At 41.1% G+C, this 72,089-nt stretch overlaps 1 protein-coding gene and 2 long non-coding RNA genes across 5 annotated transcripts; all 3 read right to left on the bottom strand.

Moving 5' to 3' along the window:
• Positions 1-16,354: 16,354 nt before the first annotated feature.
• Positions 16,355-22,964, bottom strand: LOC116737975. Of its 2 annotated transcripts, XR_004343378.1 has the most exons (4): positions 22,521-22,964; positions 21,310-21,388; positions 20,677-20,756; positions 16,355-16,563 (listed from the first exon to the last, which is right to left on the bottom strand). It is a non-coding gene; the product is annotated as an uncharacterized LOC116737975 (long non-coding RNA). The 2 variants fall into 2 exon arrangements; XR_004343379.1 differs by lacking the exon at positions 21,310-21,388.
• Positions 22,965-30,147: 7,183 nt separating this feature from the next.
• ZFP62 (ZFP62 zinc finger protein) lies at positions 30,148-42,893 on the bottom strand. 2 transcript variants are annotated; one of them, XM_030315571.1, is made up of 4 exons: positions 42,130-42,764; positions 41,175-41,281; positions 34,944-35,230; positions 30,148-34,017 (listed from the first exon to the last, which is right to left on the bottom strand). In XM_030315571.1, coding segments are annotated over exons 3-4 (2,784 nt in total). In that variant the 5' UTR covers positions 34,945-35,230; positions 41,175-41,281; positions 42,130-42,764; the 3' UTR covers positions 30,148-31,234. The 2 variants fall into 2 exon arrangements, with proteins under 2 accessions (XP_030171431.1, XP_030171441.1); XM_030315581.1 differs by lacking the exons at positions 34,944-35,230; positions 41,175-41,281; positions 42,130-42,764 and adding an exon at positions 42,813-42,893.
• A 1,287-nt stretch (positions 42,894-44,180) lies between these two features.
• LOC115514002 lies at positions 44,181-49,432 on the bottom strand. Its single transcript, XR_003968853.1, has 2 exons — positions 49,391-49,432; positions 44,181-44,319 (listed from the first exon to the last, which is right to left on the bottom strand). It is a non-coding gene; the product is annotated as an uncharacterized LOC115514002 (long non-coding RNA).
• Between the last annotated feature and the right edge of the window lie 22,657 nt (positions 49,433-72,089).

Here is a 72,089-nt window from a genome sequence, read left to right on the forward strand (position 1 = left end):
AGATTCATCTCCTCTCCCTCAGCCTGGGCTGTACTTCTTCCTTCTCTTCCTCCCCCAAAGTCTTCAGAAGTCCGTTATCATCAGCTCAAATGCCACATCCTCTTTGAAACCTCAGTAGTTGTCAGTACTTATTCTTCTTTACCTTGTATTGGAATTCATTATGGTATAACTGTCTTACTCCTTTCCATATTCTTCAGTTCCACCCAACCCCCAGCAGTATCTGGAGAGACTCCAGGGGAGTGTGAGTAGCTATAGGCTAGTCATGAGCAGCCAGAGAGGAAACCCAAGTTTTAGTGAAGCACTATATGAAAATGCCACCTGGGAAGGTGTGGTATCAAACTTAAGAAAGGTTAGAAGAGAGATACAAAATGTAGAAGATTTAACCTGATAAACATGACATGGTAAATGAGGCAGGACTTCTGAGCTAAAATCTGAGTGAAATTTACAGATTTCAGTAAACCAAACCCCTAAAAAGATACACAGCCAAGAAAATGTTAGAAACTAGGTTACAAATTGTACAAGTTTCAACCTAGAGGGCTAAATTTGTTGAGTAATGGAGAATAGTATGGGCATTCCAAGAACAGTGCGATGTTTCCCTATTAAAAATGTGAGGAAGTGCAACCTGAAAAGTAAGTACTGGAAAGCATGAGTTTAGGCCTGCGGAGAGACACTATGGCACAGCTGTGTCATGTACACTCAAGAGCCTGTTGCCTTGGGTTCATATGCCAGCTCTACCACAGAGCTCTGTGCTGTGGGCAAATTCTTAACCTCAATGCCTGAATTTCCATACCTGCCAAGTGGGAAACGAATAATGGCCACCTCATGGTATTCTTGTAAAGACTGGAGCAGCTGTCAGCAATAGTGTCTGGCATTTAGTGAATACAATATCTTGTTATTTTATTATATAAAATTTAAATAATCTAGTTGGTAATTTATTTGGAACAAGTAAGGAAACTTTAGGGATAATCTGATCAAAGTTTCTGTGATTCCACAAATGAAACACAGTGTCATTATGTGACCTTTACAAGTCACTTCAAATGCATTTTATTATCTACTAGTCTCTTAGGGTCATCCATAAATGGCTTTTTTATGTCTTCAGATCTTGACTTCCAGTATGATTCTTGAGTGCAGGAACTTGTGTCTTAACCTTATGTGTTAAGGCACACATAGCAGAACTTAGTAAATATCTGTGAGGTTTTATTTTTTTAATATGGGATTTCAAATTTATCCCAGGATCAACCATTTAGACATTAACAATGATTAGTTTTGTTGTATTGAGTTTTTTAAACCCACTTGAGAAGACCCAGATGGCCCTGGCAGAAAGATCTGGATAAGAAAGTGTTAACAAAGGGAAGGAAGACCCCAGAAGAAATTGTGGCATGGGCAGCATGTCTTGAAGCATCTTGGCAATCAGAGGGAGGAAGATGTGTTTATTGAAAAGGTGTAATGAAAGCAAAAGGAAGGGACAGCAAAGGATCATGGCCCATACTTTTCAACTCTCTCTGTCCACCTGCAGCCGACTCCACTTCATGTACTGATTCCACAAATGTGGAGCCCCTGACCTCAGGCTGGTTACAGCCCAATGAAGAAACACAGCAACAGCCTTACAACACAACACAAGCCATGGAGAGAGGCCCTGTAAGGCCCCCAAGCTCAAAACTCATAGCCCAAGCTTTGACCAAGAGGTGAAATTTATTCTTGCCATTAACCAAATGTTATGGGAACAGCCAGAACAACCTGAATAGCAGGAGGCGGAGAAGATCCTAGCACTTCCCTAAACCATCCATTTGTGAGCAATTTCAAATAATGACCAATTTTCCTGGGGAGAGGGGTAAATGAGAAGAAAAACCAAGTCCAAAGGTTTTAATTCTGAGGGGATGAAGAGGCTTGGCCTGTGTGGACGGATAGTATCCTTTCATGGAAAGGCAAGACTTTTCTTTGAGATATACAGGATTGGAAGCAGGGTAGAGGCTAAAGATGTAGGCTGGGAAGGAGTGGAGTGGGAAGCAATTCTCTGTCCTCCCTATAGGCCCTGCTTTGTGGAAAAGATCACTTATAGAGAGTGGAATGGCTACAGGAAATAGAGACTGGGATTCTGTTGAAAAACTGGATAGGGATGGCGACTGCCCCTTTGTCTCTGAGCTAGAGGTGGCAGTGGAACAGCCTGTATCCCTGAGACTTGGATGCCAAGGTTCCAGGGGGACCTGAAGGTCAAGTGGACACAGCAGGAGCAGCATTTGTGCCACATTGTCTCCCCAGTGCCATGTCTAAGCGGGTGCCCACCAGATGAGAGAACCCTGCAGGGGGCTATAGGGTGAGTATCCAACAGTTAAAACTGAGGAGAGCAGAAGGAGACTGAGCCAAAATGTGCCCCCTCCCAAGAGCAGGGCCCACATGCAGTCCAGCCTAGATCTATTCTTAAGATTTAGAACATTCAAGGTAAAGGGAAACAGGGTGTGCAGCCAGCTGGATTGTCAGATACAATACAAAACACCCAGTTGCATTTGAACTTCAGATGAACAAGGACTTACAGTTATTGCATGGAACATACACTAAGAATAAACTGGGCATCTTGGTTTGTTTGCTTTGCTTGGATAAATCTGGCAATCCTAGTGACATGTCAACATGCTAAGTGAACCTGAACAGTTTTGAAGATGGAATTAAAGCAGTAGGGGCAACTTCTATAAATAGCACTGAGTCCTCCAAGCTCCAGGGTTTGGTTACTGATTCTGAGGTGATAGTACCCTATCCAAGCACTGAGGCCCTCTTCCTTCTGGGAGCTATGGGACAAAAAGAGAAAATAAATATTCTACACAGGCCAATTTGATTGACCAGCCAAAGCAACAGGCAATAATAGCATAGGGATTTCACACAGCTAGTCTTATAGATTGTGAATGCAGGCATGCCAGCATTTGGGGAAAGATAGGGTATAGAGTAGAGTAGGTTAAGGGGAGAGGATCAGAGTGTTTTGCCTATATTATGTCTCATGAAACTTTGCATCCGTGAGTGAATGTGTGTATACATGGCTAACAATATTTCTTACTATAGTCAGGGTCCAAAATGTTTGAAAACCACTGCTAACTAAGATGTTGTTACTTGCAGGATCGTATTATGAAAACTGTGTTGGATCCAACTGTGTTGGATCCAACTGTGTTGGATCAACAGCCAGGATGAGTTTGCTTCACACTCACAGGTGAGGGTCAGCTTTGTCCTGTTCTGGAAAAGTCACCTTCTGGAACTACCTTACCTTTTCATGGAATCTGCAGTCTCTTGCATATATGGATCGCTAGTGCCTCATTTAAAGTGGAGTTCTTTCATTTTGCTGCAGTCACTTGCCAAAAACACACACTGGAATCCAGTATTGTACCCAATCTTGGGCAATAAACATAATAATATATATATATTATATAAATGCAATAAATAATATGGGACTAAAGGCACTGTCCAAATGCCCTTTAAAATTTATTTTATTTCCTCCTCTAAAAGGAAGGTTTTTGAACTTTAAAATCCTTGGATATGATGGGTCACCTGGGTGGCTCAGTTGGCCCAGCATAGGACTTCCACTCAAGTCATAATTTCATGGTTTGTGGGATCGAGCCTCACATAAAGCTTTTTGCACTGACAATGCAGAGCCTGCTTCAGATTCTCTGTCTCCCTCTCTCTGCCTCTCCCCTGCTCACACTCCCTCTCTCAAAAATAAATAAACATTAAAAAAACTCCTTGGAGATTACCTGGTGTAATTCCTCAGAGCAATCCCAAATGGTTTTGAAAGAGTCATTATTTCTTTCATGCAGTGAACATATTATGCTTTTACTTAGGAAGAGGAAGAAAAAATGTTTACAGTCTCACTTTGAACTTCAAAAAATTCCTGTAACAATTAGCTCTTGATTCAGAAATTATAAATAAAACTGTTTTATCATCCAATGTTACTGAAACATTGTGTCCTGTGAGTTTCAGTCTGTATTGTTCCAGGAATTTAATTTTTATTTTGCACTCTTTTGTAAAAAAAAAAAAAAAAAAAAAAGCTTATAAATCCAAAGCCTAAATATTTATTGTCCTACACCAATTGCTCTGATCTCCAAAGTCCCTCCAAATTTTTCATTTATCGATAGATGAGATGGATTTGCTGTGCTTTTTTAGTGGACAATACCAAATAACACCTGGATCTGAAACTGATCCTGACTGTAATTTTGAAAGGCATATAAAGGCTTGAAGCGTCAATGTCTTTAGCTGTAAGATGGACATAATAAAAGTACCTAACTTGTAGAGCTGTTATGGGATTTATATGAGAGAATGAATGTAAAGTCTGGTGTGGCAGAGAATACTATATAATTCACCATTTCTGTTTCCTCTTCATGAACGTGAGACATATTTTCAACCTTCCATGTATTGGTTTGGGGCTATGTGACTGGGCTCTGGCATGGGCTATTTCCAGCCCTGGCTACCCAGCCTGGCTACCATAGAGGACCTATGTCCCAAGTCATGTATTAAACACAGGATAGTGCCCTAAACCACATAGGACTTTATGTAAGCAAGAAACCAACCATTATTTGTAAAGATTTAGGGTTTCTTTGTTAATGCAACATTGCCTGGCCTACCCTAATACACTTGATATATATATATATATATATATATATATATATATATATATATATCACAGTAAATGAATTTCAGCATTTAAGTTGTCTGTGAACCAGTATGGAACAATTCCTTGGATATATGTTATTAAGAAAAAAATCTAGACAAAGAACAAGAATATATAGTATTCTTCATTTTGTGTAAGAAAGAAGGGGCAATTAAAATATATATTTGACTCTTGAATAACACAGTTTGAACTGCATGGGCCCACTTATACATGGATTTGTTTTCTATAAATACAGTACAGTATAGTAAATCTATTTTCTCTTCCTTATGATTTTCTTAATAACCTTTTCTCTAGCTTACTTTTTTATAGGAATATAGTATATAATACTTATTATAGTAAGGTATTAATAGTTAAGTTTTGGAGGAGTCAAAAGTTGTATATGGATTTTCAACTACACGGGGGGTCAGTGCCCCTAACCCTCATGTTGTTCAAGGATCAACTATATCTATGTATTTGCTGATTTTGGCAAAAAGAAATACCAGAAAGGAGAAACCAGAAATTAATGAAAATGAAACAGAGTGAAGAGGATAATGCATGGGAGTGAGGCTTCTGTGACTAAATGTGTTGATACAGTGTTGATTTTTGAAGCATGTATTTTATATACTCTAAAACAAAAGTACATCAAAAGGGAAATGCCTTAAGCCTGGACCTTAAAAGAAACTAATGACCTAATTCTATATAAAATTAGTTACTGAACCAACAATGAACGAGAAAGTTATTTTGGGTAATTTGAACACACCACTCTGACTATAAATACATTAATATTATTGGGAACCAAGAATTTTCAATATGAAAGAGAAAAGATAAAATATAAAAAGCATTTTAAGAAAAATGCTATTTAATAATGCCAATAACAATATGAACACACACACACACATATATATACACACACACATACACACACACACACACACACACACACACTCCTAGTTGTGTTCCTGAAGAGCCCAGAGGCAATGGCACCATAGTATAGTAGCAGTGGGCACAGCTAGGCCCCATATCTTGCAACTTCTGATGTAATAATTGGTTCAGGCAAGAATAATCAATGAGTACTAAAACCATCACATAAAAAGTAGTTAGGAGCGCCTGGGTGGCTCAGTTGTTAAGCATATGACTTCAGCTCAGGTCATGAGCTCACAGTTCATGACTTTGAGTCCCACATCGGGTGAGCATGAGCTCTGCTGGGTAAAACACGAGCCCAGGTGAGGCCTGCTTCTCTCTCTCTCTCTCTCTCTCTCTCTCTCTCTCTCTCTCTCTCTCCCTCTCTCTGCTTCTCATGGGATTCTGCCCCACCCCTGCCTCTTGCTCACTTGCACTGTCTCTCTCTCTCTCTCTCTCTCAAAAAAAAAAATCAATTACAAAAAATAACTTTTAAAAAAAGTGGTTGGGCAATAGGATATTCCTATAGGGGCAAAGTACCACTCCACATATCATTACTAATTTCAAAGAAAAAGATGTTCCTTTGGTATTGGATACAATGTATGCCCATCCCCACAGATGCATTTGGCCCTGCCTGCCTTTCAGGACCCACTTGCCCTCCTGGGTAAAGAGGTCCCAATGATGGTTGTAAAGCTTCAGCCTCCATCTTGTCAGCTCACCTCCTACAATGACGGACATCTTTGCCTTTGGCAAGATTGTCATTACACCTGCCAGGTGCATAGAAGCTTCTATATCCAAGTCCAACACAGTGGAACCCACAGAAGCCCTGGCTTTCCCAGTGGCTGCCTGGAGGCATTGGCAACACAATCCAGAAGTACAGGGGTATTAGTACACTGTGGGCTTTGTGCCAGAGAAGGACTCCACCCAGATGCAGTGGTGCCACAGAGTACCTCCAAAGATGTCCCACACGACCAAGTGAGGCTGCTTATGAAATCATGGCCAGCTTGGCAACAAACTACATTGTATTCATTTTCCCTCCCTTTCTGCCCCCACCTTTTTTTTTTTTTTTTTTTTTTTTGCATTCATAGGATTGTACCTCTCATAAAGCATTAGCCTGTGAACTTTGCCTCTGTCTCTGTTTCCAGGCAGATACTTTTCCATGGAGATTAGGCAGTCACTTTCTCAGCCAAGTAAGTCATCATTCTTAGCATCACCAGTAGTGGGAAAACCCAATGTACGACCATCCTCATGAGATGCCTCTGAAGTATTCCCGAAAAAAAAAAATTAACCTAAACCTGATCAAGCCTTCAGACCTAACCTCCATTTTAAGGACAATACAGTCTTAAAAGTAAAAGTTAAAGAACCCCATCTGGAAACAATCAGACAAATGAAGGATGTGTGACTTTATTTTTTTTAATGTTATTTATTTTGAGACGTGAGGGAGTTGGGAGGGGTGGGGGGGGCAAGCAGGAGAGGTCCGTGCTGTCAGGACAGAGCCCTACAGGGGGCTTGATCTCAAGAACCACAAGATCACAACCTGAGCCAAGATCAAGAATCAGACACTTAACTGACTGAGCCATCCAGGTGCCCCAGGAATGTGTGACTTTATATAAGTTACCTGGCCTGGACTCTTGAAAAGTCAACATCATAAGTCAAAACCAAACAGAAGTTAAGGTGGGGGGAATTTCCAGATTAACCTCCAGATGGAATCCACAAATCTAGATTAGATCATGGGGGAATTGCATAGAAATCTTTAGGAGACAATTGGGAAAATTTAAATATGGCTTTGATATTAGTTATGATAATAGAATTATTATTAATTTTCTTAGGTGTGATAGTGGCATTGTGGTTATATAAGAGATTACCCTTGTTTTTAGGAGATTCATGCTGAAGTATTTAGAGATCATGATGTCATATTAATAACTTATTTTCAAAACTGGTGTGTTTTGGTATATGGGGAGGGGGGAGAGAAGGAGAAAAAGCAAATATGGTAAGACATTAACAACAGTTGAATCTAGATGAAAGGCATTTGTGGTTCTAGCCTTTCAATATTTTTAAGTGTTTTTAAATTTTCATAATAAAAAGTAGTAAGATAAGTACAAAAACCAAAAACAACAAACAAACAAAAACAACCTAAGTAAAATTTAGGATATATTTGTATTTGAAGAATTTTTTTTTAAGTTTATTTATTCTGAGAGAGAACACAAACCAGGGAAAGGCAGAGAGAGAAGGAGAGAGAGAATCCCAAGTAGGCTCTACGCTGTCAGCACGGAGCCCAACAGAGGGCAGGATCTCATGACCTGAGCCAAAATCAAGAGTCAAAATGCTTAACCAACTGAGCTACCCAGGCGCCTCATTTGAAGAAATGTTTTATTTTCCTCAGTTCGAGTAAGCAGTCACTACTTTATCACGGACTAATTCATCTACCTCAAAATGGATATTTACACCTAAATTGCTGTGCTTTTGAAAGCTTTTTAACTCTTGAATATTTCCAGCAGTTTCCCGGGTAGAAGAAATTTGATGCCAATTCTGCACACCCAAATTCCTGGCAGATTAATCAGCAAGTAGTACAGAGAGCTGCTTTCTTTAAAAAGCTTCATTTATCACTCAGACTGTGAATGCTGAGATGCCAAGGCACTGTGGAGAAATGATCCTTTAGAGGTAAAGTTTGAATGATCTGGTATATGTATCAGTACTCTTTCCATGCATTCCAAATCTTGTATATAATGCAGATTAGAATGGCAGCTTTTTCTACAGTTATATTGGCAACAAACACTGATTAGCTATTAAGTATGGCAAAACATTTATTTCAGGCTTCTATTATTAGCACCACCTCTTGACTCACAGAGAAAATTCTTCCCAAAGTTTTGGTTAATGTGACAGTTTTATTTGTTAAGACACAGTTTTCCTTTATCATCATTCTCCCACACAGAACCGACCCTCCATTTCCAAGATGCCTCCAGACCAAGGAGTTCCCAGTCTGTTCTCACCATTCCAGTTGGCCCCAGGTCAGCCTGTCTCTAGGGCTTCCATCCACAATACAGTCCCAGGAAAGTGCTTCCCATTACATTATATTCATGCTAACTAAACTGGCTAGGCAATGCCCTGGACTTCTAAAGGAGTTCCCCACAGGATTGAGTTGTCTTTGCCCTGTCCAGGGAGGAACCCCTCTCATATGCACAGAATTCTCGCAGTACACTAACGTGTGTTCTTCCCTTTAACAGTAGAACTCCTCAGTTAAGGCTGAACTCATGGCCACTGCATTAAGTTTCTGCTGCATTTATGCTGCATAACAAACACCCCCAAAATCTCAGTGGCCTCCCCCCAAAAAAGCCATTTATTTTTCTTGCAGTTCAGCAGAGACAGCTCTGCGTCAGTCCATGGACAGATTTAGGGTTGGCTTCACTTGTCTCATCCTCTGAACCAATAGCTTCCTGGGGCAGGCTCTTCTCATGCAGGGCAACAGCCATGCTAGTGGGGTGAGGAGAAACACAAGAGGCCACTTATGGCCTTGGCTCAGAACTGACACACTGTTACTTCTGCCCACATTCCCCTGGGCATCATTAGGGTATGGAAGTACTCTATACCATGAGGAACCTTGCCAAGCGCTGGGAGGGGAAGATCAATGGCAAGCAGATAGTACAATCAATCTCAGCCTCCCTTATAACTTGGTGTGTCCTTGCAACTAAATTCTGGCCAAAGGGATGTGAGGGAAAGCAATGTGTGCAACTTCCAGGCCTTGTACTTGTAAGGACTGGACACACCCCAACTTTCCCCTGCCCATCAGCTGAGGACATGGTGGGGCTGCAGCAATCACCTGGCCCAGAGGTAGACGGCACAGCTGTCCCTCCAATCCTAGCTCTGGACTGTTATATGTATGTCATTTACATTGGTGGATTTTTGCATTGCTGTTATGGCTTCTGAGCACCCTGGCTAGTACAGCATCCATTCATTCACTCAGTGAGTATCTACTGAGTGTCTTCTTTGTGACAGGCATTGCTCTAGGCCTGAGAGGAAGTATTAGTGGGCAGTCTGCATCTTGACTGTGGTGGTGTTCACACAAATCTTCACCTGTGATAAAATTGCATGGAACTAAATAACACACATACATGAGTACAAGTAAAACTGAGGAAATCTGTACAAGATCTTTGGCTTGCACCAATATTGACATACTAGTTGTGATATTATATTACAGTTTTGCAAAGAAACTAGGTAAAGGATCTCTGTATTCTTTTATTTTATGTTTGTTTATTTTGAGAGAGAGAGAGGGAGGGGGGGAGGGGCAGAGAGAGAGAGGGAGAGAGAATCCGAAGAAGGCTCCACACTGCCAGTGCAGAGCCCAATATGGGGCTTGAACCCAGGAACCATGAGATCATGACCTGAGCCGAAGTCAAGAACCAGTCTTAACCAGCTGAGTCACCCCAGAATCTCATGGATCTCTGTATTCTTAACAACTGCTTGTGAATCTAATGATCTCAAAATAAGAAGTTAGGAAAAAAAAAAAAAAAAAAGACTAGGACTTTGGTCTCTTTGTGCTTACAGCCTAGAATGGTATCAAAAGAAAATCCAGAGAGACTTACTTGGTATGAATATTTTATTGAGCCAGAAACAAACTATTTGCAAACAGGGAGACTTCAAACCAAAAGTGGGTATAGCTGGCTCTCAGAAGTTACAGCTCAATTTATAGAGCATGAGGAAACACATTTGTTTTCTACTGTGATTGGTTACTAGCAACTGATATTCTTTTTAGGGTAGAAGCACAGCATAAACGTACTCATATGTAGTTGACTAGGAAGCTATAGGTTATGCTGACATGAAGAAGGCTTAAGTTTTGTTTAAGGTCAGAGTCAGCATTTTGGAAAAATCAGGATACTTTTATGTTTTGATTACGTGACTCAGAGTGTTGGGCTAGAGGTATATTCAAACTGTGCGCTCCACTTTGGTCTTTCTTTAACCATGGGAATCAAAAGATTCAAAAATCAAAAAGTCACTGATGACAATCTCTGCATGGCAGCAGCCGCACTTCATCCATCCAGATGACAACAGTGTCCTGAAGTCTGCAGAGCACAATTAAATAAAAGGAACTCAGGGCAGAGCTGCCAGGCAGGAGTGCTCACTTTGGACTGTGAAGTGAAAGAGATATAAAGTTCTTTGTTCTTTAAGTAGGGTGTCCATGTAAGTTATCATCAAACTGAGACACCTGTGAGAATAATCACGCTGGCACAGCTTGTGTAAACAGATCATTTGGTTAGTCTATTTAAAAAAATTTTAATCTGGGGCGCCTGGGTGGCGCAGTCGGTTAAGCGTCCGACTTCAGCCAGGTCACGATCTCGCGGTCCGTGAGTTCGAGCCCCGCGTCGGGCTCTGGGCTGATGGCTCAGAGCCTGGAGCCTGTTTCCGATTCTGTGTCTCCCTCTCTCTCTGCCCCTCCCCCGTTCATGCTCTGTCTCTCTCTGTCCCAAAAATAAATAAACGTTAAAAAAATAATAATAAAAAAAAAAATAATAAAAAAATAAATGTTTAAAAAAATTTTAATGTTTATTTATTTTTGAGAGAAAGACAGAGCATGAGTGGGGGAGGGGCAGAGAGAGAGAGAGGCAGACACGGAATCCAAAAGGGTTCCAGGCTTGGAGCTGTCAGCTCTGACCTGAGCCAAAGTCGGATGCTTAACCAAGTCACCCAGGCGCCCATGGTATATTTTAAAAACATTGTATCATTGACTCTCTTAGTTATAGCAGCCTCTCTTTTTCTAACTAATACGGAGACTAATGGATGCTGCCTTTGTCAGCACCAAATAGCTTAAGAGGAGGGAACCAATAAACCCCAAATCTCAGTGAGTTAATTGTGCTTAAAAGGCTTTTTCTTGGGGCACCTAGGTGGCTCAGTCAGTTACGTATCTGACTTTGGCTCATGTCATAATATCACAGTTCGAGGGTTTGAGCCCTGTGTCAGACTCTGTGCTGACAGCTCAGCCTGCTTCTGTGTCCCTCTCCCTTTGCCCCTCCCCTCCTCATGCTCTCTCTCTCTCTCAAAAATAAATAAACATTTTTTAAAAGGGTATTTCTTGCTCATACAAAATTTAATATGGTGCTGGTGGCCCTCCTCTATCTTCTAGTCAACTCATTTTGAATATGGACTTCCCAGATTGCTGGAACAGTAGACAAGAGAGTTGGAGGATTACAGAAATTTTTGTGGGCCAAGCCAGGAAGTAGTTTACATCACACCACCCACATTTCATTGACTAGAGCTCAGTCACATCATCACCCCTAACTGTAAAGGAGACTGGGAAAAGTAGTCCTCCTATAAGTCCAGGAAGAGAAATTCTGCCACAGATGCATCATTACAAGCTGGGAGAGGGCACTAATGTGGCCTCAGCATCTTTAGATTGACTCCCTTACCCCTTGGTATACGTGGCTATGCCGTTCCCAGAGAAACCACTGAAGCTGCAAGAAAGCAGTTCAGAATAGCCTATAACAGTGAATTGACTTCACTTTCTCTCTGGTTATTTTGGTTTGTAATATACCACCATTCATCTCTGGGAACACTGTTTTCTTCCCTCTATTTTATAATCCTCTCTCCCTCTGTATTAGATGGGTTTTTTTTTAATTAAAAAAATGTTTATTAATTTTTGACAGAAAGAGAGCATGCATGTGAGCAGAGGAAGAGCAGAGAGAGGAGACAGAGAATCCAAAGTGCACTCCATGCTGAAAGCAGAAAACCCCATGTGGGGCTCAAACTGTCAGAACTGTGAGATCATGACCTGAGCGAAAGTTAGACACTTAACTGACTGAGTCAGCCAGTCACCCCATTAGATGGGGTTCTTAAGAGACACAGATAGATATAGATAGATATATAGATAAATATATAGATGATATAGTTATAGATAGAAAGATATATATGATATATATATGATATATATATATGATACATATGTATGATATACATATGATATATATATATATATATATATGAGAGAGAATGATTTATTTTAAGAAAGTGGCTTATGCAATTATAGAGGCTGGCATGTCCAAGATCTGCAGGGTAGGCCTGTAGGCTAGAGACCCAGGGAACAGCATTGTTGCTACAGTTCGAGTCTGAATGTCCAATGCTGGCAGAATTCCTCTTGGCTCAGGGGAGGTCAGTCTGCCTGGTCTATGCATGCCTTCAATTGATTGGATGAGGCCCACCCACATTATGGAGGGCAATCTGCTTTAGTCCATCAATTTAAATGTTAACCTTTCCTCTGAAAACACCCTCAAAGAAACATCCAGAATGATGTTTGACCACATATCTAGGCACCATGGTCAGCTAAATTAATGCATAAAACTAATTACATGCTCCAAGGCCAGTTTTTAATACTTTATATTTCTTGTCAAAAGTGGAAGGCATGGTGATATGGGGGTCAAAGCTGGGTTCAAATACCTAATTTTACTCTGAATTCCAGTTTCATTTATAAAATGTGAATAAGAATGTTTACCTTGAATAAATCTGTCAATATTAGATATCATGTATGTGAGACACCTAGACCTATTGCTGACTCATAAATGAGGGCAATTATTAAGATTTCAGTTTGAACAAAAAGTCTACTAAACACTTTACATTTCTTCTTACAGTTGCTTTTTTATTTGTAGGTGACCCTTGACCTTTTTCATTTTCCCTGTGAGGTTTAGCAGTATCTCAACAGGAAGCTCCTTGCCACAGTGTAACACAGTGTATAGCTCTCATGTGGTTTCACCATCTTCTGGTACTCAAGTCGCCAACAGTCAGCTGTGTCCTACTTTTCCATGACCCATCACTGACAACCCATGTAATGTCACATGTTTGAACAACTTATTTAGGCATGTCAGAGAAAATTCAAAGGGAAAGAGGAGTCAGGAAGAATTGTAAAAATAAATAAAAGGTAGGAGTTGGCAGGAAATGATTTAAGGAGAAAAGGAAATAGAAATCAGATTTGCTTCTAATTTCCTTTGTGTTCTTACACCATTTTAGAAATTAGCATTTACATTTATGACTGATTGGATGAACCAACTCTTCTGATCCTCTCATTCAACAAACATACAGATTTCCTTATTGGGGTGGAGTTGAGGAAGTTTTCAAAGTGGGCCAAAGCCACATGGGAACATGTGTCAAAAGTGAAATGGTCTTCCATAAGTTGAGCTTCGAGTAGGTAATGTAGAAGTTATCAAACAGCTCCTTTGAGCTCCTTGGTCTCCTGGTTAAGCAACTGGCTGAGCCACTTTCAAAAAAGACCCAAACACACTGGCTTTACAAGACTGGCCTCTGTTTCTCTTTCAGATGATAGTACAGTGGTGGGTAGGTGGGTGGTCCAGGGCAATAGTTGCTCTGCTCCACAAGGTCATACTGGGTAATGAATGAGGCTGAGATGGTGGTTTTACATCACCATTGCATGATATCTACCTGTGGGTTCATGATGTCACTCCACCTGTCCCCGTTCCCAGCCAGGTGGAAGAGGCAAAGTAAGCAGAGGACTAAGAGCTTCCTTTTTAGGGAATCACCTGACAGCTGCCCTTTTACTTCTGCTCACATCCCATTGGCCAGAAACTTGAAGGGAAGCTGGACATATGCCCTGACAAAACTCTGCTGGGTGGGGGCTGATTACTAAATGGAACAAGGAGACACTGGGTGCCTTGGAGTACTTAGTAGTCTTTGCTGTACCTGGTTCTTTGGAGGTGATTCAACTCTCTCAGAAGAATCTGTTAGACCCAGTGGGCAAACCCCCAATTCCCCACTCTACTAGAAAACCTCTACTTCCATCTATTTGGGAGTACTATCTAAATTTCTATCTGAAAAATGGATTTCTACCCACAAAAAAGTTTGAAGACCAGTTTACAGATTAGTGTGCCACGGTAGAAAGAGAAGCTCACATCAGTGAAATAACTTTAGCCAGAGGACCTTGTTACACCTTGGAGCTGTTCTTCCACTCCCTGGCCGCCACCATTCTGACAAGCAGACCCTGAGGCAAGGGAGGTGGGGAACTATATAAAGAGCCAGCCTGCACCTCCTCACACAGGAGGCTTGTTTGCTTTCCCACCTGATCCCTCTTCCACACTCAGCACTAAACAGTTCTCAATCTCAGGAGAAAATAAGAATCCCAAGATTGAAAATCCCATCTTGCTTTGAGTGCAGTCACTGGGGGGCATGTGGTGGGGGTGGTGCTCAGAATCAGGGAAATGGAGATATACACAAGCAGGATTAGGCCATCTGGATTTGCTAACTGGTGTTTATGGAAGCAAGGCCCCTACAGAGACTGGGAGACAGGGACCTTATCTGCAAGTGTTGGCTGGAAGAAACTAAATTCTTCTGGCAGCTTTAAGCTTTCCCACGCAAGAACTTCAGGGGGCTGGAGTGGACATCCCAAGCACATGGCCTTGAACTGTTAGAAACTATGCTAGTGTTTGTTCCAGTCTCTTAATGCAGGGCTTGGACGGAGTGGTTAGTGCCAAAGCTCTTCTGCAGCGCTGACAGCCCACGCCTCGTCCATACAGGGGATCTTTGTGGGGTCGGGTCCAGAACAGCATGGCCCTTAGAATAGGGAGAGTGAATAAGATTCAGGGCTTCCCTGCTCACAGTGCCACACATCCCTGCCTTCTCCAAAGCACCCCCGCTGGGGTGGAAATCTTTCTGGGCATAAGCTGGGATAAGAGGAGCCTTGGTTGCCATTACCCATCTTCTTGGTTGTCCTCACGGCTTTTGTATTTTGGTTGTCCTCACGTTTTTACAAATTAGAATGGGCCTGTAGTCACAACCTGGGTCCCCGAGCTTCCTAGAGCGGCTGAGCAGGGAGCAGGCTCCAGGTCACACTTCTTACAGCGACCATAGCTTTGGCTGTGTTGCGGGTTTGAGCTGGGACCGCTGGGCGTGGCCCCGAGGGCGGGGCCTGGCACCCCAAGGAGCTTTACGGAGGCGACAACTCAGGCTGTCTTTGGAGCTCTAGCCCCCTCCCTAGTACACCTCACTCCTCAACTCTTCTCCATACCCCACCTCCAATCCTTACCTTGTCCCCAGAGCACTTTCCTTCTCTTTCACACACGACCTTGACCCACCCCACTCACCACTTGTATTTGCTGGTGCCTTTTAAGTTCAGCTTCTTTCTTAGCAGTGTGTCTGCTTGTAACTTTCTTCTTCCTCCTTTTCTGGGTAATGCCTACTCAGCCTCAGCCCTCAGCTCTCAGCCCTCAGTTACAACACTGCCTTTTCATTTTTGTCTTTCCCTGAGCCCCCAGACCAGGTCAGTCCCTGCTCCCTCCCACCTCTGGACTTCTCCCAAAGTGAGGCCTCAGTTGTTTATCTACTCTCATGAAGTCTCACAGTGAAAAGAAGCAAAGGAAGAGAGAAGTAGTTTGTTTGATGGCACAGCAGAGTGAAGGCAAGGCTACCTCAACACTGGGGGTCAAGGCCAGCGTGTTTGAAAGCAGAAGCTAAGATGCCATTGGAGAGGAGAAAAGTGGTGAGGGCAGTACAATTGAAGAAGGAGACCCGGTTTAGAAAAGCAACAAGAAAGAAAGGAAAGTATGCCCACAGAGACAAAAGAAGCAGGCATCACAGGTAGTAGTGTACCTGCCCTGTACCTGTTGTTCAATAAATGCTTGAATGGGAGAGATAAAAACTGTGGTTGTCTATTTCAGGTGATCTCAGTCTTCTTAGGAAAGTATAGTTAAGTCTTATTCAATATGGACATTGAGCGTCAAGGGACTATGAAGAAATATTCTCATTTGTTGGTGTATTAGTTAGGCTTGACTAATAAACCAGATCAACTACTATAACAAGTAGACCCAAAATGCAATGGCTCTATGATGTAGTTTCCATAATTTAATAGTTTAAATTTAATTGAATTTAACAGTCGAGAATGGGTTTTCAGGTCAGTGATTATCCAGGCTCCACACATCCTCTAAAGTCCTGAGAATGAAGAAAGAACAGGAGGAGCATGCATAGGAGTTTCTTGCAAGCCTGGTATGGAAGGAACACACAATACTGCTTGCATTCCTTTGGAAAGACCTTAGTCATGTGGCCTCACCCATCTGCCAAAAAGAACAGAAAATGTAGTCTAGCTGTGTGTACATAGAAGGGAAAACAGAGTTTGGTAGACAGCTACTGGTCTTCACTATGGTAGGCAGAGTACTGGACTCTGAAGATGACCTAATCCTCAGAACCTGTGAATATATTGCCTTACATGGCAAAAGGGACTTTGCAGATGTTTGAAATGAGGATGTTACATGTTGTTATACCTTGAGTTTAAAATGGTTGTGTCCTGACAAGAAAAAAATGTTCCAGATATGGTCAGATTTTACCCCATTAGGGCCCCTGGGCACTAAGGTGAGCATCACTGTGATGTGTTTCTTCTCTGCCCAGATGCCATCTTGCTTCTTTTTTTCTTTTTGATGCTGTCTTGCTTCTGACAAAATTTTGAAGCTGGATAACTAAATGAGGAACTTATTCTAACCCTATAATGGGTATGTGTTTATGGCACCTTTCCACAAGTCTGCAGCCCACCTGAAATACTGCAGTTTGGAACTGGCTAAAATAAAGAGTGTCAGGAAGGTGGGAGAGGTGAGCTGCGATCCCCAGGCGGAGGCCCTACAGCAAGTGGCATGGGCCCATTGAGTCATCAAGGCTGTGTTCTATGCAGAAGTGTTAGTATGGTGTTTGTCCACCATCCCTTGCTCCTGACTGATTAGGCACTGAGGCACAGTTAGTCATAGAGAGTCTTAGAGAGTGCATAGGCCATGACAAACCAGCTAACCTCAGAGACAGCTAAGGAGCTGGTGGATGAGGAAGGCCCTCACTGGTCAACATATCCAGACAAGAGAAACAAGCTAACATCTAAAGTTCTAGATGTGGGGGGTAGTGACAGAAGAACTGGGAAGTGATGTAACTCTTCCCATAAAAGTGGCTAAAAAACTTTTTTTTTATGGGGAGGAGGTGATAAGATCATAGGAAGAAGAAAATGTTAGTTGTAGTATTGCTATTATAGTATTTCTATTGTAACATGATTTTATCTTTATTTTTAGAGGAAAAAATCCTCCTGAAAAAGAAGCTGGGACCTACGAGCTCCAAGAATTGTGCTCATTGCAGTGTCTTGCTTGTTTTGTTTAAATTGTATCTTCAGAGGACAAGGTCTAAGAAATAACTTTTTTTGGCATAAGTGACTTCAGAATGAACAATTTTAAATATGTAATTGGAATGGTTTCAAGATGACTTAACTATTAGTAAATAGCTAACATCTGTATCTCAGATATTGTTTTGTGGAAGGAGAAGATGAACTTGCTTGCTAACAGGCCAACTAAAATAAAATTGGGAGGATGGCAGTGTGCACCCCAAAAATATGTTATCAAAAAATTATTTACTGGGGTGCCTGGGTTGCTCAGTCAGTTAAGTGTCCAACTTAGGCTCAGGTTATGATCTCACAGTTTGTGAATTCGAGCCCCGCATTGGACTCTGTGCTGACAGCTCGGAGCCTGGAGCCTGCTTCAGATTCCGTGTCTCCCTCTCTCTCTGCCCCTCCTCTGCTTGTGCTCTGTCTTTCTCTCTCTCTCAAAAATAAATAAACATTAAAAAAACAAAAAAAATTATTTACTAAGGCTAGGAGTCTTGGAGAAGGGATTCTTTTTTTCCAATTTGTATTTACTTTCGAATCCCAGCTCCTGAACCAAGTTCCCTTTTGCTGAAAGTTAATACAATATTAAGGAGAGCTGTAGGCTGTGAAAAACAATGTGTAGGAAGTTGTAAGGCCCAGGGTTGAGAGACTGGCAGACAGCAGTTATCAGTCAGGCTCCAAGTAGGAAAACAGAAACCACTCTAAGTATTTGGACAGAGGGAATCTAACGCAGGGAATCTGTGACACACTCAGAGATCAGCATCAGAGAAAGCCACTGCCAAATGTCATCAGATACAGCTTTTAAAATAATGTTCAAGGAGGGGTGCCTAGATGGCCCAGTCAGCTAAGCATCTGTCTTCAGCTTGGGTCATGATCTCATGATTCGTGGATTTGAACCCCACATTGGGTTCACTGCTGTCAGTGCAGTGCCTCCTTTGGATCCTCTGTCTCCTTCTCTCTCTGCCCCTCCCTCACACACTCTTTCTCTCTCTCTCCCTCTCTCTCTCTCTCTCTATCCCTCCCTCTCTCTCTCTCTATCCCTCCCTCTCCCTCCCTGCCTCTCTCAAAGATAAATAAATATTTAAAAATTAATAAATAAAATAATGTTCAAGGAAAGTAAAGACAAATTTGAGAACTTGGCATACTATAAAAAAGAAAACAAATGGAAAGTCTCAAACTGAAAAACAGACTATCTATTTAATGGCAGATTACACAGCTAACGAGAGACTTAGTGAACTAAAATATAAGTTATATCCAGAATGAAGCCTGGGCAGGGAGTTGGGGACAGAGGGATGGAAATGGCAGGTTAATAGACATAGGAGATATGGTGATAAGGTCTAACATGCCTTTATTGGAGTCACAGAAGGAAACAGAAAGCGAAGGGATTAGAGATAACATTTGGGCACACAAACAGCTGAGAATTTACCAAAACTGAAGATACAAATCCACAAATTTAAAAGCCCAAAGAATCTGAAGCAGCATTACTAGGGGAAAAATCCACATCCAAACATAACATAGTAAAACTGGAATAAATCAAAGACACAGAAAAAAATTTAACAATGCATTAAACAGGAGGATGAGCAGCTGACTGCTCACCAGCCAGTGTGGCAGTCAGAAATTGGTGGCTTGATGCCTCCAATGTGACAAAAGGATATGACACTCAACTTAGAATTATATTCCTAGAAAAAAATATCTTTTAAGAATGAAAGTGGAATAAAGCTATGTTTAGGCAAACAAAAATTGGAACTTAGAATTATATTCCTAGAAAAAAATATCTTTTAAGAATGAAAGTGGAATAAAGCTATGTTTAGGCAAACAAAAATTATTAGTTACCATTAACAGGACAGAATGTCATACAGTATATTTTTTCAGACAGAAGGAAAATAACCCCACATGGGAAATTGAAGAGGCAGAGAAAAAAATAGTAAATATGTGGATAAATCTCAATAACTATTTGGTATAGAGAACAATAATAATGTATTTCAACACATATCTGTATACTTTATGTATACATAATTAAATTCACAAAAACAATAGCATATAAAATGAGACATAAATGAGGTTACAGTATTCTAAGATCCTTTCATTGTCTAGTATGAAGATAAAATTCCAATTAGAATTAGGTTTTTGTAAATGAAGAATGGATCTTCTAATTCCTTGGCCATTAAAAGAAGAGAAAAAGTGTATAACTTCCAAACCAATAGAAGGAAAGCCTGAATAATAGGCTAATTGTAGTAGAATCCTAACAGAATTCTAACCCGATCTTTAAGCAAAAGGCATTACTACAGATACAGGCTTACTTCATAAAATTTCAATTCACCAGGAAGATATGACAATTCTATATATTTTTAAATTGTTTTAATGTTTTATTTTTATTTTTGAGAGAAAGAGACCTAGACAGAGAGGGAGACCTAGACTCTGAAGCAGGCTCCAGGCTCTGAGCTGTCAGTGCAGAGACGGACCTGGGGCTTGAACCCACAAACTGTGAGATCATGACCTGGGCTGAAGTCAGACAGTTAACCAACTGAACCACCTAGGTGCCCCGACAATTCCATATTTGCATGCATCTGGTAACATGGCCTCAAATATATAAAGTAAAATTCATAGAACTATAAGTAGAAATGGATAACTCAACAATTACTTCATTAATTGATAGAACAAGCAGATAAAAATCCATTAAGAGCTGAGAAGATCTGAACAATACATTACAAACTTGATCAAATGGCTCTTTCTAGATCAGTGCACCCAGCATCTCCAGAACACATTCTTTTCGAGTGCCAGTGGAAACCTCACTGAGATCAAACATGTGCTGGGCCATAAGCAAATCTCAACAAATTTCAAAGGACAACAATCATACAGTCTGTTTTCTGACCATATGCAATCATAAACTATAACTAGGAAGTCCTTGTACATTTAAAGTTTTTAAAGTACATTTCTAAATAATCTATGGCATCTGTTGTGACTTTGTGCTTTCTGTTCTTTCTTCTTTATTACATCAGAGATTTGTCAATTTTAGCATTCTTTCCAAAATACTAACCTTGACTTTTGATCCTTTCTATTGTGTTGTTCTCAGTTTCATTAATTTTTGCTCTTGTTTTTGTTATCTCCTTCCTTTAACTTAAAAAAAAAAAGACAGAATTTAAAAAAACAGATCATTAGTCAATTTAACAATAATGTTTCTTTTTTTTTTTTCAACGTTTATTTATTTTTTGGGACAGAGAGAGACAGAGCATGAACGGGGGGGGGGGGGCAGAGAGAGAAGGAGACACAGAATCGGAAACAGGCTCCAGGCTCTGAGCCATCAGCCCAGAGCCCAACGCGGGGCTCGAACTCATGGACCGCGAGATCGTGACCTGGCTGAAGTCGGACGCTTAACCGACTGCGCCACCCAGGCGCCCCAACAATAATGTTTCTATAGAGATTTGCAAAATGCAAAATGCTTTTTCATGAATCCTTAAAGCAACCTTATGAGTTGGGTCTTTCCCCTCATTTTACAGATGGGAAAATTATAGACAGGAAAAGAAATAAATTATAATTGTTGCATTCACTGGAATACTGGCCCTAAGGTTTGCATCCAAGACCGGAGGAATTTCTCCTGCTCTCCTCCAGGGCTTTGCCCTGTCAACTCCAGGACCTCCTCTTAGCCTTTGAGATCTTAAGGGACACTCACCCCCAAACATCCATGGTTACGATGGTAGAGGCTTGGCTCCCAACAACCATTTCTGCATTAATCTCTAGTCCATCTATTTCTAGGAAAACACAGGGAGGTGGGGGGGAGCAAAATGCATATAGATGAGTGGGCAGGCTGCCTAAGCTGGAGAAGCAAGTGTGAAGCAGCCTTTGTCCTACCCAACACTCTTAGTCACTGGAGTAGAGCTGGAGGCTTCTTCTGCTGACCCCTTTTCCAGCTTGAAAAAGCAAAGCATGCTTGCTTAGAAACAATGGATTGTTTGCTTAGAAGCAAGATACTGCTGACTAACCAAATCCAATCATTTTTCTGGAATCTCATCTTAGGGTGCATCTGTGTGTGGGCTGGTCCTAGGGAGATTTTCTTGGCTTTCAGATGGGCTGCCTTCCACTACCTGAGCATCCTGTTGCTGGAGTCCTGGGACCAGGGGCCACCACATGGGGAGACTTTCTTCACACACCTTTATGCTAAAGCTTCTCATTCCAGGCACACTTCTGAGGGCTCTAATAACACTAACTTCTCCAAGCCTCATTACAATCTAGGAGGTTGCTGCTATTATTATTCCAATAAGAGATAGCTGAGGACACATAACATAAAACAGAAGACTTAATTACTTGCCTAAAGTCATCTGGGAGTAAGTGAAAGAATCCTTATTTGCATCTGGGCTTCATGGTTGAAAGATCATGTTTTGGTCACTACACTTTGTAGTCTCTCTACAAGGGATTCACACAAACTCCTTCCTGAGCATAACTGATACTATCCACAACCTGAGAAGAACTCCCAGGGCTAAATGGAAACACTCAGTAGAAAGAAGAATTGAGTTAAAATTTGTGATTTCCTTCTCCATGTCTCCATCCTGAAGCACTCAGCTGAGGCTGGAGAAAAAGCATGAGAAACCTCCCAGCCCAAGTAATCCCCTGGAAGCAATTGTACCCAATTTCTCAAAGTCCTGATGCAGACTTCAGGTCCCCACTGTCTGTCCTCATCTAACTGGTCCTCAGTTGACCCTCTCTCCTTTTTGAATCCCATGAACGAAAAGTTCCCTTGCATTGCATGACTGTGGTACTCAGTACCATTTCACCCCTAGAGTCTCTATACATAAATACAGATGAAATTATTTTTCAAGCTTTCACTTTCAAATTCACTAATAGAAACAGAGAGTACATGTCTATGGAAGGCTTTTCCATACTCACTGTTAATTAAGGTTTCCCCTTCCTGCTTCCCCCCAGCTTCTCTCTCCTCTATCTTCTTGCTTCTCCTCCTTCGAGTTCCCTGAAGACTGAACTCACTCCATAGTCTTTCCCAAACTTCCCACATGTATAAGTTGTGAGACCTTTAGTAAGTTTTGGTAAGTTACATTTTTTTTTGCAATTTTTTCATTTCACATTAATATTTATAACTTATTGTAATGAAATTGTAATATCTTACTGTTTTAATACTGGTAGCATTTATAACATCAAACTTTAGAAATTCTGAGACTTCATGGGGCACCTGGGTGGTTCAGTCAGTTAGGTGGCTGGCTTTGGCCCAGGTCATGATCTCACAGCTCAAATGAAGGCTCCTGAGTTCAGGCCTGCATCAGTCTCTGTGCTGACAGCTTAGAGCCTGGAGCCTGCTTTATTCTGTGTCTCCCTCTGTCTCTGCCCCTCCCCTGCTTTCCCTCTCTCTCCTAAAAATAAACATTAAGAAAAAAAAATTAAAAAAAAAAGTAATTCTCTGAGACTTCAAGCTACAAAGGAAATGGGTGCTTTATTCAAATGGTTGCAACAGGGAAAGTTCTTACAGGAACTGTTTCTCCAAACATGGGAATGAGAGGGGTTTTATAGGGGAAATAAACAAAAGCAAATGTCCACAGCAGTTTTGGTGGGCTTTGGTCATGTAGGTGTCACAATCTTTCAGAAGTGAGTTGTGTTTCTTTGTGATTTGGCTCATCTTATGTTAACATTCTGTTCTCATAATTGTTGACTCAAGGAATTTAGAGGGAGTGGGTTATTCTCTCAGTATCAGGGAGTCAGGGGGTCAGTGCAGATTCAGAGAAAATTTTGTAGTTCTCCTTATTCCCCCCTTTTTATTCCTGACTTTGGTTATTTTTCTTTTTTCCTTAATCAGTCTCACCAGAAGTTTGTCAGTTTTGTTAGTCTTTTCCGAAATACACAAACACACACATTTGATTTTGTTGATCCTCTATATATTGTATATTTGTTTTTCTCTTTCATAAATGTCTACCTTTTATTACTTTCCTATTTTAACACTTTTGGGATTTATTCTTATTGTTCTGTTTGAGATGGTGCTTATGTGATTAATTACTAGGTTTTCTGATTTTCTTAAATATCTTTTTAGGCTATAAGTGTTTCTCTAAGCCCTGCTTAAGCAACATCTCACTGGTCTTGATATGCAGTATTCAGTTCAAAGTATTTTCTTCCTTGGAACCATGATTAACAAAAGTATTTATAGGGGCACCTGGTTGGCTCAGTCAGTTGAGCATTTGACTTCAGCTCAGGTCATGACCTCACATCTCGTTGAGTTCAACCCCCATATTGGGCTCACTGCTCTCAGTGCAGTGCCTGCTTGGATCCTCTGCCCCCCTCTGTCTCTGTCCCTCCCCTGCTCATACTCTCTCTCTCAAAAATAAATAAAACATTAAAAATTATTTATAAATTTCTGAATATAATGGGGACATCCTAAGTATCTTTTTATTATTAATTTCTAATTTATACTCAAGGGAACAAATTCTGTATGTTTTCAGTTCTTTAAAATTTGTTGAGGTTTACTTTATGGTCCAGCATATGGTCAGTTTTTTTTCCCCCAGCTTCACTGGGATAAAATTTATATGTAGCTCATGTAGATCAATTTTTGAAAGTTTAATGTGTGCTTGGAAAAAAATATGTATCCTTACTTAATACATCGGTGCAGTGTTCCATGTACATATCCATTAGATTGCTTGTTAAATCATAGTGTTAAAATCTGTAACTTTACTAATGTTTAACATTCTTGTCCTATTAATTACTGAGAGAGAGGTATCAAAAATCTCTCATCGTGATTATGGATTTTATATTTCTCCTTTCAGTTCTGCATATATTTGCTAACTCTTGAGCTATGGTATTAGGTAGATGCTAACTTACAACTGTATGTCTTCCCAGCATTTTCTCTTCCCTGGACTTTTGTCTTTTTAAAAAAAATTTTTTTTTTAACATTTATTCATTTTTGAAAACAGACAGAGACAGAGTGCGAGCAGGGGAGGGGCAGAGAGACACAGAATCTGAAGCAGGCTCCAGGTTCTGAGCTGTCAGCACAGAGCCTGACATGGGGCTCAAGCTCACAAATCATGAGACCATGACCTAAGCCAAAGTCGAACGCTCAACTGACTGAGCCACCCAGGCACCCCACCTTTTGTCTTAATGTAATGATTCCCTTTATCTTCAGGAATATTTTGTGCCTTAAAGTATGTATTTCATCTAATATTAGCAGAGCTACAGCAGTTTCTATTGGTTACTATTTCAAATAACTTCCTCCCATTCTTTTACTTTCAAATGTTATGTCCTCATATTTAAGGTGAGTCTCTTGTATGCAGTATAGCATGGGGTTTTATGTTTTTGTCCTGTCTACTATAGGGTGAATGTTTGTATTCCCCCAAGATTCACATTTGGAATCCTAATGCTCAGTGTCTGAGTGTTAGGATGTTGGATGTTTGTGAAGTGATTAAGTCATGAGAGTGGTGCCCTGATGCATTAGTGCTCTTATACTAGACACTCCCCCGCCACTTCCCAATAAACTTCCCAGACCTTTCCACAATGTGAGGGTACAATTAGAAATCTGAAATTTGCAAAAGAGCCCTCACCCAACCATGCTGATCTCCAACCACTCTGATCTTGGACTTCCAGCTTCTAGAACAGTGAGAAATACATTTCTGTTGTTGATAAGCTACCCAGTCTGTAGCATTTTGTTACAGTGGCCTGAACAGACCAAGACATTGTCTGAAAATCTTTGTTATTTAAATTAAATGGAAATATTAACATTTTGGCTTAAGATCTACTTTTTTCCCTTCTCCTACCCATTTTTTTACTTTCCTTTTAATTTTTAAAATTTCATTTTTGCTTTACTAGTATAAAAATATACATTCTATTTTATGATTCCCCTAGATTTTACAATATGTATGAAATTAACCAAAACCTTACCTCATACAATAAATTCTTTTTACTCTCCCTTCACAGATATTATTGTTGTCTGGTGTTGTAAGTCTATCTTAACAACTGTAAATCTTTATTGTTTTGTATAAAATGTTTATTTACATTTGCCTACATATTTCTTATTACTCTCTTTGCTCTTCATTTCTTTTTGCATCTCAGAACTTCATCTGGGATCACTTTCTTTCTGTATTAAAATGCGTTCTTTAGAATTGCCTTTAGTGATGGTCAGCAGGGGAAAATGAAACGAGTTTTGTCTTAAAATGTGTTTATTTTGTCCTCACTCTTTTTAAAAAAAAATTTAGATTTATTTTTGAGAGACAGAGCACGAGCGGAGGAGGGGGCATGCAGAGAGAAGACACAGGAAGCAGACTCCAGGCTCTGAGCTGTCAGCACAGAGCCTGATGTGGGGCTCGAATTCACAAGCTGTGAGATCATGACCTGAGCTGAAGTAGGACACTTAACTGACCGAGCCACCCAGGAGCCCTGAAATGTGTTTATTTTGTCCTCACTCTTAAAAGATATTTTCAGTGGGTATAAAAACCTGGGCTGACAGCTATTTTCTGTCTTTATACTCATGTTTTCATTCCACTCTGTCTTCCATTGTTTCTGGGAAGTCTGTTGTTTAAAGGGAATATTTTTTCTTCAGCTGAAAAAAGATTTTTTTTCTTTTTCTGCAGTTACACTATGATGTATGTAGGTATGACTTCTGTAAATGCATTCTTTGGGCTTTTAAATCTGTAGACTTGTATTTTTCATCAGCTCTGGAAAATTCTCAGCTTCAGTCCCTTTCTTTGCCCCTTCTGTCCTTGCCTTCTGAGACTATTAAATATATATAAAACTTCCCAATGAAACCTTCCCTTCTCTGTGTTTTTACATATTTTTTCTAACCCCATGCTGGATTTTGGATAATTTCTTCACCTTTATCTTTCAGTTCACTAATTCTATTTTTAACTTTGTCACAAACTGTAGCCAAAGGCATCTTTAAATATTTTAAAGTTTTTTTTTTTCCACATATATACTTGATAATATGTGAAGTCTATGTGGATCTTTTTGCTGCTTTTGTCATGTTGCCTTTTTTCCTTGTTCCTGATTGTGGGGGAAAAGCTTAGGAATTCCCTGAGCTTGCACCGATGGGTTAATAAGGCATAAAGAAATAGGAAGCCACAGGATGAAAGCATCCAAGATTAGGTAAACAAGATTAGGTAAACAAGGCAAAGCACCCCCAGTATAGAACAAAGGTATAGGAATAGGAAACCTCAGGATGAAAGCATCCAAGATTAGCAAAAGGAGATTAGGTATTCAGGGTGGAAATTTAGTACAAGCCCCCAATTTAGTACAATAGCAAAAAGCTGCTTTCACAGTTAAGGACCAAAATAGGTAAACAGGTAAACAGGGCTATAAACCACAGCAGGGTGAGGTTGCTTGGAGCAGAGCTAATTAGCAAAAGAAAGGTGCCTTGTTGACCCTGAGGTAACAGGCTGTCTTGTCTCCAGAACCAGCTAAGATAAACAGATGTGGCCTCTTGCCTCTGGTAAACAACCTTCTGCCCAGCACCAGGATTTTGCTTTGTATTGACCCAAATCCCTAACACCATATATCTTCAAACCCCCCTTTCCCTTACACCCATGAGCTAATGTTCACAGTTTCATTGTCTCTTTGTGCACGTCCATTATGCTTGTAAGCCTTCTGATCCTAATAAAAACAGAGCAAGGCCCCTTACTCCAAGCTCTTGTCTCCTCCTGGACATTAGCCCCTCTCGCATTTTAATCTTGTGTCTGTTTTCTTGCTGGACAAGAGAGAACTCCAGACCCAGAGTCTAGGACACCCGATTATCCCTGCTTGCTTATTAATTGCTCCCAAAAAATTATCTTTAAAAGTTTCCCTGAGGTCTAGATTGAGCAATTCCTCTTCCAAAGATGCCTTGTGTTTGCTTTTGCTGGCAAAAGGGCTGGTCATTGACCACAAGGTGTTAAGGATATATTCTTTCCCTTTCTTTGCTATCGCTCTGCTCAGTTACAAGGCCACTTTCTCTATAGTCTCCTGGGACTGAGAGATGGGTTTATCTTGAGGATGTAGCACATTGGGAACCCAAGTTACCTTCAGAAAGTTCTAAGATTCACCACCACGGGTAGGCCTGGGCCTGACCTTGTCTCACTCCGTGTGACCAGGTAAGCGGGATCCAGCTGTGCTGCGTTTGCAAACAGTTTAGGACATAAGTTGCTTTGGTATTCCCTTCACTGATGACAAGATCTCATTTTTAAATCACCATCTGTTGAAACTACACTTTTTATCCTCAATGCTTTCTTCAGGGGAAGGGGAGAGCATGCCACCTACATTTTAAAAAATGCACTTTTGGGGGGCACCTGGGTGGTTCAGCCAGTCAAGTGACTGTCTTGATTTCAGCTCAGGTCATGATCTCATGGTTAGCGAGACTGAGCCCCATGTGGGTTGCCACACTGGGTGCAAAGCCACCTTGTGATTCTCTCTCTACACCTCCCCCACTTACACCTGCATGTATGTACACTCTAAGTAAACTTTTAAAAATGCACTTTTTCACTGTTTTTGGTATGAAATTGACCCAGACAACGTAGCCTACCTTTGCCAGAAGGTACTACCCTGCCTTTTCAGTGTTAGTTTTTCTCTTACAGACTTTGAGGTTTTCCAGTCCAGATCTTTAGATTTATAAACTTTATTTCTATCCTTCTAGTGTTTGCCCATGACATTTTACCACACAGTTAACTTAAAATCCAGAGTTAAAAAGAATCTTGACCTCCTCAGAAATAATATAAGCACTTTAGGCCACTTTTAGGCATATCTTCCAGCTTTACCTACTATTGTCCAACATTTCAATTCTATCTTTAGCCCTTTGAATTAGACACTGACTTAAAAATGAGTCTTTTGATATACCTCTATGTTGGCAAGTTTAATTTCCTTCTTGCACATCAGGTATTTTCTTTGGAAAGAGATGGGGGATGGTGTTCCCTGAATGAACTCAAGTCCTGAAGTGAGACTGAACTGGCACAGATGCAACACAAAGTCCACCTGGGACAACTGGAAACTCAAAAGACCCCTCCTCATCTGAGATGAGCTTGAGCAGCATGTTATCTGGCCATAGATGGAATGAAGGCCTAGGCCAGGAGGCCCTGAAGCCCATTTCCTGTGGGTCAGTCAGTGCAGGCCTCAGTAGGAGCGTATCCCAGTGCTTAGTGGGCTGGGGCACTCAGAATCCCCATTTGAATGGTAACCATCCTCTCCCTTATTGCACTTCTCTCCCAATAGTAGGTGGTACATTAGGTCCAAGTGGAGCTCAAATAGGTGGGTGTCTGTGGGGGCAGGGGCTCAAGCCACTGGTGGCCTCAGGGGAGTGAAAGATGGATACCTGGTGACTCCTTGGAATTGATATTCTATGGCCTCCCTTTCCTCCCACTATGTACCAACCCTGGAGCCACCAGCCACTTTGGAGGATGTGTGAGCTTTTCTGATGATTTTAATCACTCCTCCCTCTCTTTTTTTGGTAAATATTTTTTTTTTGGGGGGGAGGGGCAGAGAAAGAGGGAGACAGAGAATTCCAAGCAGGCTCCACACTATTAGTGCAGAGCCCCACGTGAGGCTCAAACTTACGAACCATGAGATCATGACCTGAGCCAAAATCAAGAATCAAATGCTTACCCAACTGAGCCATCCAGGCACCCCATCCCATTCCTCCCTCTTTATAAACCCAATTCAGTTGTCCCACCCAAATATCACCACCATCTCCTTCTTGCCCGTTGGTGGTGGTCACCTTCCTCTGAGCAATGCAGTTTAGTTCAGCATCCATTAGTGTGATTTTTGCTTGTGGACTTTCTCCCTTACCTTTATTTACTGCTGCTGCCTAGTTCCTAGGACAGGGGATTATAACTGGCAGATATTCAATGAGCATTTGCTGGATAAATTGCCAGTGTTCCATGTAGAGAAGGACTGAGAACATGTGTGGTTGTGACATTCCAAAGTGAAGTTGAGTGGCGGAAATGGTCTTTCCTTCCTTTTCCTAGACCCATCCCCCCTCCTTCCATCAAAACTTACTGGTGGAGGCCTGGAGACAAAATGAAAGAACTGTACTCTTAGAGTGAAGCATGGAAAAATATGTGAAGGTAGAGCAGGGCTAGAGACAAATCCTAGAAAGCCAGGAAACGAGCTAGAGATTGTGCTTTTGTAAAGAGAGTGGATTCTGGGGCTAGAGAGACAGGACTAGAATTCAGCCTCTATAGACAGGCCCCACCTGGAGTATTCTTCAACAGCGTACTTAACTTTCAAAAGACTCTCCTTTTACCCTTTGAGTTACCTGGTTAATATAAATAATATTTTGTTAATTTCTATCTTTTCCCAAGATAACTATTTCTGTGTGGTGACAGATCAGTCCCACAGCCTGCCCATTCTTAGGAGCTATGATCCAGCCCCAGTATGAGGATCAATCCATTTTGCACTTCTCCTGGTGAAGACACCACCTAATTTCTTGTGAAACCTGAGCTACTAGACCCATGGTATAAGTCTCCTGCTTCCCTCCCTGCATTGGATCTGGTCTAACTTACCCCACAAAGATATGACAAATGGCTTTCTCTGCCATACTGCTCCATCTGAAGTCAGTCACAGTCTGTTTACTTTTGAGGAATTTCTTTATTGGAGTTCCATCTTACCTCACCACAACCATCTGGCTCTTCATGGCCAAGAAAGAGTGAGCCCTGAACATAGTATTCATAACATTTTACAATAGACAACACACATGTAGTGCATGAAATCTTTACAATAACACATTCCAAAACAATCAAACATTTAACAGGATTATTAACCATGAATTTCCTCTGATCCCTCTATTATCAACAGCTACTCAGCTTTTTAGCTCTTGCAATACAATGACCTTCTCAGCATTCCTACTCATAGGAATCCCTGAGTCAATGATTTTTGTGCAGGTGCAAATTCATGAAGACCTGTTCCATTAGTTATGTAATGTGCTGAATTTCTCTCTATGGTAGAACCTTTCATTTGTAGCACAATGTGTGAGGTTTTCACTCCTCACACTTCATCATTCATTGAGGGGGCTCATTTGAAATTTTTAAAAAGTTTTGTCCATTCAACTGACGTATCACAACATTACAACAGTATAATCCAATCAGCTTGCATTTTTAATGACTCTATTTCCTGTTAGATTCATGTCTACATTTTCCACTCTTCCTACAACAAAACCCAATTTTGTTTCAAAATGTCATCACCCCTCACAAATTGTTCAGTTATATCAAGCTTATACTTCACGATCACTCCTCTTAAATATATATTCCCTGAAGCCTATCTCTCCCTGAATTTGCCTGTTGGAGGCCATTCTTGTATTTTTTCCACTGACCAATGTATAATTGGGATTCAAAGCTATAGCTGAATTTCCCCCATTTCTATTCACACAATTTAACCAAATATGAACTTTCTGATGGTGACTATATGACTTCTAAGTGAAGTCCTTTCCTTATCCATGTGCTTTATGTCCAGAAATGTCTGCTTACTTTGAAGGTTTTTCAAATACTCTGTCACTTTGATAGGTTTTATCCCCAGTATCAACTATTTTGTGTTCCATAAAGGCTCAACTACCTTGACATTGCAGGCTTCCTTGCTGGCTATGACTGAAGATCATACTGAAGAGTACTCAGTTTCATTTATACTATGTAAATTATAAGCCATGAACAAATAACTCATATTCATATGATATTCATACATTCATAAGGTTTTTCTTCCATTTGAGTTGAGACTTGGTAAGCTCTGCCTCCTACAGATATGCTCATCTTGGTCCCTTCCAGAGCATTCCCTCCCTCATGAGTTCTCTTCTGTGATGTGTCACTGTGACTTCCCACATTTATCACATTTAAAGATTCCTCTCCAGTATGGGTTCTTTTATGCTTGGTGAGATTTGATCTGATATTAAAAGCCTTCCCACACTCATTACATCGGTATGGCTTCTTTCCAGTGTGGATCCTTTTGTGTTGGTCAAGAACTGATCTGTAATTGAAGGATTTCCCACACTCACAATTATAGGGCTGCTGCCCACGGTGGACACTTTTATGGTTAATAAGACTTGAGTGTGAGATGTATGCCTTCCCACACTCATCACATTCATAGGGTTTCTCGCCCGTATGAATCCTTTTATGCACTGTCAGGCCTGAGCTGTTCCTGAATGCCTTTCCACACCTATCGCATATATAAGGTTTTTCCCCTGTGTGAATCCTCTTGTGTTGAGAAAGGAGTGAACTGTAATTGAAAGACTTCCCACAGTCAACACATTTGAAGGGTTTCTCCCCAAGATGGACTCTTTTATGGCTTAATAGAGTTCTGCTTGAGAAAAAAGCTTTTCCACATTCATCACATGTGTACGGAGTCTTGCCAGGGTGGGTACTTTTATGGTTAATAAGGCTTGAGTGTGAGATGTAGGCTTTTCCACACACATCACATTCATAGGGCTTCTCCCCCGTGTGGATTCTTTTATGCACTTTAAGGCTTGAGTTGTTTCTGAAGACCTTCTCACACCTGTCACATTCATAAGGTTTCTCTCTAGTGTGGACCCTTTTGTGTTGAGAAAGGAGTGAAGTGTAATTAAAAGATTTCTCACATACATCACATTTGTAGGGCTTCTCCCCAAGATGGATTTTTTTGTGGTTTATAAGGGTTCGGTATGTGATGAAAGCTTTTTCACACTCATCACACTTATAGGGCTTTTCCCCAGGGTGTACGCTTTTATGATTTATAAGGCTTGAGAGTGAGATGTAGGCTTTCCCACATTCTTCACATTTGTAAGGTCTCTCCCCAGTGTGGATCCGTTTATGTACTTTAAGGCCTGAATTATTTCTGAAGGCTTTTCCACACTCATCACATCCAAAAGGTTTTTCCCTTGTATGAATCCTTTTATGTTGTTCAAGGGCAGAGCTGTAATTGAAAGACTTCTCACAATAACTACATTTATAGGGCTTCTCCCCAAGATGGATTCCTTTGTGGTTTTTAAGGCTAGAGCGTGAGATATAGGCTTTCCCACAAACATCACACTTATATGGTTTTTCCCCAGTATGGAGCCTCCTATGGACTTTGAGGCCTGAATTGTTCCTAAATGTTTTCCCACACAAGTCACAAACATAAGGTCTCTCTCCAGTGTGAATGGTTTTATGCTGAAGGAGAAGTGAGTTATAGCTGAAGGATTTTCCACAATCCTTACATTCATGAGCTTTCTTCCCAGGGTGAATGCTTTTATGAACTGCGAGGCCTGAGCTATAGCTGAACGCTTTGCCACAGACCTCACACTTGTAAGGTTTCTCTCCCGTGTGGATCCTTTTGTGCACTATAAGGCCTGAGCTGTTCCTGAAGGCCTTTCCGCATTCATCACATTCATAAGGTTTCTCTCCAGTGTGGATGACTTTATGCTGAATGAGGAGAGAGCTATAATTAAATGATTTCTCACACTCATCACATTTATAAGGTTTATCTCCAAAGTGGATGCTTTTATGGTTTAGAAGTGTTCTGCAGGTAATGAAGGCCTTCCCACACTCATCGCATTCATAAGGTTTCTCGCCTGTGTGTATCCTTTTGTGGACCCTAAGGCCGGAGCTATTACTGAAAGTTTTCCCACAGATGTCACATTCGTAGGGCTTCTCCCCTGTGTGGATCCTTTTGTGGACTCTGAGACCAGAGCTGTTCCTGAAAGCCTTCCCACACTCACCACATTCGTAGGGCTTCTCCCCTGTGTGGATCCTCTTATGCTGGTCCAACACAGAGCTGTAATTGAAGGATTTCCCACACTCATCACATTTACAGTTCTTCTCCCCAGAGTGGGTGCTTTTATGGTTTATAAGGCTGGAGTATGACATGTAGGCTTTCCCACATTCCTCACACTTGTACGGTTTCTCCCCAGTATGGATCCGTTTGTGGACTCGAAGGCTTGAGCTACTCCGGAAAGCCCCTCCACAGTCATCACACTCATAGCGTTTTTCCCCAGTATGCATAATTTTATGTTGAACAAGGCGTGAATTGTATTTGAACGATTTCCCACACTCCTCACATCTGTGTGATTTCTTAGCAGCACTGGTTTTCTGCTGTACACCAGGATGAGAGTTTCCATTAAGGTTCTCCACACATTTGTCTTGTTCACTGCTTATCTGTTCTATAGGGACAGTCTGGTGTGTAATATGTTTTGAGCTTGGATACAACCTTTTCTCAGATGCCTCATCTTCCTGTTCCATCTTTATATTTGCTGTGTTCTTGGCTTTGCCAATCTTTTCCCTGGTGCCACTTTTGTCTTCCATCCTCCTTTTTCCCTCCGGATTTTCCAATCGACTTTCTACCTTGCTATCCCAATCACAAGTTTCACCAACCTTAGATTCCTGTATATGATCCTTGTGAAAACCTTCCACTTTTGGCCACACAGATTCTGCATTTCCATCATTTCCATACTTTTCAGTTGATTCCTCATTCTCAGTGCCCCTCGTCTTCAAATGTGACACTAAATCAAGAAAACGAAAATGATACCTGTTCACTTTGTTTAGAAGACACTGGAAAAATTACATCCAAATTCACTCATTCACCTGACAAATATTTACTGACTGCATGCTGTGTGATAGGTACCATTTTTAACTGCAGGGAACAAAAAGGGACATGCCAAGATTTCTACCCCTGTGGAGCTGATGTTAAAATGTTAGAGCCTTGGATTTTCAATGGAACAAAGAGTTTTTCTATTCTTGCATGACAGTTTAGTAGGAGGGCAAATGAAATGGGTTGAAATGATGCACAGGACCACAGACGATCATCACCTAGTCATGAAAAAACAGAGGGTAGAACAAATCTCTGAATAAGAGGAAACAGAAAGATTAATAAGACAAAAGGTAAGAAGACATAATCAGCAGAACTAAACAGATAAAGCTAAAAAAAAGAGAAGAAATTAGCACCTAGGTGGAGGTACTGGGGAGACGGTAATGAAAACATGAAGACAGTCATGAGAGACATGAGAAAGAAAGCAAACTACAGCTTTGTGGAGTTGGTTTGGCCTGTTGGACTTTCCCTCCAAGGAAAACCTGACCCTGGAAAGTGGGTAGTCAGGGAGGAATTCTACATGGAAGAGCATGCTCCATCCAGCCTGCCAGGCAAAGATGCATCATTTTTACTTTATGAACAGACTAACAGCAGTCAGAGCATATCAAAGATTAGAAGCTAAAATGCAAACCACCAAGCAAAGGAAATACTACTACCTGGATTCAAATACTTAACCGCATGATCTCAAGAAAGTGATTTACCCTCTTTGTGCCAGTTTCCTCATCTGTAAAATGAGGGCAATGGGGCTGACATGAATATTAAGTGAGATAACATATATAAAGTGTTGTGAACAATGCCAACTACTTGGTGAGTGCTATATGCATAATTATTACTACTTACTGAGGTCGGGTTATTTGATTGGAGTTGGAACCTGAGTATAAAGCACAGGACTCAGGAAAGGTAAATTCCTTCCTAGAACAGATTTTAGGGCTCAAGCAGGGCTTCTTTGTTCCTCTTGAAAGTACTCTACTTGTCTCTACTACTTTGGGCAGAGTAGTTCATGTTGCTGAAATGTGAGGACAGGCAGTGGAATCCCATAATCATCAGCTGCAGCACATCTTTTATCAGGGACCATGCTCCATCATTCCCTTTAGCCTTGGCCCATCCACCTCTATTCATCTTCAGCCCTCAGGAAAGAAAGATGTTCAAGTTCCTATAGCCATAAAGCCAAATCCTCTAAAATAAACATAAAAGGGGCACCTGGCTGGTAGGGCATGCAATTCTTGGTCTTGGGGTCATGAGTTCAAGCCCCATGTTGGGCACGGAACCTACTTAAAGTTAAAAAAATAAACACACAAAACTTGATAGAGAAAAACAAAAAGGGAAGGGCTATAAGGGGGGGGACTAGCCATATTAGGTATTAAAATATACCAAAAAGCCTCTATAAATAAAGCAGCATGGTACTGGTGTATGGCCAAATGGAATAGAATAGAAAGTCCAAAAATAGTCCTAATTACACACAGATATCAAGCATATGATAAAGATGTCAGATCAAATTATTGAGGCAAAGATGGTATTTAGAATAGTGTTGGAACAACTATAAAACCATTGGAAAAAGATAAAATCAGATTCATTCTTTACACCATACTCAAGAATAAACTCCAAGTGCAGCAGATCTCTAATTATAAAAATGTGATGCCATACAAATACTAGACGGAAACATGAGTGAATGTTTCTATAATCTGATTACAGAAAAAGTTTTCAAACTATGACTCATATGCAATAAGAGAAGATTGATAAATTTGTATAAATACAAATTACATGTCAAAAATGCTATAAGCAAAATTAAGAAATGGCAAAAATGAAAGAAAATATTTACCATGTGCATCATATAGAGGGGCTAATATCTCTCATACAAAAAATTTTCAGAAGTTGAAAAATATAGACTAAAATTCCTACAGAAAAATGTTCAAGAGAAAAATTTGCAAGAATGAACAATTCACAAAAAAATATTAAAATGTCCTGCAAACATGTTTTCAATGTCACTCATAAGAGAAATGCAAATGAGAACTACACTAAGATACCATTTCTCATCTGTTGTATTAAAAGCTTGACAATACACTCTGTTGGTGAGGCTGCTGCAGAAACAGGCACTCTCATATGTTAATGGAATGCAAACTGGCATAAGCTCTGTTGAGGGGCATTTGCCAATATCTAACACAACTGTGTGCATTTACACTTCAATCCAGAAATCCCATTTAGGAATTTATACTGAAAATCCACTTCCAACAATACAAAAAAGCATATATGCACAAAGCTATTCATGGTAGCATTATTTGCAACTACAGAATTTGGAAAACTACCTAAACGTCCAAGCATAGAAGATCTATTAAATAAACTATGGCACATAATCGCAATGGAGTACTAAAAAAAATTAGGAACATCTCAATAAATTGATTGAGAGGGAGCAATTTTCAGGATGTAAAGAGGAAAAAAGCATACATGCTACATTTTATATATAAGGAAGAAAAATAAGAAAATGAGCATATATCTGCTTATCTTCATAGTAATGAGAAGCCAGAAATCAGTAAAGCCCCATTACCTGTAAATGGAGGAGTGGGGAGGACAGTGCAAAATGAGAGGGAAGACAGACACTCTAAGAACAGCTTTTTGCACAGTTTTTACTTATGGAAGCATGATAATACGCTGCATATTCAAAGAATAAAATTAAATCAGTGAGAATTACAAAAAGGAAAAGCAGCTAAACCAGAAAGCAAACGGAAACAAATGAACTCATTTGTGTTTGACATGAATACTGTAACCACAGGAAGGGAACAAAAACAAACTGTAACCTGAGGAAGGGAACAAAAAGAAACAAACAACTAACCCATGTAACTTAGGCACACAATTATTACATAATATGTGACTATCTACTTTTCAGTCTTGGGAAGGAGGGGGTGGTGGGGAAGCACTGAAAACAACTGAACACTTTTTTTTTTTTTTTAAATATATGAAATTTATTGTCAACAACTGAACACTTTTTAAGCAGGTTTGTTTTCTGCAAAGATATGGGAAAAGTAATTTTTTAAAATTATTATAATTTTTTAATGTTTATTTTTGAGAGAGAGCACAAACAGGGGAGGGGCAGAGAGAAAGGGGGACAGAGGATCCAAAGCACGCTCTGTGCTGACAGCAGAGAGCCCAATGCAGGGCTCGAACTCACAAACATGATCTGCACTGAAGTCAGAAGCTTAACTGACTGAGCCACCCAAGGTGCCCTGTTGGCAAAGTAATTTTGAAACAATTTTAGATGTGGTGGGGGATTGAGTAAATATGTGGTTTAGTTGCAAGCCAAGGCTCTCCTGGAGGAAGAGGAGACCTAAAAATACAGAATAGGGGAAGACAAGAAAGAACCTGTAGGGATGAATCAGAGATCAGTGTGAACTCATGATTTCTAAACATATATATGTGTGTGTGCACATGTCTGTGTATTCACAGGTATGCACACATATTCCCTAGCTCTCTGCTGAAAAGCCAAGAAGCAAAAGATATCTTAGTGGTAATAAGCACATCCAGCACTCTGTTCTTAGTCTCTACGACCATTACCTACTAAAAGGAACTATAGCTCCTCAGAGAAATGGCAGATTCTAGGCTAGGGCAGGATACACACAAGGTAAGCTGGGGCATCTTGTTATGCCAACAAGTAAGGAGATGCTTAAAAATGACAGGACATGTCATAAGACCACAAGCCAGCCTGGCCACACATTTTAGGCTCCATAATAATAATGTACAGTAATGAACTACACACCATTGAAAATGGGATTTTGTGAGTCCATACATAAACGGGAGAAAGAGAAGCTGCTTACTTACAGGAGAATGCCAGGGCCAGTTAGTATACATGGAGAAAACAGTAGAGTTGAAAATAAATTAGTATTCTGCAACTATCAGAACAAAGACTGGATCAGGGCAGAATTATCACTGGATTCTAAATCTAGGGGAAATTTTGAGAAGGTGCAGTACATATGCACAATCTTAAAATATTCACCGCAGACTGAAAGGGAAAAATAGTAATTATACAGTAGAGAAATTAGACAATGTCTTGGCCAACTGTGGTAAATTAATATCACCAATGGAGGCAGATTGACATTATGTGCTTCCCGAAGTGACATCCTGAGGACACATCACCTACAAGAATGCAGCACCGAGCAGTTTGCCAACCTTTGTTAGATAATATCAAGGAATCAGAATTTAGGATGGTATGATAATGGCACTGTGGCTGTTAGAAGTGTCATTTTTGTTTGTAGACTGAAAGTATGTTAGAATGTAATGGCATTATGTCTGAAGTTTCCTTTAAAAAACTTTAATAGGGGCGCCTGGGTGGCGCAGTCGGTTAAGCGTCCGACTTCAGCCAGGTCACGATCTCGCGGTCCGTGAGTTCGAGCCCCGCGTCAGGCTCTGGGCTGATGGCTTGGAGCCTGGAGCCTGTTTCCGATTCTGTGTCTCCCTCTCTCTCTGCCCCTCCCCCGTTCATGCTCTGTCTCTCTCTGTCCCAAAAATAAATAAAAACCGTTGAAAAATAAATAAATAAATAAATAAAAAACTTTAATAAAGGAAAAATACAAAGGGAAAGGTGAAACAAATGTAGCAGAATTAAAATAATTATTGAAGCTGATCTATGGGTGTATGAAATTCATTGTACTATTTTACTTTCCTGTATGTTTAAATTTTTTCATAATAAAAAATTAAAAGAAAAAAGATCACTCATACTAGTTTCAGTGGGCAAATGAATTAGAGAGAACCGAGTCCTGAAGTCTGGGAGGAGGTTACTAAAGCCAATCAAGAAGACTCATGTGCCCTATCAAAATATAGCATTTTACACAGAGCTAGAACAAACAAACCCAAAATTTGTATGGAACTACAAAAGACCCTGAATAGCCAAAATAACTTTGAAAAAGAAAAGCAAAGCTGGAGGCAGCACAATTCTGGACTTCAAGGAATATTAAAAAGCTCCAGGGAACAGAACAGTTATGGTGCTGGCACAAAAACAGACACACAGATCAGCAGAACAGAATACAAAACCCAGAAATGAACGCACAATTATATGGTCAATTAATCTTTGCCAAAGCAGGAAAGAATATCCAAAGGGGGAAAAGACAATCTTTTCAAAAAATGGTGTTAGAAAACTGGACAGCAACGTGCAAAAAAATGAAAGTAGACCACTTTCTTACACGATACACAAAAATAAATTCAAATGGATTTGAAAGGCCTAAATGTGAGACAGGAAACCATAAAAATCCTAAAGAAGAACACAAGTAGTAACTTCTTTGACACTGGCCATAGCAACTTATTTTCAGATATATCTCCTGAGGCAAGAAAAACAAAAGCAAAAATAAACTATTGGGAATTCATCAAGATAAAAAGCTTCTGCACAGCAAAGGAAACAATCAACAAAACTAAACGGCAACCTACAGAATGGAAGAAAGTATTTGCAAATTACCTATGTATGGATAAAGAGTTAGTATCAAAAACATATACAGAAACTTAACATCCAAAACATGAATAATCAAATTAAAAAAATGTGCAGAAGACAGGCATAGACATTTTCCCAAAGACACACAGATGGCCAACAGACACATGAAAGGATGCTCAACATCACTCATCATCCAGAATGGCTAAAATTAACAACTCAGGAAACAACAGGTGTTGGGGAGGATGCAGAGTAAGGGGATCACTTTTGTACTGTTGGTGGGAATGCAAACTAGTGCAGCCACTATGGAAAATAGTATTGAGGTTCCTCAAAAAGTTACAAATAGAACTGCCCTATGATCCAGCAATTGCAGTACTAGGTATTTACCCAAAGAATACAAAAATACTAATTCAAAGGGATACATACACCCCCATGTTTACAGCAGCATTATCTACAATAGCCAAATTATGGAAACAGCCCAAGTGTCTGTCCACTGATGAATGGATAAAGAAAATGTGGTATACATATAAAACGGAATACTACTCAGCCATAAAAAAGAATGAAATCTTGCCATTTGCAATGACATGCATGGAGCTAGAGAGTATTACGCTAAGTGAAATAAGTCAGTCAGAGAAAGATAAATATCATATTCTTTCATTCCTATGTGGAATTTAAGAAACAAAATAAATGGGCAAAGGAGCAAGAGAGAGAGAAAGAGAGAGAGGGGGAGATGAAAGAAAAGAAAAGTTCAAGAAACAGACTCTTAATTAAAGAAAACAAACTGGTGGTTACCAGAAGGGAGAGGGATGAGGGATGGGGGCAATGGAGGGATGACGGGGCTTAAAGAGTGCACCTGTCATGATGAGCACAGGGTGATGTATGGAAGTGCTGAATCACTAAATTGTATACCTGAAACTAATATTACACTGTACGTTAACTGAATGGAATTTAAATTCCTCTCTAACTCCTCTCTAGTTGTCAGCAGGAAGCATGACCCAACAGTCTGGTAACATCAGTCAAAAGTGCTAGCTTTAGAATGCCATCTGCTCCTTCCAAATTACACATCCTACCACCTCTGAACTCCTTGGTACTTGTCATTCATGTTCTATCAATGCCCAAAAAAGCCTCTGCACATAATAAGAACCTGCCCTTAATTCTTGCTGTCCCTGCACAAAAGAGTCAGACGCCCCTTCTTAAAGAGACTGGACAACTCACAAAAGAATCGTGGCTTACTCTGGCCAAAAAGTCCTGCTATTAACAGGCTGTAATGAGCAATGCATCAGCAGCTACTCTAGATTTCCAGATTACCAAACATTCCACAAGTCTATTTGCCATCAAGTGTCACATCAGGATTCTGTACCTTAAGTTCTTTTTATATATTTGGCTTGGAAATGACCAAAAAAACAAGACATGTGAGCACAAAATTCTTACCAATTCAGAAGAAAGAATACCTAGGAAACTGGAGAATGAGACAGATGAAAGATGGAATCAAGGAATACAGATGAATAGAGAGAATATGTGTGCTTTAGTTATTATTGCATTTAGTTTATGAATATCAGCATTGTAAATGGTTAACATGAGTTGGTTCTATTGCTTAAAAGTAGAAATAATGATGAAAGGTGATTTTTCCTTAAAGTAAAAAATGAAATAGAACATTCTCATACCTGGTAGTGGTGAAGAGATTTCTAGTCATCCTGAGGAAAAAGGTAAGCAGAGGAGATTCTGAAAGGGAGACTGAGAGATTTTCTGAAGCTAAATGGGCAGAGACTGGCTGGAAGGGAGTCATTAACAGAATTAGGGTATTAGGCTAGCATAAAGCTAATAAGCATCATAAACACAAGATCAGGAGAGAAAACCTACTTGGTCTTATTTGTTCTTTAAGCACTCTACACGAACTGTTATAATAATGATTTGGCATGTTTAACAATTTACCAGTAACTGGCTGAGTTAATGTAAAACAAAAATTATTTTGACTGATCTCTTCTTTAAAAACCCTTGCTAAAGTACGTCCTAGTAGAACCTCATTGAGTGCATCATTGATGAAGTAACAAAAAATTGAAAACAACCCAAATGGCTCCAAACAGATCTAAAAAATTATGGAATATTAAAAACACTCAAACAATAGTCAATCTGTTACCACAGTGCTGTTTTGTTGTTGTTTCCAAAGCTCTTTGTATTCTGATGATGCCTAAAATACAGTAGAAGGAAAAAAGCAAGGGGACAGAACTTTGGAGCATACCCTATCACCTCTGTGAAAAAAGGGGAACTAACTACATTCACATCTGCCCAGTATTTGCATAAACAAACTGGATGGTTACACTCTAACAAATGTAACTGTCTAGGGGTTTGGGCATGAGAAGATGACTGAGCGGGAGCAAACCTTGTCACTGATAACTGCTTATATTAAACATCTAAACCATAGGAGTATTAAATATATCAGTAAACATATTTAGAAAATTATTAACAAAACAAAACCCTCAGGCTTTCAAATAGAAAACAACCTAGTGGCCACCTAGTCTAAACGTTTTTAGAGCAGCACACCCAGCCCTGGCACTTCCCGTTCATCTTTCACATCCCGGTTGTCCCTGAGTCTAGAAGCCTCTTCCATATTCCCCCTACCTAGTCAACTCCTCAACTTTCAGAGTCCACGGCAAGCCACCTCCTCTGGCCGTACCCCAGTCGGTACACGGGTGAGCTTCCCCAGAGCAAGTGTCTGGAAGCTCCTCCCCGGGGCTCGATCTGCACCTGTGGCTGCAACCTCTCAACTTCCCAACCAAGGGAAGAAGCGGGGGGGGGGGGGGGGGGGGGGGGGAGGGGAGTACTGAAGCAGATCACCCCTAGGGGTCCCTCTAACACTCGTAATCACTCTCACGTCCTAGGGCCAAACTTAACTGCAAGGGGGAGTCACACCAGGGGAATTATTTTAACGGGCTCATGTCCAGGACTCCCCTCCGGCCCGAGAAAGCAGCGAATAGTACAGAAAGACAAGAGCCAGGCCCCAGTCTTTCTCCGGACGCTGGGCAACCCCAACCCGGCCCTGGCCGCTCGGACGGCCGGAGTTGGGGCCCAGAGAGAGACCAGCCTGTTCCAGGGGCACGCCCCACACCCCTCGGCTGGCCTGAGGTCTTCCCTCCGCTCCACTCCCCCCGGAACGTGCCTCCTGAGGTGTGTATAGGAAGGGGGAACGCTTCCCTCCATATCCCGCCCAAGACCCAAGGGGTAGCCAAGACTTGGCCACTAAGGGAAGGGCGTGGCAGGCGAGGGCCCGGGGCGGAAGCGCGGGCAGCCGCGAACTCACGTACTAGCTGTGTGGCGGCTCCGCGGGAGCCCGGCCGCCGGCGGGACAAAAGCGCGGACGGCCCGGCCGGAAGGGCCCGCGCTGGCTCTAGGGCACTTCCGAGTCCTCTCTGGGAGGCTGGAGGACGGACTCGATGATATTTCTCCGTTCGGGCACGTGACCGTGGTGCATTCGGAGGGCGTGGGCGCGGGGCGAAGCTAGTTGTACTGTACTGCTTTGTAGCCCGTTTGGGGCCGCATCCGGGAGACAGGAGGAGACGCTTCCAGGTTTTGTGGACTTCATGTTCCAGGGTGGGGATGACAGTAAGGCAAATGAGGGGCTAGGTAGAATAAACACCTAACGACTCTACCTGAACACGGAACACTTTACAGAGTGAGGCGCGGGGCCGCCCCCGGGAGGAGGCGGAGCTGAGAGTCGAGTCGGTGGGCTCCGTCCGCGCCACCCCGAGAGGTAGGCCGGGGGCAGACGCGGCGGCCCGGAAGAGCGTCCTGCGAAGCGCCTGGGCTGTGGGAACGCTGGGCGCGGCGGAAGCGCCCCAGGACCGGGCTGGAACCCCGGCCTGGAAGGACTTTTGAAAGAGATCCTTTTTTTTTTTTTTAAGTAACATCTGCATATTTTTCATCTTAGGTTTACGTAATTGCAAAGAAAAATTTTTGGCACACTGTGCTGACATTTAAAAAAACAAAACCTCTTATTTTAGACGAGTACAATGGACTCTGAATCCACAATTTAATATTCGCTTTTAACGGAAAATTTACATCATTTCAGATTTTTCCTTGAACCTATATTTTATGTCCCTCATGAGATTTTTATTCTCACCTGAAATATTTTCATTCTGTTAGCCTAATGTAAAAAAGTTAAATGCTTTAAATTGTATTGTTTTCTCTAGCATCCATCTTCGTAACGGAATCAGAAGTTTACGTATTTTTCTCACTCAAGTGTTGTTTTCTGGATTATTAGCAAAATTATATGTATTGCTAAATTTCAATGATCAGTTCTTAGACTAAAGATAAAATGTTCTGGAAGCAAACTTTTAATAAGATCGATTAAAAAAATTTTTTTCTTCAACGTTTATTTATTTTTGGGACAGAGAGAGACAGAGCATGAACGGGGGAGGGGCAGAGAGAGAGGGAGACACAGAATCGGAAGCAGGCTCCAGGCTCTGAGCCATCAGCCCAGAGCCTGACGCGGGGCTCGAACTCACGGACCGCGAGATCGTGACCCAGCTGAAGTCGGACGCTTAACCGACTGCACTACCCAGGCGCCTCTTAATAAGATCAATTTTTGAAAACAGTTCAAGTTATGCAAAGTACTTGGGTGAATTTCACTTATCGCTGTAGTGAGCCGGTATTCAGCATCAATTATGTGTCTAGTTTTTATTCTTTATAGATGTAGGTGCAAAGTAAATGGAGGGAATAGGTGCTTCCTTGTAGCAATGGGTTCTTGATCTGCTTCGGCTCCATGCAAGAAGGCGCAACTCAGAGTGAGTCTGGGCCAGTGTGAGGTGTGTTCTGTTAGAGAAGAAGGGAGACCATAGGAAGGAGCAGGGCCCCAGGCCCTTCTGAACGCAGCACAGGTTTAGGGAAAAGCACTTGCTGGAGTTAAGAATTGAGAGTTGATTCCCCTACATCTACCCCAATCGGTATAGCCTGGCCAACATACAGAGCATTTGAAATGTGACTAGTGCCGTTGAAGATCTGAATTTTTAATCACATTTAATTTCAATAGCCACACGTAGCTAATGTCCTCTGTATTGGACAGCATTGCTGTAGAAGTTGCTGCAGGCAGTGCTGCCAGAAGAATTCACATAACCAGATTAAAGGTTATTGGTGTTAGTTAGCCTGCCACCCATGGCAGGGAAGACTGGATTTTTCTCTTTAGGCAGCAAGGTGCCTAATGTTTATGTTCAGGTTGGGAGGTTTTGCTCAATGAAAGGTAGTGGGGGCTGGAGGTGGGAGGTGGGGGGGATCATTGGGAAGCTACATAAATCATCTTAATTAAGGTGATTTTTACTTTAACTAACGGTTTTTCCTCCATGAGCTTTGTCACACTTTAGACACCTTTTGTTTGGCCTTGTGTCTACACACACACACTACCCTTTTCCAGTACCTGTGTTTTATGGATATCTACAAATCAGAGCAGAGTGTGTAGATCTGCACTGATCAATATGGAAGCCATCATTTATATATGACTATTAAGCACATGAAATGTGGCTAATCTAAATTAAGATGTGCTGTAAATATAAAATCCACATCTGATATCTAAGATTTAGTAGAAAAAGAGAATGTAAAATGATATTTTTAATGTTAATTAGATGCTGAAATAATATTTTGGTTTTATTTGGGTTAAGTAAAATAAATATATAATTAAAATGAATTCCACCTGTTTCTTTTTATTTTAAATGTGTATACCAAAAAATTGGAAGTCACAAGACTCACATTACATTCTATTTGACAACGCGGCTCTAAGAACCCAATAGGTACAGCTATGACCTCCTGAGGTTGCTCTTGCTTTCCAGCTCATCTGTCTCCTTTGAAGTAGTTCAAGTACAGATTAATGTTAAGCTATGCCCACAGGGGCTTTACTTCCAACTCCATTTTTAGTCATTGAATTGGGTCACAAATATAAAATAAAAGTTCCCTCCCATTTTAACATATGTACCGAGCTCACTATAGTTTGGAAAAGAAAGAAAAATTAGGAAAACTAACTACTTTTAATCCTGCTACCTAGTGACAACCACTATTAATGTCTAACTTCCTTTTCTATTGCCAATTTGCAGATCTTTTTCAGATGGTTGTAATAGCACTATAGATGCAATTTTTATATAGTGTTTTTACAAATATTATACCATACAATTTTCCATGTAACAACTCTTTGTGATATTCCACTGAACTATGATCTCCTTAACTCTTCTGTTGTTAACCAATCTTTCTGTTGGAAAGAGGTTCTTTCCAACTGAGTCTCTTTAAAAAATATGATTCAGTGCTCTAAAAATAGTGTGCAAAAGCTTTTTGAGAGGGAACAAACAAGAGGCTCTTAACTACAGAGAACAAACTGAGAGTTGATGGGGGAGGTGGATGGGGGGTGGGGTAAAGGAGGACAGTTGTAATGAGCACTGGGTGTTGTGTGTAAGTCTTGGAATAGTTGGCAAGAAGAATAAAGAATCAGTCAAGGATGTAACCCATCACTATCATTATTTCCTACTGCAGCTGAAAATGAAAAAAAGCAAAAGATGAACTAAACTTATGGAAAGATTCTTGGATGCACTATTTGCATGAGTGGAAAGATTCGGTATCAGAATGATGTCAGTTCTCTCTAGATCGATATTTAACTATTATCCCAGTAAACAATAGCAACAAAATCTTAAGCAACACACAATTGATTTTAAAGTTCATGTGGAAAGGGGCGCCTGGGTGGCGCAGTCGGTTAAGCGTCCGACTTCAGCCAGGTCACGATCTCGCGGTCCGGGAGTTCGGCCCCGCGTCAGGCTCTGGGCTGATGGCTCGGAGCCTGGAGCCTGTTTCCGATTCTGTGTCTCCCTCTCTCTCTGCCCCTCCCCCGTTCATGCTCTGTCTCTCTCTGTCCCAAAAATAAATAAACGTTGAAAAAAAAATTAAAAAAAAAAGTTCATGTGGAAAAAATGAAGATTGATTGTTTCTAGCTAGGAAATGCCTAGGAAAAAAATACAAGTGACCACGGGGGGGGGGGGTGGGGTACTATTACAGCATATTAACAAACTGGTGTAATTCTAGGACACAAAGCCTAAAAATAAACCTAAATAAGTGTTTAGTATCTGATAAAGGTAGCATTTCAAATCAGTGGGAAAAAGGTGGTATAAGGACAACTATGAAGCATTAAGGAAAAATAAGGTTGGATTTAAAACACAAGTCTTTATACCAGAGTAAACGCCAGATGTATCCAAGATGTAAAATGTGCTCTCACTAACAATCCATAAAAGTAATAGAAAAAATACTGCTGCTTCCCCACCTCCATAAAAGTATTAGGAAAAACAAAACAAAACAAGACCACACTACACACCCATACACAGGAGATTTCTTTGATCATATTGGAGTGGAGAAGGTTTTGTTTTGTATTCTTTTCTACCATAACACAAAATCCAGAAATCATAAAAATAAAGAGTAATTCATATACATAGAAATAAAATATTTTTGTATGGCAAAACCACCATAAGTAAAAAAAAAAAAAAAAGAATGACTAATGGAAAAAATATTTGTTTTTTATATCAAAAAGGGTAAATTGGAGGAGCTTGGAAAGATGGTGGACTAGGAGGACCCTGAGCTCACCCCACCCCATGCTTATAACCAGATACCATCCACATCCAAGTCAATAAACCAGAGAGCAATCTGATGACTGGAAGAACAAACTCCACAACCAAATATGGAGAAGAAACTGCAGCTGAAAGGTTAGGAAATTCAGAAAGGTAGAGGGAGGCTGCCCTTAGTGAGGGAGCTATGTGCATGGAAAAGGCAGAGAAATGGACCCTCACAGCAGGAGCTCACATGGGGCACACTAGAGTGTATTATGCTAAGTAAAATAAGTCAGCAGAGAAAGATAAATACCATATGATTTTACTCATATGTGGAATTTAAGAAACAACAGATGAACATAGGAGAAGGGGGGGAAGAGAAGAGGGAAACAACGAGGCTCTTAATGACAGAGAACTGAGAGTTGATGGGGGAGGTGTGTGGGGGATGGGCTACACGGGTGATTGGTATTAAGGAGGGCACTTGTGATTAGCACTGGGTGTTGTATGTGAAGTCATGAATCACTGAATTCTACTCTTGAAACCAATACTGCACTGTATGTTAACTAAAATTTAAATGAAAAGTAAAAACAAAAAACAAACAAAAAAACACAGAGGGGCAGAATTGCTTGAGTTTGTAAAAACAGTGGGACTTGGGGCCTGGAACTTTAAGTCAGCTCTCTCAACACTGGGCAGGCTGGGAGGGTGAGGGATAGCTGGGTTGCCACCCTTAAAGAGATAGCAGCCTGTGTGGAGAGGCAACATGAAAACAACAGTTATCGCAACACCAGGGGCAAATGGGAGACAGATATGTTCACACTGCTTTCAGAGTGTGTTAGGAGATTTCTCCAAAAACAGGGGAACTAGCAGGTGTCATTTTTCTTCCCCAGCCCCAACATAAACACAGAGTCACCTGTGGGAGACAGGGCTGCACAAACACTTGCTACCTAACTTTCCAGCAGTGTGCCAAGCCCACAAGTTCTCCTAAAGACTAGCCCACTCCAAGCCTGCTAGTCCTGGGCTGTGGGGTAAATTTTATTAAAGCCATGGCAGCATCCCACCCTGTCACCTGGTGCACAGATGCCACAGCACATCCTGCCCAGCATCCATGCTACGCCCAGCTGAGCCTCTCCAGCCACTGTCCCACACCATACCTGGCCATTGATATGCGCCATACCCAGCCTTGTGCACATGGCTGCCCTGGCACTTAGCCTCCAGCCACTGCAGCACTTCCAGGGATCTGTCATAGGACTAGTGGCCCAATTCAAATTTTGCTTACATTTCTGCCCCACTCCCAAATTCCACAGCAGACACACCCCCTCAGAGCTGGCCTGCCTGGGTCCTACTAACACTATAGAGACTAAGCATAGCCCACAACAGGAAGACTGTCAGCAAAGAACAACTGCACTGAAGGAAAAGTGACTGAGACCCAGTAGGGCAATAAGCATTACACATAGGATATTCACTTGAAGTGCCAGGTTCTGGTGAACAGAAGACACTATACTACAGGGCAGGCACTCCAGGACCTCTTCATAAAGTCACTACTTTCAAGAGCAGAAAACATAGCTGACTTTCTTAATCTACATAAACAGACACACAAATGAGGAGAAAGAGCAATTTATCCTAAATTAAAGAACAGGACAAGGGCATGGCCAGAGATCTAAGTGAAAGAGATATAAGTAACATGCCTGATAGAGAATTTAAGCAATGATCATAAGAAAACTCCTGGACTGAGGAAAATGGAAGACGTGAGGGGACCCTTTAAGACAGAGATAGAAAACATAGCAGAGATAAGGGCATAATAAATGAAACATGCTTGATGGAATGAACAGCAGCTAAGAAGAAGAACAATTATGACTGAGAACAGAATAGTGAAGTTATGAAGCTGAATGAAAGAGAGAAAAGGAATTGTGCAAAACAAGAATAGACCTGGGAACTCAGTGACTGCATCAAACCTAATAATATTCATATATAGGAGTCCCAGATGAAGGAGAGAAAGGGGGGGCAGGAAATTTATTTGAACAAATGATGGCTGAAAACTTCCTTAATCCAGGGAAGGAAATAGATCCAGATATCCAGATCCAGAAGGCACAGAGAACTCCCATCAGAATGATGAACAAAAACAGACCCACACCAAAATATTTGTAATTAAATTTGCAAAATATGGTGATAAAGAAAAAAATTTAAAAGCCACAGGACAAAAAAATCAGCAACTACCAACAGAAAACCCATAAACCTACAGGAGATTTTTCAACAGAAACTTGGCAAGCTAGAAGGGAGTGGCATGATATATTAAAAGTGCTATACATGAGGGTTACCTGGGTGGCCCAGTTGGTTAAGCGTCTGATTTCAGCTCAGGTTATGAACTTGCAGTTCGTGGGTTTCAGCCCCTTGTCAGGCTCTGTGCTGACTTCTCAGAGCCTGGAGCCTACTTCAGATTACGTGTGTCTCTCTCTCTCTGCCCCTCCCCCACTCAAGTTCTGTCTCTCTTTATCTCTCAAAAATAAATAAACATTAAAAAAAACATTTTAAAAATGCAAACCCTAAAAACACAGATATACCATTTTTGTCTTATCATAATAGCAAGTATCAAAAACTTTGATAACAGATTGTGAGCATAAGAACAGGGGGGAAAGCCCTCACTTTGCCCTGCTGTTGGGAGTGCAGACCCTCTCAACCTCCAAAGAGGTACTTGGCAGTGTGGTACTTTGCTGCATCAGTTCTACTCTAGAAATTACACACCCATGAAATGCTGTATGAAAATGTCATTCACTGCAGCATTTTTAAAAGTAAAAGATTGAAAAACAAAACCTGAAGGCCAAAGTAAGGAAGTTATAAAATAAATTATTGTAGGGGGTGTCTGGATGGCTCAGTTAAGTGTCTGAGTCTTTTTTTTTTTTTAATGTTTATTCATTTTTTGAGAGTGTGAAGCCCACAACCATAAGTACAGAGCTCTTTACACACTTGCCTCATCAGAATTAGGTTTTAGGAGGTTTGTTTTTTCCTAAATTTGCAGGCAAAACAAAAAATCATATTTGGTGGTTGAATTTGCTTATCCTTTCAGTGATATCCAGAGACCACCTCCCCTCCTTAGATCTAGTGTCATCTTAAAATCTTTTGTGGAATTTTTGCTTACCATAGGAACATATTCTGTATCAAAGAAATTCACCTTTTGAACTTGCCATAAATAATGCTAATGTTTTTAATGTCAGTGAGTTCCTTTCACATATGGAAGATTTAAATGGATGCATAAAATGTGTGTGTGCAGGTACACTGCTGAGCTGCCAGAGAGATAGGGATGAACCTGGAGATACCTGAATTATCAGAGGTTCTTAGGGATTACTCACAGTCCCTGAAAAAGATCTAGAAGTAATAGTAGCCCAACTACCATTCTCATTTTTGGGTCCTGTGCAAAAGGGGGTGTGTCTTTGTTCCAGAAGTCCTGACTGAAACTACAATGATAATATTATCTATAATGATAATTAACAATAGTGAGCACTTTTATGGTGCTTATTTTGTGGCAGGTTCTAAGTAGTCTGCATATATTGATATTGTAAAGGGCAAACATAGCTAGCCTCCTGTAGCCCAAGAGTAAACTATGACCTATGTAAGCTTAGAAGGACCCCAGAGTATGAGATGCTGAACCAGTGTTTGTTTTGGGCTCTCATAGAAGTGCTGCTCCTGTTCCCTAAATATTAGTTCTGCTTAAAACCACATTTGCTGAGTTACCGAGAGATAAAACTCACTCTTAACTGCTTGTTTGAGCTTCTGTAAACCTGCTTGGCATAAACACCCTTCCCCATTCTCGGGCCCCCGCATTCTGTTCAAACTAGATAAAAGACTAATATTGTAAACAACATGATTCAGCTTTCAACTAGCTAGAGTCAACAAGTTATATTTTACAATTCTTCAGGATTGTGTGATTGGTGCCCGCCCTTTCAAATTGCCAGCCTTTGCAACCCGAGTGGTCGATACAGCCTATATAAGACATTCCCAAAGCTTGTTCGTGGCCAGACTTTCGGGACCTGTTGTATTTTCTTGTCTGGCCTGGCCGTAATAAATTTGTTTTGATCTTGTTTTTGCTGTCCAGAGTTCATAAGTGATCTCAACCTACAACAATATACTGCTTCTTAACAACTATATATATGGCAGGCACTGTATATATAACACAAGGAAACAGAGAAGGTAAGCGATTGCCCAAGGACACACAACTGGGCAGTCTTGAAGCTGGGATCTTTAACATATATTTGAAATGCTCTGTCCTGAGAATGTCTTTGGCACTTTCTGGTCCAAGCCCAACTTCCTGGTCTCCTCTTGGAGATGCCATTCTTCTCCCATTGTCACTCAGAGACTGGAGGGCACCAAGACCAAGTAAGAGGTCACTGAGATGCCACCCAGGCCTATGCCAACTCGGTAGGAGGAAGGAAATGTTTTTTAAAAAGAGACAGAATTCAACTCCATATTGTACACATGGACTAACTTAGTTATATGAGACCTTGGGGAAGTTGAAAACCAGAGGAACTGTGCTTCGTTTTTCTAATTTGGAGGGTGAGCTCTTGGAAAATGACATCCTGCTCTAAGGTGCTTCTCTTCCAATCAGTATTGGGCTCTGGGTTTCTTATGGAACTAGGTAGCTATGTAAATCTGCACTGGTACTTAACTTCTCAGCTTTCTCATGAGGAAAATAGGTAGTAAGAGTACCTACTTTATAGGGTTGTTGTGAAAATTAAATTATTATATGTAAAGCACTTAGAACATACCCTAAGGCCTGCCATACACTAAACACTATATCAGTATTAACTAGCATTGTTACTGTGGTCATACTCCTGCAGACTTTGGGACCTGAAGGGAGTGGATCATCTCCCTTCATTCACTGGGGAAGAGGCAAGACCCGAGGACTTTGGAAGTGAGGCTTTATGCTGGGTCATAGGTTGACTTCTTCCTCCCCCTGGATCTGGCTCTTTTGTAGCCCAGAGAAGCACTTGGGGAGCAGGCCAGGAGCTAGCTGGAGGTACCCAGTAGGGGCCAGGGTCTGTAGCCAGTGGTAGGTTGTTCTCTCAATACTGAAGTCTTGTGAAATGTGATAGCTTGGTCTTGGCTGGGCCATAGAAAATTGTGGGAAAGGCTCAGGTCCATTTTTGTACCTGTATGGTGGGCATCACGGTCCCTAAAACTCTGGTGATAATCTGTCTATACAAAGCACTGTAACTAAGCTGAAGGGGACAGAAGTGTAGAAATGCACACAACCTGGACTGGTCCTGGGAAATATATGGAATACCTCAATGACCCAGAGACAGGAACTAGAAAGAGGCAATGGTTTAGTCAGGATGGGCTAGACTAGGTGGCAGTAACACATAAACCCTCCATCTCAGTGACTGAACACAAGAATGTTTATTTGTTGCTCATGTAAAGTTCTATGCAGACCAGACTGTCCTCCTCCATCTTCCAGCCATAACATCTAGAATATGTGGACTTCAATATTGTCAGTATAGGGGAATAGAAAACTTGAAGAAACTATGGGATATTTTTAAGGGGCAGGCCTAGAAGTGCCTTATATCACTGAGACCCATGTCTCTTTGGCCAGAACCAAGTCACAAATCTCCATTCTAACTGCAAAGGTGGCTGGGAAGTGGAGGAGCTTGTGGGTATTTGGTGAACACTAATAATCTTGCCACAGTCAGGTAATCCCAAAAAGTGGGAAAGAGAGAGGCCCTATGGCCACACTGTACTCTTGCACCACAATCTGTCATCACCAAATGGGGTGGCCAGTGAGGCCTCATCTATTACATGGACTGGTGACATTTATATTCAGGCAGCTCAGGAATCTTTCATTAAACTTTAGAGAGTCCTTTCCCCTCCAAGACCCACTTATGTTGTCTTTTAATTTATTTTCTTTATATTTTACTGTTTAATCTTTGTATTAGTTATCTGTCGCTGTTTAACATACTACTTCTCAAAACTTAGTGGCTTAAAACAACACACATTTATTATCTCACAGTTTCTTTGGGTCAGAATTTGAAAACATCTTTTTTTTTGAGAGAGAGATAGAGAGAGAGAGGAGTGAGCAAGCACATGCATGCTTGGGGGAAGGGCAGAGGGAGAGAGAGAAAATCCCAAGAGGCCTCCATGTTCAGGGCAGAGCCTGTGATGCAGGGCTGTATCCCACCACACTGGGATCATGACCTGAACTGAAATCAAAAGTTGGATCCTCAACTGACTGAACCACCCAGGTGCCCCAGAATTTGAAAACATCTTAACTGAGTGGTTCTGACTTTAGGTGTCTCATGAGACTGTGGTCAAGATGTTGGCTAGGGCTGCATCAGTTTGAAGGTGTGCCTGGGGTCGAAGGATGTTTCCAAGATGGCTCCCCACATGGCTGTTTGCAAGTGACCTCAGTTCCTCACCACGGGTCTCTCTCCACAGCCCTGTTTGAGTGTCCCCCTGGCATGGCAGAAAGTGATCAGAGAGAGAGCCAGGAAGAAGCCATGGTGCTTTTTATGCCCTAGTCTCTGAAGCTGCCCTATGCTATTTGTTAGAAACAAATCAATAAGTCCAGCCCACACACAAGGAGAGGGGAATTAAGCTCCATATCTTGAAAGGACGAATATAAAATAAGTTATGAACATATTTCAAAACCACAAGTTTTCCTAGAATTCATTTTAGAACATGAATTTCCCTCCCCTTCAAAGAGCTGATTGCCCCATTACTACTTACTCATTGTTTATATCCCCTACTGATTTGCAATACTTTATTTTACCATATAAATTATGATTTAGAAAAGGTTCTATTATGGGCATTGTCCTGTCTACCATTCTCATGTCAAAGTAGCATTAATTATTGCAGCAGTCCTACAACTAACCCAGACCATGAATTCTTAGTATTCTAAGATTTAGACATATAAGTGATTGCTTTAGAAACAGTATTCAGTGCAAAAGCAAAGTGGTAGCATGGGAAAAGGGGGGAGGTGGATAGGAAAGCATCCCCAAGAGAGAAAGTTAATGCCATCTATCCTTGTGGGAGTAGCAACTAGAGCAGGGCAGGCAGTGATCATGCCCAGGATGACATAAACCAGGTGTGTGTGTATATGTGTGTGTGTTGTGCATGTGCCTGTGTTTTGACGGAAGAGTTCCACATACAGGACTTAGTGATAGATCAGACTGTGGGAAGGCAGCAGGAAAAATTGCAGTTGGATCCCGTCTTTGGTTAGAAATCCTAAACTTCAGGTCCTGGGACTTCATTCTTTAGGCGTGGGGAAGCATAAAACATGTGAATCATGAAAAACAGCAACGTCTCATCTGCGTCCCACCAGAAATGGCCCTTGGTCCAGTCTAAGGACAGGGCACTGCATTGAACACTAGGTCAGAAGATTGGCTGGGTAGAGGGCAGGGGTGGGCAACAGGCATCATCTGTGAGCACATCCAGGACATTGGCCAGAACCAGTGTAGGAGGGTAAGGTGAGTCCTCTGATTGCAACAGGGAGGGGACCTGCTCTTGAAATGAGTGGTTTCCCCCCAGGATCTGGGCATATCCACATAGCCACCAAGACTGAGGTCAGTGCCAGGACCACCATCCCCCACCTTGAGAAGTTTCGATTCAACCATGCAAAGAGTCCATGGCAATGCATCCTCCCCCCAACCTCAAGAGACACAGAAATGGGAGAAGAAAGTCTGTCATCTGGGAATGAAAGTATTAAAGTTCAGGCATAATAAAGAGAATCAAGTTTTAAAAGATAAGCCAATAAATTGTGTACACAAATGTGATTGAGTTTGTAACCATCCCAAACCCCAAAGATGCAAAGGGTGCAGTCTGAGAGAGGCAGGGCTAGATGGGGATTTTGTGAACTATGCCTGATACTGTTGTATCCCTTAGGCATTCCATCTCCCTTCTTGGTAAAAGAGCCCCCAGATTATAGCTCGATCAATTATGATTCATATAAGATAGCCCAAGCACAAGGATTCTTATTCTGCTTTTCTTGATATTTAATTTCCCAACCAACCCCCACCACCTCCCCACCTTCTTGCAGCCAAAGGTCAAGGTGAACATTGTGGGCCATGGAGATGGTTGGGGGGAAGTCTGCTGTGGATTCAGGAAAGATTTTTCTTAAAATCAAAAACAAAACAAAAAAAAAGGAAACCAGCACAGGGAGCTGGTTGATATGCCTGTTCCCTCTTCTTCCTGCTTCAAGGTCCATATGATGACTAGAGCTCCTCCTGTCTTGCTGTTACCATGAAGCAGCACATAGGAGGATCTAAAGGCAACTGGCTGGTGATGGCAGAACAGAAAATTGGGGCGTGATGGTTAGTTTTGTGGCAACTTGACTAGGCCATGGGGTGCACAGATATTTGGTCAAACATTACTCACATGTCTGTGAGGGGTTTCTGGATGAGAGTCACATTTCAATTGGTAGCCCGAGTAAAGCAGATTACCCTTCCTGATTTGGCTGGCACTCTCTAATTAATTGAGGGCCTGAACAGAACAAAAAGGCTGACCCTCCTGCAAATAAGACAGAATTCTTCCCTGCCTGGTGGCCTTCAAACTAGAACTTAGCCTTTTCCTCTACCTTTGGATTGGAACTGAAACAGTGGCTTTTCTGGTCTCAAGGGTGCTAACTTGTGCTGCAGATCTTGAGACCTCCTGGCCTCCATATTGCATGAGCCAATTTCTTATCTGTCTCTCTCTCCTCTTGTTTCTGTTCCTCTGGAGAACTCTACTACGTGGGGTAAGCCTGATTCTCCATTGATGCAAAGATAAAATGTACATAGAAATATTAAAGCTACAGAAATATAAAGGGTTGGGAGAACAGACCCAGGTTTCCATGGTAACACTACTCAGACTTTGCAGATAGTAGGGGGGTCTCTAGCATTCTAAAGGGATGGATTTGTGAGCTTGAAAGGACTTTATGACTCACTTTGAATTGGTAACTATGCATCGCAGGTGTCAAGGAGAAAAACCTTTCCTCTGTTGTCTATTTAGTGACCAGTAGCATGTGAAGTTAACTCACAAAAGACAAATTAACAGGAGAAAACGGCATATAATTTTATTCAAATTTCACAGAGGAGTACAGGGAAAAGTTCAATTGCAATGTTAGATTCGGGAGCTTATGTAACTTTCTTACAGGAAAGATGTTTTCGCTTTCAAGGGATATAACTAGGAAATATAAGGAGGAACCAATGAAGATAAGGGCCAGGCTTGCTTATGCACTTATCTGAGGTTCCTACTCCACCTCTGGTAAGAGGCACTCTTCCTGATACAGAGGCACATCTTCATGGGAGGAAATTTATGCCCTGCTCTTAGGTGCATGTGGGCACAGAACTCTTTCTCCACCTGGTGATTCTCAAGTGACTTCAGTTCAAAACAATCCTTATGCCAAAGTGCCATATTTAAGGGTGGCACATTCTGGTTCCCCTCAGAGGCTGAAATGGCCACATGAAGAATGCAAAATTCAATAATCTCTTCTTTTTACCTCCTTCCCCCATTTAAACAACCCTTCAACTTTCCAAAGGGTAAAATAAAGCAAAATTCCACCCTGCCACCATGTAAAGTTTTCTTCTCCGAAAAGGACGCCGCGGAGCTCACACTGTAGGTTCAACTTCTCGGATCCCAACCAGGGAGCCGCAGAGAGGACAGGGCAGTCAGTCTTCCGGCCAAACTCCCGCCACTTCCCCTCTACTCCACCTTAGGGTTAGGCGGGCCAGCCACCTCGCGTTCTGCGCGTGGGTCCGCAACCTGCAGAACTTGTAGGCGCCCTGGCAGGCATCTGCCCGTCCTTTTCCCCCTGCAGCCACGTAGCCCTTGCCTGCGCCTCGGACGACCCGTGGTCCCTCGGCCTGGCTTTGCGCCCCCGGAACCAAGGCAGAGGGGACGCTAAGGAGCAGCGCTCGCAAGGCCCTCCAGCGCAGTTCCGATTCCGCTCTAGGAGGCCGGGCGGACCGCATCTCACTGGTTCTGGCGGCCCTGCTGCCCTTTGACACAGAGAAATTAGGTTCTTGGTTGGAGCTCTTAGTTTAGGATGTCTTAGAGTTAAACCTAAAACGTAGGGCGGCTGTAATACTGTTAGGAATGGTAATGTATTAAATAGGAATGGAGAAATAAAAGGTTTGTACTTAAGAATGACTATACAAATGCCATTCTGCGCACAAACTGGAGAAATGACTGATTTGGGAGAGAGTGAGCCTCACACGCCTGGCCCAACAAGAGGAATTAGGGTCAACCTGAAGCAACTCTTTTTGGGGGAACTGATTTGAGCTTCGGTGACAATTATAAGTGCAATGGACTGAAATACTAAATCTACCAATTGATAAGGGCACTAAAAAATACGCAAAACTTCATTTGGTGCTAGGGACCCACGTCATTGTTTTGAAAACTGGTAAATAAAGGCAGAGAAAATCAACATATGTTCTGTATATGAGTATACTCAAATACTTAACGAGAAGTTTCCTTTATAATACTTAACTGATAATCACTGGGGTAAGGATGGGGTTAGGTTTGCCATTGAACACAAAGGATCTGCTGCTTAGGGTGCATGAGCCAATAGACCAGCCCAAGTTTGGGGCAGAAACTTTTTTATTACTTGCAGTAAGTAAGGAGACAGGGAGATAGTTCTCAAAACACTGAAGCTTTTATCCAATGTGCGAGAGTGCAGGGGCAGAGTGTTTGATACATTAGGAAATTAATAAGTATTTTGTTGCTTAGCTACTTTGGTTCAACTGTGCATGCTAGCATGTCAACATGCTAGTGCATATATTGTATGTTCAAAATATAGCAGAAAATCCTACCCATAGGAGGAGACCTTAGTATTATAATGAGTTAAAGGGGCCTTCTATGCAGCTTCTCAGCTCCAATCTGGCTGAAACTAGCTCCAAAAATGTATGGGTTGGAAAACCTGGCCAACCTTGGTAGCAGCTATTTGTTCTGCAAAACAGAGATATTCTTTACCTGTTTCTGTATCTTCCCCCTCCTCCCCTCTGCAGATAGCTTACAGCCCTCTGATCTGAGTAACCCCCCATTGTATCCTAGCTAACAGGATGTCATTGCCCTGCTAATAAATGGATGGATGTAGGCAAAGTAAAAACAAACAAAAAAAAGAAACCAACAAAAAAACGACTAACCAAACAGAGAAACCCTGAATCTTGTCAACCCACTAGTCCCAGTTACCAATTTTCAAGAAATATAGAAACAGAGAAGCATGTTAAAAGAGATTCAGCCAGTCTGTGCTGTCAGCACGGAACCCTCTTTGGATCCTCTGTCTCCCTCTTTCCTGCACCTCCCCTGCTCACACTCACTCTCTCTCAAAAATAAATAATAAAACGTTAAAAAGCAGAGATTCAGCCAGTAACATACAGACTAGGAGACTACCAGAAAAATGTCATTTTCTTTCACAAAAAATTGCAAGGAAAAAATAAAAGGAGAGAGAATGAACAGATTAAAAGATACTCCGGAGATATATCAACTAAATATAATATTTGGAATTTATTTGCCTGCTGATTAAACACATAGACCAAATATATCTATATGTTGTCTGTGTAAGACAGTTGGGGGAAATGAGAATAATAACTGGATTTGTATTTATTTATTTATTTATTTATTTATTTATTTATTTATTTTTCAATATATGAAATTTATTGTCAAATAGGTTTCCATACAACACCCAGTGCTCATCCCAAAACTTGCCCTCCTCAATACCCATCACCCACTCTCCCCTCCCTCCCACCCCCATCAACCTTCAGTTTGTTCTCAGTTTTTAAGAGTGTCTTCTGCTTTGGCTCTCTCCCACTCTAACCTCTTTTTTTTTTTTTCCTTCCCTTCCCCCATGGGTTTCTGTTAAGTTTCTCAGGATCCACATAAGAGTGGAAACATATGGTATCTCTCTTTCTCTGTATGGCTTATTTCACCTAGCATCACACTCTCCAGTTCCATCCACGTTGCTACAAAGGCCATATTTCATTTTTTCTCATTGCCACGTAGTATTCCATTGTGTATATAAACCACAATTTCTTTATCCATTCATCAGTTGATGGACATTTAGGCTCTTTCCATAATTGGCTATTGTTGAGAGTGCTGCTATGAACATTGGGGTACAAGTGCCCCTATGCATCAGTACTCCTGTATCCCTTGGATAAATTCCTAGCAGTGCTACTGCTGGGTCATAGGGTAGGTCTATTTTTAATTTTCTGAGGAACCTCCACACTGCTTTCCAGACCGGCTGCAGGAACCTCCACACTGTTTTTTCTGATTGGTGCAGGGTGGCTGCACCAATTTGCATTCCCACCAACAGTGCAAGAGGGTTCCCGTTTCTCCACATCCTCTCCAGCATCTATAGTCTCCTGATTTGTTCATTTTGGCCACTCTGGCGTGAGGTGGTATCTCAGTGTGGTTTTGATTTGTATTTCCCTGATGAGAAGCGACATTGAGCATCTTTTCATGTGCCTGTTGGCCATCCGGATGTCTTCTTTAGAGAAGTGTCTATTCATGTTTTCTGCCCATTTCTTCACTGGGTTATTTGTTTTTTGGGTGTGGAGTTTGGTGAGCTCTTTATAGATTTTGGATATTAGCCCTTTGTCCGATATGTCATTTGCAAATATCTTTTCCCATTCCATTGGTTGCCTTTTAGTTTTGTTGGTTGTTTCCTTTGCTGTGCAGAAGCTTTTTATCTTCATAAGGTCCCAGTAATTCATTTTTGCTTTTAATTCCCTTGCCTTTGGGGATGTGTCGAGTAAGAAATTGCTATGGCTGAGGTCAGAGAGGTTTTTTCCTGCTTCCTCCTCTAGGGTTTTGATGGTTTCCTGTGTCACATTCAGGTCCTTTTTCCATTTTGAGTTTATTTTTGTGAATGGTGTGAGAAAGTGGTCTAGTTTGAACCTTCTGCGTGTTGCTGTCCAGTTCTCCCAGCACCATTTGGTAAAGAGGTTGTCTTTTTTCCATTGGATGTTCTTTCCTGCTTTGTCAAAGATGAGTTGGCCATACGTTTGTGAGTCTAGTCCTGGGGTTTCAATTCTATTCCATTGGTCTGTGTGTCTGTTTTTGAGCCAATACCCTTCTGTCTTGATGATTACAGCTTTGTAGTACAGGCTAAAGTCTGGGATTGTGATGCCTCCTGCTTTGGTCTTCTTCAAAATTCCTTTGGCTATTCGGGGCCTTTTGTGGTTCCATATGAATTTTAGGATTGCTTGTTCTAGTTTTGAAAAGAATGCTGGTGCAATTTTGATTGGGATTGCATTGAATGTGTAGATAGCTTTGGGTAGTATTGACATTTTGACAATATTTATTCTTCCAATCCATGAGCACGGAATGTTTTTCCATTTCTTTATATCTTCTTCAATTACCTTCATAAGCTTTCTATAGTTTTCAGCATACAGGTCTTTTACATCTTTGGTTAGATTTATTCCTAGGTATTTTATGCTTCTTGGTGCAATTGTGAATGGGATCAGTTTCTTTATTTGTCTTTCTGTTGCTTCATTGTTAGTGTATAAGAATGCAACTGATTTCTGTACATTGATTTTGTATCCTGCAACTTTGCTGAATTCATGTATCAGTTCTAGCAGACTTTTGGTGGAGTCTATCAGATTTTCCATGAATAATATCATGTCACCTGCAAAAAGTGAAAGCTTGACTTCATCTTTGCCAATTTTGATGCCTTTGATTTCCTTTTGTTGTCTGATTGCTGATGCTAGAACTTCCAACACTATGTTAAACAACAGCGGTGAGAGTGGGCATCCCTGACCTGTTCCTGATCTCGGGGAAAAAGCTCTCAGTTTTTCTCCATTGAGGATGATGTTAGCTGTGGGATTTTCATACATGGCTTTTATGATGTTTAAGTATGTTCCTTCTGTCCCGACTTTCCCAAGGGTTTTTATTAAGAAAGGTGCTGGATTTTGTCAAAGGCCTTTTCTGCATCGATTGACAGGACCATATGGTTCTTATCTTTTCTTTTATTAATGTGATGTATCATGTTGATTGATTTGTGAATGTTGAACCAGCCCTGCATCCCAGGAATGAATCCCACTTGATCATGGTGAATAATTCTTTTTATATGCTGTTGAGTTCGATTTGCTAGTATCTTATTGAGAATTTTTGCATCCATATTCATCAGGGATATTGGCCTGTAGTTCTCTTTTTTTAGTGGGTCTCTGTCTGGTTTAGGAATCAAAGTAATACCGGCTTCATAGAATGAGTCTGGAAGTTTTCCTTCCCTTTCTATTTCTTGGAATAGCTTGAGAAGGATAGGTATTATCTCTGCTTTAAACGTCTGGTAGAACTCCCCTGGGAAGCCATCTGGTCCTGGACTCCTATTTTTTGGGAGATTTTTGATGACTGATTCAATTTCTTCTCTGGTTATGGGTATGTTTAAGCTTTCTATTTCCTCCTGATTGAATTTTAGAAGAGTGTGGGTGTTTAGGAATTTGTCCATTTCTTCCAGGTTGTCCAGTTTGTTGGCATATAATTTTCCATAGTATTCCCTGATAATTGTTTGTATCTCTGAGGGATTGGTTGTAATAATTCCATTTTCATTCATGATTTTATCTATTTGGGTCATCTCCCTTTTCTTTTTGGGAAGCCTGGCTAGAGGTTTGTCAATTTTGTTTATTTTTTCAAAAAACCAGCTCTTGGTTTCGTTGATCTGCTCTACAGATTTTTTAGATTCTATATTGTTTATTTCTGCTCTGATCTTTATTATTTCTCTTCTTCTGCTGGGTTTAGGCTGCCTTTGCTGTTCTGCTTCTATTTCCTTTAGGTGTGCTGTTAGATTTTGTATTTGGGATTTTTCTTGTTTCTTGAGATAGGCCTGGATTGCAATGTATTTTCCTCTCAGGACTGCCTTAGCTGCATCCCAAAGCGTTTGGATTATTGTATTTTCATTTTCATTTGTTTCCATATATTTTTAAATTTCTTCTCTAATTGCCTGGTTGACCCACTCATTTTTTAGTAGGGTGTCCTTTAACCTCCATGCTTTTGGAGGTTTTCCAGACTTTTTCCTGTGGTTGATTTCAAGCTTCATAGCATTGTAGTCTGAAAGTATGCATGGTATGATTTCAATTCTTGTATACTTATGAAGGGCTCTTTTGTGACCCAGTATGTGATCTATCTTGGAGAATGTTCCATGTGCACTCGAGAAGAAAGTATATTCTATTGCTTTGGGATTCAGAGTTCTAAATATATCTGTCAAGTCCATCTGATCCAATGTATCATTCAGGGCCCTTGTTTCTTTATTGACCGTGTGTCTAGAAGATCTATCCATTGTTGTAAGTGGAGTGTTAAAGTCCCCTGCAATTACCACATTCTTATCAATAAGGTTGCTTATGTTTGTGAGTAATTGTTTTATATATTTGGGGGCTTTCGTATTCGGGGCATAGACATTTATAATTGTTAGCTCTTCCTGATGTATAGACCCTGTAATTATTATATAATGCCATTCTTCATCTCTTGTTACAGCTTTTAATTTAAAGTCTAGTTTGTCTGATATAAGTATGGCTAGCTACCCCAGCTTTCTTGTGACTTCCAGTAGCATGATAGATAGTTCTCCATCCCCTCACTCTCAATCTGAAGGTGTCCTCAGGTCTAAAATGAGTCTCTTGTAGACAGCAAATAGAGGGGTCTTGTTTTTTTTTTTTATCCATTCTGATACCCTGTGTCTTTTGGTTGGCGCATTTAGTCCATTTACATTCAGTGTTATTATAGAAAGATACGGGTTTAGAGTCATTGTGATGTCTGTATGTTTTATGCTTGTAGCGATGTCTCTGGTACTTTGTCTCACAGGATCCCCCTTCGGATCTCTTGTAGGGCTGGTTTAGTGGTGACAAATTCCTTCAGTTTTTGTTTGTTTGGGAAGACCTTTATCTCTCCTTCTATTCTAAATGACAGACTTGCTGGATAAAGGATTCTCGGCTGCATATTTTTTCTGTTCATCACATTGAAGATATCCTGCCAATCCGTTCTGGCCTGCCAAGTTTCAGAAGAGAGATCAGTCACGAGTCTTATAGGTCTCCCTTTATATGTTATGGCACGTTTGTCCCTCGCTGCTTTCAGAATTTTCTTTTTATTCTTCTTTTTTGTCAGTTTCACTATGATATGTCGTGCAGAAGATCGATTCAAGTTACCTCTGAAGGGAGTTCTCTGTGCCTCTTGGATTTCAATGCCTTTTTCCTTCCCCAGTTCAGGGAAGTTCTCAGCTATTATTTCTTCAAGTACCCCTTCACCACCTTTCCTCTCTCTTCCTCCTCTGGAATACCAATTATGTGTATATTATTTCTTTTTAGTGCATCACTTAGTTCTCTAATTTTCCCCTCATATTCCTAGATTTTTTATCTCTCTTTTTCTCAGCTTCCTCTTTTTCCATAATTTTATCTTCTAGTTCACCTATTCTCTCCTCCGCCTCTTCAATCTGAGCCGTGGTCGTTTCCATTTTATTTTGCATCTCGTTTAAAGCATTTTTCAGCTCCTCCTGACTATTCCTTAGTCCCTTGATCTCTGTAGCAATAGATTCTCTGCTGTCCTCTATACTGTTTTCAAGCCCAGCGATTAATTTTATGACTATTATTCTAAATTCACTTTCTGTTATATTATTTAAATCCTTTTTGATCAGTTTGTCAGCTGTTGTTATTTCCTGGAGATTTTTTTGAGGGGAATTCTTCCATTTGGTCATTTTGGATAGTCCCTGGAGTGGTGCGGACTTGCAGGGCACTTCCCCTGTGCTGTGGTGTATAACTGGAGTTGGTGGGCGGGGCCGCAGTCAGACCTGATGTCTGCCTCCTGCCCACCGCTGGGGCCACAGTCAGACTGGTGTGTACCTTCTCTTCCCCTCTCCTAGGGGCAGGATTCACTGTGGGGTGGTGTGGCCTGTCTGGGCTACTTGCACACTGCCAGGCTTGTGGTGCTGGGGATCTGGCGTAAACTGGGGTGGATAGGCAAGGTGCACGGGGGCAGGAGGGGCAGGCTTAGCTTGCTTCTCCTTCGATTATCCACTTCAGGTGGGGCCCTGTGGCAGCGGGAGGGAGTCAGACCCACTGCCAGAGGGGTGGCTCCACAGAAGCACAGCGTTGGGTGTTTGCGCAGAGCAAGCAAGTTCCCTGGCAGGAACTGCCTCCCTTTGGGATTTTGGCTGGGGGATGGGCGAGAGAGATGGCGCTGGCGCGGGCCTTTGTTCCCCACCAAACTGAGCTCTGTTGTCCCAGGGCTCAGCAACTCTCCCTTCCGTTGTCCTCCATCCCTGCCGTTCTCTGAGCAGAGCTGTTAGCTTATAACCTTCCAGATGTCAAGTCCCTCTTGCTGTAGGAACACACTCCGTCCAGCCCCTCTGCTTTTGCAAGCCAGACTCAGGGGCTCTGCTTGGCTGGCGGGCCGCCCCTCCGACCCGGCTCCCTCCCGCCAGCCCATGGAGCGCGTACCGCCTCTCAGCCCTTCTTACTCTCTTCCGTGGGCCTCTCGTCTGCACTTGGCTCTGGAGACTCAGTTCTGCTAGTCTTCTGCGGCTTTCTGGATTATTCAGGCAGGTGTAGGTGGAATCTAAGTGACCAGCAGGACACGGTGAGCTCAGCGTCTTCCTACGCTGCCATCTTCCCTAGCCACCTGGACTTTTTTTTAAATATATGAAATTTGTTGTCAAATTGGTTTCCATACAACACCCAGTGCTCATCCCAACAAGTGCCCTCCTCAGTACCCATCACCCATCCTCCCCTCTCTCCCACCCCCCATCAGCCCTCAGTTTGTTCTCAGTTTTTAAGAGTCTCTTATGCTTTGGCTCTCTCCCACTCTAACCTCTTTTTTTTTTCTTTCTTCCCCTCCCCCATGGGTTCCTAATAACTGGATATTTGATGATACAAAGTAGGTATTATAGGGACAACTGGGTGGCTAAATAGGTTAAGCGACTGACTCTTGGTTTTTAGCTCAGGTCATGATCTCACATTTCATGGGTTGGAGACCTGCATCTGGTTCTCTCTCTTCTCTCTCTACCCCTCCCCCACTTGCTTTCTCTCTCAAAAAAAAATAAGTAAGCTTAAAAAAAGTAGGTATTATTAATTTTTCAAGAGATGATAACACTTATGATTACTATCACATTATATCTCTAAAAGATGATACTCTAAAAGAGTATTATGATAGGAAAAGATAGGCAGAAAGGGAGAGGCTAAGACTTGAAGGTCCCTGGTGGGGAAAAAAACATACTTTAAAACATTTCTTCTGGGAACATCTGACCTCGAGCAGACTCCCTCAGGCGTTAAGGTCCTCTTAACAATGTAACAGACACCACCTACTCCTCTTCAGGTTCCCCTCAAAAATTTGACAATCAAAATATTTAACTGAAATAAGTAAACCATAAAACTTATGTTACATGAGGGACAGTATGACTAGTGTGACTCCTCACACAATGGAATGGAGCCAATCAGGAATGGACAACCCAGCACCTAGAGCTATCCAGCCAATAAGGTTAGACTTGAGAAGGAATGAGGAGGAAGGGATTGGGGGGGAGGGGCAGCAAGAACCTTAAAAACAAGGACCCTTGCCTATAGTTTCCGACATTCACTTTCAAATGTCCCCTCTCTGTAAAGAGAGCTTTCATACTATTCTTTCTTTCTGATCCCATCTTATACTCTAATAAACTTTTGCCTGCTGCTCATTTTATTCTGTGTCCATCTCTTCATTTTTGAGAGTGGAGAGACAATGAACCCCGGGTTTTGAGGTAAAGAATCCTGCAACAGTATCATCTTTTAGAGATATGCACTAAAATATTTATAAGTAAAATAATGTCTGAAATTTGCTTCAAATTACATGGAGGGTTGAGGGAAAATAGATGGGAATTTAGATGACAGGAGATGCCCAGGAGTTGGTAATTTTTTGAAGCTAGTGATGGATAAATACATTGGGGTTCATTATACTTTACTATGCATATGTTCTAACATTTCCAAATTGAAAGTTAAACAGAAGCTGAGGGAAGGTGTGGTTAGGGAAGGAACACACACTTGGACTGTGTCACATAAGCTGAGGGAGGCTGCATAGTTCAGGTCATTCCAATCTGGCAATGATGAAGGAGAAGGCCTTTCTTAAGTGCAGGAGCTTCAGAGGGTGTGTTAAATGAGAAAGGCCTCAATCACATTTTGGAAAGAGGAGAAAGAAATGAAATGAAAGTATTTGGTGGGTTCACAGATGGACCCTGCAGCTTCATCCTCCAGGGTAGGCCTCTGGGCCTCTGCTTTCACAGCCCTTTTCAAGTTCACAGCAAGGGGTACTCTTGCTGATGCAAAATGAACAAACCTTTTAGAATTTCTACAGAAAAAAGAGAGAAAGAAAGAAAGAGAGTTTTATTCCAGCCCAAGTGATGCCAGCTGCCGAAGATACATAATCTTTTTTATGAATATAATTTATTGTCAAATTGGCTTACATACAACACCCAGTGCTCATCCCAACAAGTGCCCTCTGCAATGCCCATCACCCATTTTTCCTCTCCCCCCTCCCATCCACCCTTAGTTTGTTCTTTGTATTTAAGAGTCTCTTGTGGTTTGCCTTCCTCCTTCTTTGTTTGTAACTATTTTTTCCCCTTCCCTTCTCCCATGGTCTTCTATTCAGTTTCTCAAGATCCACAAATGAGTGAAAACATATGATAACTGTCCTTCTCTGACTGACTTATTTCACTCAATATAATCTCTTCCAGTTTCATCCACTGCAAATGGCATGATTCTTTCTTCCAGTTGCTGCAAATGACATGATTTCATTCTTTCTCATTGCCAAGTAGTATTCCATTAAATATATAAACCACATCTACTTTATCCATTCATCAGTTGATGGACATTTAGGCTCTTTCCATAATTTGGCTGTTGTTGAAAGCACTCCTATAAACATTGGGGTACATATGCCCCCATGCATCAGCACTCCTGTAGAGGATCCACAATCTTAACAAAGAAGAAAGTGCTCCAGAGAAGTAATGTTTAATACAGGGTTATGTATGTTTTTGTTACATCAAGAATTACAAATCATCATGATGAAGGACATTTTAGAAAAGTACAAACTTTATTTTATGCTTTTAGTATATGCAAGTTGTACACTTCTGAGGTATGGAACAGAACTTACAAAGATTTTTACTCTTATCTTTAGTTTGAAATGTTTCTTTTAGGTTATTGGCTAATGAAGCAGATGGACAATATGTGCTCAGGGAAGAAACAGAGCCCATGCTTTGAAGTTTGGTGAAGTCATTCTGATCTTGTTAAAAGTATAGCTTCCCTGGGAGCCCAGGAGCAGGGCCCACAAACATTAAAATTTGAAAATTTCCTTTATCACTCTCAGGGTTTCAGCTGGCAGATGGTGCCACATCTATGCAAGAGGGAAAACACCAAGAGGTGATGAATGGCTTGAGGTGCCACAGGGGTTCTCAGAGCAGAGTCCCATGTCTCTGGTGCAGAGAGCTTAGAATAACTGATGCAGGCAGGACTGGTCTGAGGACACAGAGTGGGTCACACAGGACTAGCAAAGAGGGTCCTTGTTTTCGCTTAGGATATAAATCAAACTTAAGCCAGGAAGAAGTGAAAGCAGAGTTTACTGAACAGCATAAGTGATAGAGTATAGCTGGCGGAGTGTCTGGAAGACTCAGAAAGGAAAGGAGAATAAGTCTCTCTGTCACTTGGGGTTTATATTGGAAAGGAGTCCAGGGTACGTGTTCCTTCAGGAATCTAGAGTAGGTTCCAATCAAGGGCAAAGAGACAGGTGAACAACAGGTGTTACTTTATAAATCAGCGAAGGTAGGGGGTGCTGATGGCGTTGTCAGCTGAGGTTTGCTGAAAGCTAATGTCCCGGAACATATTTGGGATCCAGTTCTTAGATGTTATCAGGTGCTTGGGGGCTAGGATGAAACTCAAAGAATGTTAGTTTTTTTGCTTTCCCCTTGGAGTAGGAACATAGCTTCTTTGGTTTATTCAGATGCAAGGTAAAATATAGAACACGAGTAAATAGAACCTCACGTAGAAACAGCAAAGAGACAGCCTTTCTAGAAATGGAGTCCCTTCAGTTTTCCAACCTCCCAACAACCACATTCTTCAATCTACACTGGTCTTCCTATGCCCAGAAGGGACATACAACCACAAGAGCATGGCCTTTACAGGTTCTGTACCCCCTCTCAGATTCACTGTGTCATTAGACTAGTCATGGCTCTGAGAATCCTGCCGTAATTATAATTTTATTTAACTCTTTTCCAATTTTTCCCCCATGGAAACCTCTTTTGCATGGGGCACTTATTAATATCTCTTTACCTTGGTGGGTTTCTTATCTAAAACCACCTCCTCAATCCCACTGTGCCACAACCCAGACTAGGACTCTGCTTTAGTTTCTCTTTAGCACATATCAACACCTGACATCACATCAGATGTTTGTCTATTTGCTTCCTCCAAGGCTTCAGCAAACAGCACTACTGTTGAACCAGTTGCTCAGGCTACAAACATGAACTCCTCTCTTTCTCTCTTACCCCAAATGCAATCCATCAAAACATCCTGTAAAAAGTGTGAGAATAAATTTGCAGCCAAGGTCAAGACTCCTATTCCATTTCTGTGAAGTGCAGTGATATTAGTTTCTGAAACAGCTTGTTGCTGTATCCCGAGGCATTCTCAAGACCCTCAACATGATAGTGGAATAAAAAGGTGGAGACATGGTGTTTACATGCGTATGTATTTTTTAAAATTTGTATTAAAAATATTTTTATTTTGAGACAATTGTGGATTCATATGTAGTTGTAAAACATAATGCAGCAATATCTCATATACATTTTATCTGTTTAACCCAATGGTAACATCTTGCAAAACTTGGACTGTGTCACATCAGCTGTGGGAGGCTGCATAGTTCAGGTCATTCCAATCTGGTAATGATGAAGGAGAAGGCCTTTCTTAAGTGCAGGAGCTTCAGAGGGTGTGTTAAATGAGAAAGGCCTCAATCACATTTTGGAGTGATTGTACTCAATCCAAGTACAATATCACAACTGGGTTATTAACACTGATATAGGGAAAGCACAGAATAGTTCTATCATCACAAGGATTCCTCCTGTTGCCCCTTTTAAGCTACACACACCTCCCCACCGACCCTCACGCCCCTCGCAACTGGCAACCACTAAAATGTTCTCCATTACTGTAATATTGATATTTCAAGAATGCCAAAACAAATCTTATATAGAAGATAAGGTCTGTACCTGTTTTGAGAGATTTATTTCACAGTATTTCTCTCTTGTTGAGCAGTTGTAAGTGGTGTTGTATTTTAAATTTCATTGCCTACATGTTCATTGAAACATAGCCTAAGAAAGCTTGAGAGGGGTGCCTGGGTGGCTCGGTTAAGCCGCCGACTTCAGCTCAGGTCATGATCTCGTGGTCCCTGAGTTCGAGCCCCGCGATGGGCTCTGTGCTGACAGCTCAGAGCCTGGAGCCTGTTTCGGATTCTGTGTCTCCCTCTCTCTGAACCTCCCCCGTTCATGCTCTGTCTCTCTCTGTCTCAAAAATAAATAAACGTTACAAAAAAAAAAGAAAAGAAAGCTTGAGAAAGAAGAACAAAACGAGAAATTATCACAATCCCAGATTTCAAGATATACTACAAAGCTATAGGAATCAAAACATTATGGCACTGGTATAAAATAGACTCATAGATCAATAAAACAATTGAGATCCTAAAAGTAAACCCATGTCTATATGGCCAATTGTTCTACAATAAAGGAGACAAGAATGTACAACAGGGAAAAGACGGTCTTTTCAATAAATGGTGTTGGGAAAACTGGACAGCAGCATACAAAAAGGATATAACCAGGCCACTTTTTTTCTTTCTTTCTTTCTTTTTTTAAACCGGGTCACTTTCTTACATGATACACAAAAATAAACTCAAAAATGGATTAAAGACCTAAATATGAGAACTGAAACGACAAAACTCCTAAAAAAACATAGGCAGTAATTTCTTGGACATCAACCTTAGCAATACTTTTCTAGATATGTCTTTTCAGGCAAGGGAAACAAAGCAAAAACAGACTATTGGGACCACACCAAAATAAAAAGCTTTTTCACAGTGAAGGAAACCATCAGCAAAACAAAAAAGTAGCCTAGTTAGTGGGAGAATATATTTGCAAATCATATATCTGATAGGGGGTAATACCCAAAATACATAAAGAACTTGTACAACTTCACACCAAAAAAAAAAAATCAAATAACCTGATTAAAAAATGGGGAGAGACCTGAATAGACATTTTTTCAAAGAAGAAGTACACATTAAAAGATGCTCATCATCACTCATCCTCAGGGAAATGCAAATCATAATCACAAAGAAATATTACCTTACACCAGTCAGAATGGCTAGTATCAAAAAGAGAAGAAATAACAAGGGTTGGTGAGGATGTGGAGAAAGGGGATCCCTCATGCATTATTGGTGGGAATGTAAATTTGTGCAGCCACTGTGGAAAACAGTATAGAAGTCCCCCCCAAAATTAAAAATAGAGCTACATATGATCTAGTAAGTCTACTACTGGGTATTTGCCCAAAGAAAATGAAAACACTAATTCAGAAAGATATATGCACCCCTATGTTCATCACAGCATTATTTACAATAGCTAAGATATGGAAGCAACCTAAATGTCCATACATAGATGAATGGATAAAGAAGATGTCACACACACACACACACACACACACACGAATACTACTCAGCCATAAAAAAGAATTCAATCTCGCCATTTGTGACAACATGGATAGATCTAGAAGTTAGTATGCTAAATGCAGTATACAGTATTTTCCAGTCACTATGTTGTGCACCTGACTGATTTTTTGGATTGATTTTTAAAAATTATTTATTTGTTTGTTTATTTTATTTTTTAAATATAATTTATTGTCAAATTGCTTTCTATACAACACCCAATGCTCATCCCAACAAGTGCCCTCCTTCCTGCCCATCACCTACTTTCTTCTCTCTCCCACCCCCATGTACCCTTAGTTTGTTCCCAGTGTTTAAGAGTCTCTTATGTGAATGCAAGCTGGTGCAGCCACTCTGGAAAACAGCATGGAGGCTCCTCAAAAAGCTAAAGATAGAAATACCCTACAACCCAGCAATTGCACTACTAGGTATTTATCCAAGTGATACAGGTGTGCTGTTTCGAAGGGACACATGCATCCCAATGTTAATAGCAGCACTATCAACAATAGCCAAAGTATGGAAAGAACCCAAATGTCCATCAATGGATGAATAGATAAAGAAGATGTGGTATATATATATATATATATGTACATACAATGGAGTATTACTCGGCAATCAAAAAGAATGAAATCTTGCCATTTGCAACTATATGGATGGAACTGGAGGGTATTATGCTGAGTGAAATTAGTCAGAGAAAGACAAATATCATATGACTTCACTCATATGAGGACTCTAAGAGACAAAACAGATGAACATAAGGGAAGGGAAACAAAATATAAAAACAGGGAGAGGGACAAAACAGAAGAGACTCATAAATATGGAGGACAAACTGAGGGTTACTGGAGGGGTTGTGGGAGGGGGGATGGGCTAAATTGGTAAGGGGCATTAAGGAATCTACTCCTACTGATGCATAGGGGCACTTGTACCCCGATGTTTATAGCAGCACTCTCAACAATAGCCAAATTATGGAAAGAGCCTAAATGTCCATCAACTGATGAATGGATAAAGAAATTGTGGTTTATATACACAATGGAATACTACGTGGCAATGAGAAAAAATGAAATATGGCCTTTTGTAGCAACGTGGATGGAACTGGAGAGTGTGATGCTAAGTGAAATAAGCCATTCAGAGAAAGACAGATACCATATGGTTTCACTCTTAGGTGGATCCTGAGAAACTTAACAGAAACCCATTGGGGAGGGGAAGGAAAAAAAAAAAGAGGTTAGAGTGGGAGAGAGCCAAAGCATAAGAGACTGTTAAAAACTGAGAACAAACTGAGGGTTGATGGGGGGTGGGAGGGAGGGGAGGGTGGGTGATGGGTATTGAGGAGGGCACCTTTTGGGATGAGCACTGGGTGTTGTATGGAAGCCAATTTGACAATAAATTTCA

The sequence above is a fragment of the Lynx canadensis genome, chromosome A1 (genome assembly GCF_007474595.2).
Source record: "Lynx canadensis isolate LIC74 chromosome A1, mLynCan4.pri.v2, whole genome shotgun sequence".
NCBI lineage: Eukaryota > Metazoa > Chordata > Mammalia > Carnivora > Felidae > Lynx > Lynx canadensis.